Source organism: Mercenaria mercenaria, unplaced genomic scaffold (genome assembly GCF_021730395.1).
Source record: "Mercenaria mercenaria strain notata unplaced genomic scaffold, MADL_Memer_1 contig_3645, whole genome shotgun sequence".
NCBI classification, from domain to species: Eukaryota; Metazoa; Mollusca; class Bivalvia; order Venerida; family Veneridae; genus Mercenaria; species Mercenaria mercenaria.
In genome coordinates this window covers 1-61814 of record NW_026461804.1, presented here as the reverse complement: position 1 = coordinate 61814, position 61814 = coordinate 1, and the positions used below count along the sequence as shown (strand labels likewise).

At 35.0% G+C, this 61814-nt stretch overlaps 1 protein-coding gene across 1 annotated transcript; it reads right to left on the bottom strand.

Annotated features, from left to right (window-relative positions):
- Positions 1-41349: 41349 nt before the first annotated feature.
- LOC128553262 (receptor-type tyrosine-protein phosphatase eta-like) lies at positions 41350-53918 on the bottom strand (the record flags this gene model as incomplete). The annotated part of the gene is made up of 8 exons (XM_053534388.1): positions 41350-41394; positions 42766-42995; positions 45479-45760; positions 47859-48113; positions 48534-48812; positions 49279-49554; positions 50483-50794; positions 53604-53918. Coding segments are annotated over 8 exons (1994 nt in total), but the record flags the coding sequence as incomplete, so codon positions are not given.
- Positions 53919-61814: the final 7896 nt, after the last annotated feature.

The following is a 61814-nucleotide window of genomic DNA, read 5'->3' as shown; positions in this document are numbered from 1 at the left end:
ATTTGACCAAAGTTTTATAAAATTCCTTGAAGGGGGTTTAGGAGATATAGAGCAGACACGAAATGGAAGACTAAAACATTTGACCTTGACCTTGAGCCGGCATGGCTGAGTCATGAGTTTTGCACATCGTCTTGATGAGGTTATCATTTGTCCTAAGTTTGATGAAAATCCTTCAAGGGGTTTAGGAGATAAAGAGCGGACAGGAAATGGAAGGCTTAAACATTTGACCTTCAGTTGTGACCTTGACCTTGAGTCGGCATGGCTGACTCATGGATTCTGCACATTGTCTTGATGAGGTGATCATTTGACCCAATTTTGATGAAAATCCTTCAAGGGGTTTAGGAGATATAGAGCGGACACAAAATGGAAGGTCCAAACATTTGACCTAGAATTGTGACCTTGACCTTGAGCCGGCATGGCTGAATCATGGGTTCTGCACATCGTCTTGATGAGGTGATCATTTGACCCAAGTTTGATGAAAATCCTTTAAGGGGTTTAGGAGATATAGAGCGGACACGAAATGGAAGGCTCAAACATTTGACCTAGAGTTGTGACCTTGACCTTGAGCCGGCATTGCTGACTCATGGGTTCTGCACATCGTCTTGATAAGGTGATCATTTGACCCAAGTTTGATGAAAATCCTTCAAGTGGTTTAGGAGATACAGAGCGGACAAAAGGGGTTTAGGAGATATAGAGCGGATACAAAATGGAAGGCTCAAACCTTTGACCTTCAGTTGTGACCTTATCATTGAGCCGGCATGGCTGACTGATGGGTTCTGCACATCGTCTTGATGAGGTGATCATTTGACCCAAGTTTGATGAAAAATCCTTCAAGGGGTTTAGGAGATATAGAGTGGACACAAAATGGAAGGCTCAAACATTTGACCTAGAATTGTGACCTTGACCTTGAGCCGGCATGGCTGACTCATGGGTTCTGCACATCGTCTTGATGAGGTGATCATTTGACCCAAGTTTGATGAAAATCCTTCAAGTGGTTTAGGAGATACAGAGCGGACACAAGGGGTTTAGGATATATAGAGCGGACACAAAATGGAAGGCTCAAACCTTTGACCTTCAGTTGTGACCTTGTCATTGAGCCGGCATGGCTGACTCATGGGTTCTGCACATCGTCTTGATGAGGTGATCATTTGACCCAAGTTTGATGAAAAATCCTTCAAGGGGTTTAGGAGATATAGAGCGGACACAAAATGGAAGGCTCAAACATTTGACCTAGATTTGTGACCTTGACCTTGAGCCGGCATGGCTGACTCATATATTCTGCACATCGTCTTGATGAGGTGATCATTTGACCCAAGATTGATGAAAATCCTTCAAGGGGTTTAGGAGATATAGAGCGGACACAAAATGGAAGGCTCAAATATTTGACCTTCAGTTGTGACCTTGACCTTGAGCCGGCATGGCTGACTCATTGGTTCTGCACATTGTCTTGATGAGGTGATCATTTGACCAAAGTTTTATAAAATTCCTTTAAGGGGTTTAGGAGATATAGAGCGGACACAAGGGGTTTAGGAGATATAGAGCGGACACAAAATAGAAGGCTCAAACCTTTGACCCTAAGCTGTGACCTTGACCTTGAGCCAGCATGGCTGACTCGTATGTTCTGCACATCAATTTGATAAGGTGATCATTTGACCAAAGTTTTATAAAATTCCTTGAAGGGGGTTTAGGAGATATAGAGCAGACACGAAATGGAAGACTAAAACATTTGACCTAGAGTTGTGACCTTGACCTTGAGCCGGCATGGCTGACTCATGGGTTCTGCACATCGTCTTGATGAGGTGATCATTTGACCCAAGTTTGATGAAAAATCCTTCAAGGGGTTTAGAAGATATAGAGCGGACACAAAACGGAAGGCTCAAACATTTGACCTAGAGCTGTGACCTTGGCCTTGAGCCGGCATGACTGACTCATGGGTTTTGCACATTGTCTTGATGAGGTGATCATTTGACCCAAGTTTAATGAAAGTCCTTCAAGGGGTTTAGGAGATATAGAGCGGACACAAAATGGAAGGCTCAAACATTTGACCTAGAGTTGTGACCTTGACCTTGAGCCGGAATGGCTGACTCATATATTCTGCACATCATCTTGATGAGGTGATCATTTGACCCAAGTTTGATGAAAATCCCTCAAGGGGTTTAGGAGATATAGAGCGGACACAAAATGGAAGGCTCAAATATTTGACCTTCAGTTGTGACCTTGACCTTGAGCCGGCATGGCTGACTCATTGGTTCTGCACATTGTCTTGATGAGGTGATCATTTGACCCAAGTTTTATAAAATTTCTTCAAGGGGGTTAGGAGATATAGAGCGGACACAAGGGGTTTAGGAGATATAGAGCGGGCACAAAATAGAAGGCTCAAACCTTTGATTCTAAGCTGTGACCTTGACCTTGAGCCAGCATGGCTGACTCGTATGTTCTGCACATCAAATTGATAAGGTGATCATTTGACCAAAGTTTTATAAAATTCCTTGAAGGGGGTTTAGGAGATATAGAGCAGACACGAAATGGAAGGCTCAAACATTTGACCTTCAGTTGTGACCTTGTCATTGAGCCGGCATGGCTGACTCATGGGTTCTGCACATCGTCTTGATAAGGTGATCATTTGACCAAAGTTTTATAAAATTCCTTGAAGGGGGTTTAGGAGATATAGAGCAGACACGAAATGGAAGACTAAAAAATTTGACCTAGAGTTGTGACCTTGACCTTGAGCCGGCATGGCTGACTCATGGGTTCTGCACATCGTCTTGATGAGGTGATCATTTGACCCAAGTTTGATGAAAATCCTTTAAGGGGTTTAGGAGATATAGAGTGGACACGAAATGGAAGGCTCAAACATTTGACCTTCAGTTGTGACCTTGACCTTGAGCCGGCATTGCTGACTCATGGGTTCTGCACATCGTCTTGATAAGGTGATCATTTGACCCGAGCTTGATGAAAAATCCTTCAAGGGGTTTAGGAGATATAGAGCGGACACAAAATGGAAGGCTCAAACCTTTGACCTAGAGTTGTGACCTTGGCCTTGAGCCGGCATGGCTGAGTCATGGGTTCTGCACATCGTCTTGATGAGGTGATCATTTGACCCAAGTTTTATAAAAATTCCTTTAAGGGGTTTAGGAGATATAGAGCGGACACAAAATGGAAGGCTCAAACATTTGACCTAGAGTTGTGACCTTGACCTTGAGCCGGCATGGCTGACTTATGGGTTCTACACATCGTCTTGATAAGGTGATCATTTGACCCAAGTTTCATGAAAATCCTTCAAGGGGTTTAGGAGATATGGAGCGGACACGAAAGCGTTACGGATTGACGGACGGGACGGAAGGACGTAAGGACCGACGGAAGGACGGACGGACGGAAGGACGAACGGAGACCATTCCTATAACCCCCGTAAATTTTGGTGGGGAATTAATAAAAACTCACATTGAAAATTCTTATATGTCTTCCAAATCGAAGAGACTTGTATCTCGAAGTAGGTCATATAACAACAATTTAATTGAAGAGGACACTTTTGGAGATATATGTAGCTTTTTTCTTATTTTAGCCCAAATATTTAGGTCTATAACGTACGAAAAATGAAGCTCATGTAAAAACTTGAAACGTACAAGAATATTTCATGAAACACGATTACACAGTTTTTATTTTTGGATTAAACGTCTTACCGACACATGATAGGTCATATAGCGACTTTCCAGCGTTAATGGTGGAGGAAGACCCCAGGTGCCCCACCGTGCCTTATTTCATCACGAGCGGGCACCTAGGTAGAACCACCGAGCTTCCGTAAGCCAGCTGGATGGCTTCCTCACTTGAAGAATTCAACGCCCCTAGTGAGGCTCGATAACACTGATTTAACGACAATATTTAGAAAATGCACTTTAAATATTTCGTCTTTCCGTTTCTCTAAGCGTAAATTGAGCGAGGTCTTTAATGCATAGGTATGAATTACTTTGACAATGCATGCAATGTCATTGGCTTTTAATCCTGCGTTTCTCCGTCAGTCGGTCCGTCATAGCCGGTTGCAAAAGATACAGATCTTGCTAAAACTTTTAGTTTATACTAATTTGTTTTAGCTCGATTGTGATGAAAGCTTCAAGTTTATTGAAACCACTCTCGAGTCCGCTTCCTGGAAAAACCAGTACTGGTGTCATATGAGAAGTCATGGCCGTGACCCAGTGGTTTTCGAACCAACGACCCCTGAATTGAGCGGTCGACACCTTATCCACTAGACCACCGCTCCGTTTAAAACGTGCTAAAACTTTTATAGTATAAGATAATTTTCTTTGGAACATGGTTTAAGGAAGGTTTGTCTAAATTACACACGAATTTTGTTTTTAACTCCTGCAGACAAAACTTCAAATAATAATAATTTTATATCACGCATTTACCACATAGAAAAATTTTTCAAAATGAACTGAATTATGAAAAATTACCAGTTCTGGCTACCTTCAAGATGAGAATAATATTGTTTAATGTCACACTTGACGACAACCAGATGAAGTTCCCTACTCTTTATTGGATCCCTGAACAACACTGAACTCTTTTTAAAGCACGATTTATTGCAAATTTAACCTTATGCACTACAAAAAGTATTTCTCTACTCTTGACTTTATATCTTACTGCAATGAAAGATCATGCACAGAAGTATTGCTTCAAGGTATTTGAGAAATCGGGAGTTAATCTGTTTTGGTCCATCAATAACCCCGAAGGTGTTATCGAAAAGCTATGATCAAACACTTCAAATGTTTGACTATAAGCACTTAATATGACTTTTCTACTCTTTATACTAATTTACCACATAATCTTATCAAAGAAAAAAAACGGTAGCTTTAATTGGCATGCAAACAAGAGCATTCTATTCTAATCTAACAGTAAATTTAAGAGATACATCCTATTGAGTTGTGATAAGGTTTGTGAAGCTCTAAGATTTCTATTAGACAACATAAGTATCAAATTTGCCAATAAAAATGCAGACAAGTAATTCGTATCCCAATGGGAATTTACTGCACCTCACTCATTGCTGATTTATTCTTATCCTTTATCAACGAGACTTCATGCTTAGTTTGTCCACTGAGACTCTAATTGAAATTATCAAAACTTTCAGTGGAACCTCAGGGTATGTTGATGCTATTTTAAATTTGGACAAACTAGATTTTTTTTCAGAAATTGTAAAACACATTTACTCAAAAGAGTTGCAGCTTAAAATCGCCTAAAAGGGCTAATACTTCAGATTTAGAAGCGTCATTTTGGACTTCAATTTAACATTTGTGAATAGTAATCTAAAAACAAAAATATGTGATAAAAGAGACTATTGTAATTTTGAAACTGTAATTATTCATACTGTGTTGTCTAACTTGAGTGGAAATAGGGTAGGTATGAGGTTTGCATGCATTAAACGCGTTTAAAGCACCAGTTTCGTGTATATATATGTGTGTTACTGACCGTTCCCCTAGTTTGAAGCAAACCGTCGGAAATATTTTTCCATTACAGCTCCTTTTGTTGTGGGCCTATTTTGCAAATGCGTGGCTCTGGGGCTGTGTTTTTTGGTGCTTTGTGCTTCCGAGAAATCCACCCTTACCTATTATCTTTTAATTTCTGCCGGTCTTTCATTTTGTGTTGCGTATTGTTTGTTGTTAGCGTTCCTTCCCTCTTTCTCCTCACTCTCTCTATATTCCCAGCCTTTCAATTTGCATTTGCCCTCCCTTGCTTTGGAATCCTCTCCCCTTATCGTGTCCACCTTAATTTTGCCTGCCGGAATCCTAAGGAGGTTTTGGATTTTCCTGTATATTTGTTTGCGTTTGTGTGCAACTGTGTCTTTGGCGGGGCCCTACAGTTTTGTTATATATTACTTGTCTTTTTATTTATGCAAATTTGTTATATGTGTCTGTTTGTTTTTGTATATTGATGTCTGTGCTGCTGTGGTTTAAATTGTAGGGTAAATGTGATAAAGGAATGTAGCCTCCCCATTGAGTATCAACCTTTTTCCACTTTCCCCTTAACCCCTGTCCCCACCATTTTTTTCTATAGTTTGAATAAAATTAAAAAGTACTTGTTAGAATTTTAAAGCAACCCGTCTATAATATTTTTTCGTTACAGCTTCTTTACTTTGTGGGCCTACTTTGCAAACGTGCGGCGCTGAGGCTGTGTTTGTAGTGTTCTGTGCTTTCAAGGGTTCTACCCATACTTATTATCTTTAGTAACATTATATAAATATTGCATGATAAATAGTTTGAAATACTGGAAAATCATTGTATTATATGGTCATGCAGAAACTAGAAACAACATATTCAAATGTATGCTGTTTAGTAAGTGATACGCAAAAATTGTTTCATTTATTATTGCTCGGCAAAGTCATACTGTTTTCATGACATCCTTAACGTCAGATCTCAAAATGGCTCCAGTGACACTTAAAATCATTATACCTCTTAAAATATTGAGTTTCATTACTTCAATTTTTTAAAGGTAAAAAAAACGTTCTTGAATATTTTGTTGTTTTTTTTGCCACTAATACACGTTTTCTCATGGAACTGTCCACTTGTTTTATTTACAATTACACATGTGTGCAACTTCAATGTGTATTGTTACAACTGTTCAATTTTAATTCAATTACAGGCATGAATGACTTTGTAATGCTAAGACCAAAAATGTAAGTTTTACCAAAGGTTTAATTGTCCAGCATCACATTTCTAGTGATCAATTTAAGGGCTTCATATTGCGTTTCTGCAATCATCTCTTCAGAATTCCCATCATACAAGTCATTTGAGATGCGATTTTCATATTCGAATATTCGACCGATTTTCGAATATTCGAATATTCGTTCCCATCCCCAAAAAACAAACTCTTCTCAATGCAGACTGGGAATATGCTTGTTTAAACATTGTCCAAAATAGGTTTAATTTTATAATTTCGCTTTAGTTCAGCTGTTTGCAATCGAATCTCAGTATTGCTTTGAAACGACACTCTAGCCCAAGCAAGTACCACACGCAGAGAAAGAAACACGTCAGTTATCACTTTTCTGATGTAGTGCAGCAGCCACGAGACAAAATGCAATCATTTATTATACACTGGAATGATAAACATAGTGCAATAGGCACATTTTGATGATCTTGTCAAATGTCTCTCGATAACTTAAATTTCATAGTTTGAAAGCGTCCTGTGGTCTTGTAAACTTTGTTTTGTCTTTTTAAAGCATAAGAGAATAATTCTTAAAGTAACAATTAATTTTACGTACCGTATTGTCAATTTGAGAAGACACAATTAAAGATAGAGTGCAAGAGAAACCAAGTTTGATTTCTTCTGTAGGTCTTTCGTGCTCAGCCAAGATTGCATAAAGTTAGATCTACTGACCTCCTGGACGAAAAGAAATCTCGGTTTGTCTTGTGCTTGATCTAATAGGTTGATTTGGTAAGCTCAGCCTTTTGTAATAATTTATTTGTCCTTTTTACTCAAAGTACGTAGGCTACTTCCCTTTCAACTTTCTATGCATGTGTGGAAGTTGTCAAACTGACTTAGTGTTGGATTAATGGATTAAATCTAATAACAATGTACTAATTAATAACTGATGTAGGTCTGAAAGTTGAAAGCGTTTAAAACATTCTTTCGCATATGGTTTTATCTCAAAACATTGATTACTTAAGATAATATCTAGATTTCATATCACATTTATATCATCTGCGTCTTGTTACTCACACACAAAATGCAGTCAATAACCAGTTATAGAAAAGCGCAGTTTCTTACCGTTATGACCTAATGACTTCGGCAGACTTAACATTTTTGACTCTTTTCGGAAAGCTACATAAACACATAGAGTACACAAGTGAGAAAATCTAATTCTCAATGTTCATTGATGCTCAATACTTTGTTCTTACAGTAAAATGATAAAAGTTTTTTTTTTTTATTTCAGTGCCTACATACCATCTGATAAACGGTTTGCTTTTATAATTGGATGAATGTATTTCCACTCAAAAGAACTTTTTGCTGTTACGCATACAATGATACCTACTTAACAACTTTTCTGACGCTACACATGTTTTTCTGTCAAAGTTTGAAAATGTTCACATGATGAAAATTGGATACAATTTAATAATATGATTTCGGTTTGCTTTTGGCGTCGAAGAAACTCAGATCATTCCATAGCCATCTTCAAACTGTGTTAAGGATGTAGTATCAATTTTTTTCTGCAGCTAAGATTCTTCTTTCATACCCTATGAGCTGTTACGTCATATGTAAATTGCGCCGTATATAGCTCCCGCATGACCTGTATTCGGTGGTTAACAAGCAAATTCGATGAATTGGTATCCCCCGCCGAAAGGGTTTGTGGTGAGGAATGGCAAAAAAATATATCCGGCACAAAGGTTAAGGCTCTTACTAAGGAGCAAATAATTTCATAAGTCAAAATCAATTTAACAGAAAACAAATGTTTAATTAAAGAGTACATAATAAATGTATGGTACTTTGATCTCGACTAAAGAATTTATTTTGAATGGTTACTGTAATAAGCTTAGCTTTGAAAATTAAATGCAGTTAATTGAAATGTGAGCTTGAAGTTAAACTGGAACGAAATATTGTTTTTGAGTGGTTTGGCACCAAGTGTTGCTGTTTAACATGTACAATTGAACTTAGAAGAACAGAACTTAGAAGAACAGAACTTAGAAGAACAGATGTCCTTAAGAGAACACAATCAAGTAAGATATCTTGAACATGGCTAGGGGCAAGGTTGGTGTAGTAACATTTAATATGTTGAAGGTTTGAACATTTAACAAAACTTCACATGTTGATTATAAATATTGATTGAAAATTAAAAATTAAAAAAAAAAATTAAAAAAATTGGTCAAGTGTGGAGGAAGGTAGGGGGGGGGGGGGGGGGGGGGGGGGGGCAGAGGATGCATGATCGGTGGTGGGCATGACTGGGTGGAGGAGCGAGATAGGAGAATGGTACAACTTGCATTTTAATAAATATTCATATAAGGTTTGAAAAAATCTAAAATAAGGAATGAAACAAAAATTCTTTTTTTGAGGAGTGTGTGTGGTGTGTGTGTGTGTGTGGGGCGGGGGGGGGGGGGGGGGGGAAGAAGGGGGGGGGTTGTGACCAAGGCAGCAAGGCAAGTGGATGACCAGGTGTGGATGCACAACTTCACATGTTTATAATAAATATTCATGGAAACGAATGAAAGTAATTCAAAGAAATTCTACCTAATGGTAAATTTGTTATGTACAAATATGTGGATTTTTATACAATTAAAGGGCAATAACTCTGAAGTTACACAAGAAATCCGAACGAAATTGTGCGTGCACAACCACATTATAGTGCTCTAAATCTGTTTAGGTTTCATAGATCAAGATAAAAAATATCAAAGTTATGATGCAGAAATTGCCATATTTATAGTACCTTATATAGTTAACACTAGAAACTTCTAAGGGACTTAACTCTGGTGTTACTAGGGCAATCTGACTGAAACTTGACGAGCCGCATAAACTCATAGTGGTCAACATGTATATGAAGTTTTACATAAATATTTCCAACCATGGCCACTTCCTAGATAAGGCTCCGGACTCACCGACGGACAGAAGAACGGACGGACGGACAGACGGAAAACGCCAAAACTATATCCCTCCGAAGCAGTAGTGGCAGACGAAGTAACTGTAGCAGCAGTACTAGCAGAAGTAGGAGCTGTAGTATTAGTAGCTGTAGCAGTAGCAGCAGTAGAAAAAAACAATAGCAGTAGTAGTGGTTGCAGCAGTAGTAGAAGAAGCAGCAATAGTAGTAGTAGTAGTAGTAGTAGTAGTAGTAGTAGTAGTAGTAATAGTAGTAGTAGCAGTAGTATTAGCATTAGCAGTAGTAGTAGGAGAAGTAGCACCAGCAGCAGCCATGTAAGTAGCAGGAACAGTAGCAGCAACAGTGTTAGCAAAAGTAGCAGCAGTATCAGTTGTACATATGTAACAGGAGCAGCAATAATATGATAATTAGTGGTGACTGTTAGCGATCACGACTATGATGATGGTGATTACGCTGCGGCTCTGCTGATGAAGGTGGTGATGAACACGACGCGTATTGTGGTGTTGACAATTGTGATGATCGTTAGAAAATTAACGATGATTAAGGTGGTGGTTGTGGATGTTCTAGTTGTAGTGGTGATCATGCTAGCGCTGCGGCTGCAACTTTTGTTGCTGCTACTGATGCTGATGGTTGTAATACCGAATGATATGATAATGATGATTATGATGTTGTTGACGACGGTTGTGATAACGTAATGTTCAATAATGATATTGATTCTTGAGTACAAACTATCAAAGATGAGCTATATATACGAGGGTATGCAGCATCTTGACGTTTACAGCAGTAGAGCGTTGGTCTACGGAACGCGGGTCGTGAGTTCGATCCTCGGGCTGGGCGTATGTTCTCCGTGACTATTTGATAAACGACATTGTGTCTGAAATCATTAGTCCTCCACCTCAGATTCATGTGGGGAAGTTGGCAGTTACTTGCGGAGAACATGTTTGACTGGTACAGAATCCAGGAACACTGGTTAGGTTAACTGCCCACCGTTACATGACTGAAATACTGTTGAAAAACTGCAATAAACCCAAAACAAAACAAAACAGCTTACGTTGAGCTGTATTCAGTGTAAATTTACGGTTTTACAGTCATCGAATACATTTCACCCTTGAGCTGTATTCTTTTGTATCGTTAAGGTTTAGGAGTATATCACCAAAACACAGAAATATTTTATAAACGAATAACATCGTTACCAATATTTTACTTAACCATTACATGTTCTGCCGTACTGTCCCGTACTGAAAATATTCTGAAAAAGTTGTCCCCCTTTGAAAATGAATGCCATTTGTAAAGAAATAAAAATAAACAATTGCTGAAAACTGTGTTCCACTTAATCATGTGAAATTTCAACATTCGCATGCGATTGCAAATGAATCAAAACTAACATGTGTAACAGTTCTTTGAAAATGGTGAGTTTTTGAAGGCGTTTGACTGCCCGGAAGTGGGTCCCATTTAGGCAGTCCTTTTTTCGGAATTCAATGTTTATATTAGTATACTGACACTTGTATTGTTGTTTTTGTAATGATAGCGTGTATATTACTTATATTACTCTACAAAACAAGTGTCAGTAAACTGATATAAGCATTGAATTCAGAAAAAAGAACTGTTTAAACAGGCCCCACTTCCAGACAGTCAAGCGCTTTTAAAAACTCACCATTTTTAAGGAACTGTTACACATGTTTGTTTTGATGCATTTGTAATAGCGTGCGAGTGTTGAAATTTCACATAACTAGGTGGAACACAGTTTTCAACGATTGTTTATTTTCATTTCTTTACAAATGGCATTCATTTTCAAAGGGGGACAACTTTTTCAGAATATTTTCAGTACGGGACAGTACGGCAGAACATGTTATGGTCAGATAAAATATTGGTAACGATGTTGTTCGTTTATAAAATATTTCTGTGTTTTGGTGATATACTCCTAAACCTTAAGATAGCAAAAATATTTCTAAAATATTCACTTACAGAATTATATCTTTTGTAGATATAGATACTTTTTGTTTTCAATGAAAAAGTTGATAGTGCAATTATGATAACGTGTAAAAATGAAAGAGATATATGAAATGACCGACCCCATCCCATTATCCATCTAATAAAGGCAAATCCCGGAAAAATTAATCTTTCGCAATAAGTAGAATCTGTTTGGTTAAATGGAACTTTGATATGATGAATGATCATTTCTTTTCTTGTTTCGGCATATAGTTTTTTTAGAAAAATCTTTTGATACCCCCACAAAAAGAGTTTTGTGGAGTATATAGGAGTGAGCTTGGCGGTCGGTCGGTCGGTCCGTCCGTTGGGTTTTGTGGTTTCCGGATGATAACTCATGAAAGGCTTGACCGATTTGAATAATGTTTGGTACACAGGTGTAACATCAGAAAATACAGGTCAAGATCGAACATGGGGCAATAGGTCAAAGGTCAAGGTCACAGTGACCCTGAACAGTTAAACGGTTTCCGGGTGAGAACTTGAGAACGCTTGAGCCTATGATCATATATTTTGGTACACAGGTGTAACATCATGAAATACAGGTCAAATTCGACTTTGGGATACGTAGGTCAAAGGTCAAGGTTACAGTGACTCGGAACAGTTAAATGGTTTCCGGATGATAACTCGCAAATGCTTGGGTCTAGGATCATAAATGTTGGTACACAGGTGTAACATCACGAAATACAGGTCAAGTTCAACTTTGAGGTTTGTAGGTCAAAGGTCAAGGTCACAGTGACTCGGAACAGTTAAATGCTTTCTGGTTGATAACTTTAAAACGCTTGGGCCTAGGGTCATATGTTTTGGTACACAGATGTAACATCACGAAATACAGGTCAAGTTTTACTTTGAGGTTAGTAGGTCAAAGGTCAAGGTCACAGTCACTCGTAACAGTTAAACGGTTTCCAGATGATAACTTGAGAACGCTTGGGTCTAGGATCATAAATTTTTGTTCACTGGAGTAACATGATAAAATACTGGTCAAGTTTGACTTTGAGGCTAGTAGATCAAAGATCAAGGTCATAATAACACATAACAGTTAAACGGTTTCCAGATGATAACTTGAGAACGCTTGGGCCTAGGATCATGAAAATTGATAGTCAGGTTAGTTATGACCAGCAGATGACCCCTAATGATTGTAAAGTTAGTAGGTCGCAGGTCAAGGTCACAATGACCCGGAACATTTAAACGGTTTTCGGACAATAACTTCAGAACGCTTGGGACTAGGGTCTCAAACCTAACAGGGAGGTTGGTCATGGCAAGCAGATGACCTGTATTGATTTTGAGTTTCAAATGTCAAAGGTCAAAGTGACCTTAAACATTTAAACCTATTCCGGACAATAACTTGAGACTGCTTGGGCCGAGGATCATGAAGCTTCATATGGAGGTTGATCATGACCAGCACATGACCTCTATTGATTTCGAGGTCAGTAGGTCAAGCAAGTTCAGCATTGACACTGGCTTAGTTCTGTGACAAGGCCATAATTTGGGGGTATAATTCGTCACTCCTGTGACAACTCTAGTTTTCTTAGTTCGGATATCCTGAAAGAAAACGCTCGTTTATCCTCAGGTAATCATTGAGTCAGTACTACCAATATTTTGCCAATTCGTTTCCGCCAGTTTCACCGCGGCCAAACGGCTTGTCGTTCATTTGTCCGGGTCTATTCAGCGTACGCCGATGTGCGCCGATCCTGCGTGAAAAGCAAAGCGGCAAATCATATATTTTCGCGCTATCAAATCGAAATGATCCATGGGTTGTCCAAATTGTAACAAAGTGTTAAGGCAGACACTATTTAAAATACTTGTTTACATGCCGTGATTCAAACACCCAAACAAAATTATCGGAAGACTGGTAGGTTTAGAAAAGGGATCAGACAATCCCGTACAAACAAATAACCGTTTACTTCTTGATCTGAACCGTTTGACGGGGGAGCATTATGAAGACGATCTATATGTATGTCTTCCACCCACTTCAGATGATACAAGGGATGTAAAAAAGCGTTAATCTATCATTTTGATTGCCACTCGTCCTTTTTGTTTACCATTTTAAACAAATATAAATGTCAAGGAAAAAATACAATGATCAATTGTAATGAAATTCTCCTTATTTCAAAAGAGTATAGTCCTGAATTTATGATTTTTAGTGAAACATATTTACAAGAAACTGACAAAAATGCTTTTAAAAATTACTATCGTATAACCTGATTAACCAAATTACTAAACAACTTCTGGTGGGACATTTTTCTATTATTAATGCCCATAGGCTATTTATTTCAGATACTAAATAATATACAGTCGCTTAAATGTTACTCTGCATCGACCAATTACGTTCTTCCGGAACTTTATATATATATATATATATAAAGTAAGAATTCTAGAATTACTCAATACTAGAGATCAAATTATTAAAAAATTTCTTTCATATGTTTGTTCATTCTGCAATAGGTCACTATTCTTCACTAGATTTATAAATTTGACATCCAGACATTTCAACTTCGAATGAGAAGTACTAGTTGACTCTCGAAAAAGTTTTATAAGTATTTAGATAACCCTTTAAATATCAAATATGTCATGCAAATTGTAAAAACTATGCTGGACATAGTTGTTCAGATTATAGATGATTTATTTTAGGTTGATTCTGAAGCAAGTTCTACAACTTACATTAATTTATTTCAACACACCTCATTCCTGTTGGAATCCATCGCCACGAGGGCATGCGAGAAGAGAAACCAGTTTCCCCTTCCAATGCTAAGCGTCAAATAAGGGAGCTATTAGTACGTCTTTGGTATGACGCAGCCAGGAATCGAACCCACGACCTCCCGCACTCGAAGCGGACGCTCTTCCACTTGGCTATCGAGGCGATGGTGTTTTAATTAAAGAATGGGAAGAAAGATACTAAGCTACAATATAGAATATTGTAAAACTGATGACATTCCTTTTGTTGCATTGACTGTTTAAGTATTTTCAGAGACAATAGAAAATCCTAAATTCATTTGCCTGAGAGCATATCTCGGACACCCGAAAAAGGTTTTGCTGCGGCTTGTTTTATCACCTAACTACGCCACTGAAATTTGGGCTCATATGATTTGTTTTAATCTCCTGGATTTAAGTTTTGAATTCTGTCGCATTGTCCCGAACACACTATTAATAAGGTGTTTAAACTAAAAGAATAAATCAAAGATGGGTTAATATGATATGATACACAGTAGGTACATTGATAAGACACAAATAAAGATTATTGCAGCAGAAATGTATATTGTATTTGATTGCATATTTCTAATTTTCACGTTGGTAAGCATGATTGAATCTTGCGTTTCGTTTTCAAAGTTATGTGAATTGTTCCAAGACGATGTCCCTATTTTAAAACCGTCATATATCTGCCCTTAGCGGTCACACTCTTACACATTCCTGCACTTTGTCCTTTCTAGAATACATACGCCGTGCAGTAAGTAATTGACTCACTCCTGTTGCAGTTGATGTTTATACTACCAGATCTTTTTATCTTGGTAGAAATACACCCAAGCCACTTAAATTAATTTATTGTTTTAAGACAGAGAGGGCAAAAGATGGGGTAATATTTGTTGAAAATCAGCAAATGTGACATTTATATTAAGATTCTAGATTCATGTCATATTTCACTTCGGGTAAATACTTTTAATCTTGGGGAAAAGTGAAATGGGTGATACACCAAATACTCACGTTTACATATTCAGTGAAGGAGTGTCAAGTTGTCACATAAACATCTATATCCTTAGTTTAAACGTCCTAAAACCACTCTTTCACTGTTCATAAATATTTCGTAGCAACAAACTACACCAAAAAACCGATTCAAATTTGATGACTATATTTTTTTTCAGCACGTTTATGTAACACCTAGTGCAATATTTCAATTTAAACTTCCTGTTTTAGTAAAAGCTCACGTGAGATCTACGATATCTACAGATAACAACACTTATTATCAAAATATGTGCATTTGAGTAGCTTCTTATCATGTTTGATATCAATTGACTTATGAATTATTATAACTCACAAAAATAAATATGTTTGATGCAACTACTGATGTTTAGACGGTTATGCCGTGGTTTAGATCTCCTTAACACTTCCTACCACGTATGTGCATTAACACACACTTATACGACAGTCTAAAGTAGGTAAAGGTATATTTTTGGCATTCCTTCAAAGATACAAATAACATTAAACACAAAGCAGTATAAAACACAATAATAATGTATACCTAAACCCAGTCATGTCATCGTGATCCACACCTAAAGAGCTATCTTGCCAATTCGCACCCAATGACTGCATATGTTTTGAAAGTTGCCATTGGTCCTTCAGCTGCTTGGGTTTAACTGTAGCAGTTACATGCCCCCACCTCTTGAGAAATGCATACAATCACATCGTGTTCAGTGCTGTACTTTTATTTCTTTTTCAAAGATCATAGGCCGTTTCACCTGCCAACGTTTTTCTTGCACATCGGACTGGTGTTTCCGGTGATTTTACCCATGCCGGTAAAACCCATCTGGCACCCCCATGCCAGATGACTATCGTGCTGTTAATAACAACTAGTGGTTCATGTACTGATGTATGTAAAATACGAAAAAAGCAGGTACTTTGATAGTTTCTCTTCGTTCCTTATAGTTTATTTCTCGATTCAGCTACAAACGATAAAACTAAAGTGGAACTTTGTTTTTGTGCGTAACGCAAAATATCATGATGTCCCGTCTGCTTACAGACGTTAATTTCCCGCGCTTTGCGTTTATTCCCTACTATAAGAAAGAGTGTTATAAAAAAAGTATTTTACCTTTTTTTTTTTTTTTGTTTTTGTTTTTTTGTAAAATACGGTATGCAAGAAAAATAATCTGCCAGAATAAAATGCTAACATGTATACGATTGTATGCAAGAAGAAATATCAGTCATGTGTTAACACATCGGGTGGAAATATCCGTCCCTCGGCCACCTGTCCATGGACGGTTATTCGGCAAGTCTCATTACCGCCCAATGCGCACGTGCCCTCGGGACAGATATTTCTATCCGATTCGTAAACACATGACAGATATTATTATTGTGTATTTGTTTGACAGCCCATACCCCAGTTCTGCACGTGCCTGTAAATGATCCACCAGTTTTTTCTCCTCTTATGTAAACAATGTTTCATTTCCAAAATTAAAGGAATCAATTTTCCCTGCAACTTTATATTTCAGTGTAGCGTTCGAACGTTAAACTGTCTGACTGCCCTTTTCACTGGAACACCCTTTTCTGTCACAAGATTTAAGGCTTTTAGTTAAGCATTAGATAAATACCGTCTATATATCTCATCTAGCCTATTTGGTGTAACATATGAAAAAAGAAAAAATATCCACTCAAGGACCTGCCCAATCTCAAGATGAATCAACCCTACCCCACCCCACGTCCCTGCTACCCGCATCCACCCTACCCACACACATACACTGCTTTTTGGGACTGCAGGTTTGTGTTTTTTTTCGTTTGATCCCCTATATAAGAGACCAAGAAACTGGTTTAAAAAAAAAAAACAAACTGGTCTCATGCAATTAAATTTATTATCATTATTATTATTTTCATGTTATAATTCTAATGATAACCACATCATGCATGACTGCGCCCTCTTGTTTTGAGAGTTATCATATCAATGAATTTATGTATCTAGTCATTGGTAAGTACGTGTGTGAGAGAGACCTTTCTAGCGTTTCATCAAGACTTCTGTAACATTAATATCTGTTAAAACCTTGATGCATTAAAATCCCGGTAATAGGCATTAAAATCCCGATGATAGTAAAGAACCTGGTAATTGTAATAAGACCCCAGATGTTAGGCATTAGATTTCAGAGGATTGATACAGAAACCCTGTTGGTTACATTACAATTCAGCTGATGGGCATAAAAATACGGTGAAGGGTATTAGAATCCTGGTGATAGATATTAGAACCCATATGATAGTAGTAAGAAGGCCGGTGGTAGACATTAGAACCCCATTGGTAGTAGTAAGAACCTGGAAATAAACATAAAAACCCTGTTGATAGTGGTTAAAACCTCCTCGGTGGTAGTTAAAAATTCCGGTAATGCCAGTTAGAACCCCTATGGTAGTTGTAAGTACCCCTACTATCTCTAGGCCCAAATTTCATAAAAATACTTAACTTTGTAAATTGACTTGAGTACGGTTATTTTCTAACGTTTTTACTTTTCTTAGCAAATTAACGTACCTTTGTCAATTAACAAACTTAAGTATGTTCGTAAAATCTGGGCCAGGGCTCTAATATCCATCACCAATATTGTTGAGCCTATCACCGGGATTGTAAGCATATCTCTTCGATTCTGACTGCTATCACCGGGCTTGTAATGCCTATTACCGAGGTTTTGATATCTATCATCGGGGTTCTAATATATATCCCAGTGATCTAATATCTATCACCAGGGTTGTAATGTCCATAATCTTGGTCCATTTTGCTTCTAATGCCTATCACCGTTGTTCTTACTACTATCATAGGGATTATATGGCTTGTCACCGGGGTTGAAATATCTATCATTGAGCTTCTTAAAAGTTTTCTTTTCTACCATTACTACGGTTCTTATGACTTTCAAATGGGGATCGTCGCTTTTGTGTTTTCTATCACTGGGGTGTAATGACTATGACCGGGTTTCTTATGCCTGTCATATAGATTCATACTCCTATCACCGGAGTTCTAATGCCTATTATCGAGGTTCTTACTACAGTCAGCATGATTCTAATGTCTATCAAGGTCAGTTCTTTCCGCTATTACCTGGGTTGTAATATCTATCACCGGGACACCAATGAATCTCACCAGGGTTCTTATGCATATATCTTGTATTCTAACTCCTGTCACTGGGGTTCTTACCGCAATCACCGAGGTTCTTTCTGCTATCACTATTGTTCTTGCTGTTTTCAATGGGCTTCAAATGTCTATCATCAGGATTCTTACTGCTGTCACCGGGGTTCTTATACTTGTCACCAGCGTTCTTACTGCTATAACCGGGGCTTTTACTGCTATCACTTCGGTTGATTCTGATGTCGTATATCACTAGGTTTCTTACTGCTATCACCGTTTTTCTAATAACTGGCAATCATCGGGGTTCACCGCATGTTTGGTGTTCAACCCTTTTACAGTTGGACGCAACGCTTTCCTCTTTGATTGTGTCTGACGGATCAGGTGGAGGACTCTATGATTAGTAGTTCTTAAATCCCACCAGGACTGAGCTATTTTGATTTCCGTCTTCTGGCCTGTTTCGTCAGGTCTTAAAGGGTATTTTCCTTGTTTCTCTGTCTTCTTGCAAAGGCATTGAGTACATGCTTTTCGGTTCTTAAGGATTGCATTTTTATATTATATCTACAAGGGCATCTTTGTGTTTTACATTACATACCTTCTGTTGCCTTTACGTATGTTAGGGTTTCACCTGGTGGGGATTACTTTTATTTACACTGTCTTGTTACTTTGGAACATGGTGGGGGTAAGAGTGAGGTTAGGTGCCCCATTAACCGGTTTAAACTCCCCAGTGGTGGTTTTGCCACTGTCCGTTCCAAGGCGGTGCCCCACTGTGTTCCTGTATTTGTTTGTTTTGTCTTTTTGTGTTTTATTTTTGTGTGTTGTGTGCGAGAGTTGTTCGTGTGTGTCTTTGGGGAGGCTGCGTGTTTTGAACGTGGCTTTCCCTGTTGCATACCTGTCATGACACACGCATTGCGCGGGTGTCACACACATTTCGGCCCTAGATCACGCTCACACGCCTACTATTCAAGGTCACACACATTTTAAAGAAATAAAGCATTCAGTTGTTTTTTTCGTAGAAAATTATTGAATCAAACATGCGAGGCGACGTTGACACGGTGTTTTCATACCGTATAATACAGTTTTTACATTCACCGGTGCAGTGTGTTATTTCTACCACATGAATAAACGTCACAAAAAGTAAACATGGAGGGAGACTTTTCAAAACCGGATCTATTTTGTGTTAAAAATTTAATTTCCATGTGAGGGCGTTTCCGGCTTTTAAGGATCATCGCCCTCCAGACCTCCCAACGAGGGACAACCTTCACTTCGAACCCCGATCACACTCGTGGCCTTTGTGGAGCCTTGAAAGCTATGCTGTTGGATATTCTTCCTTGTTTTTTTTCATACTGATACCACCTTGGTGCTAACGTCTAAAGGCTGTCCGCAGTTTATAATTACTATAAGTTTAAAGGGGATACAATTTCTACCATGAGCGCTTTTACGGCTATGAAAGTCTTCTTTTTCAATTCAAAAGAGCTCTTTTGTCTATCACGTGCTTGTTTTTAAGTATATATCAAATTGGAATCAAATTCTTTACTGTAAACACCGAACAAGTGATTCTTCTAAAATATAAAAGGAAATTGTTGAAGAAAACGGACATCTGATGTAGATATTGACTTTTTGCTAGAATATGTTAAATATTAGACAAGGATAAAAGATTCTCAGATTTGACATGCCATTGTTGCTGTTTTGTTACATCGTTTTCCAAGATATAAATGTGTATTTTTGTGACTTTTCAAGAGGAAGTAAAGTCATAAAATGAATACAAATATATGATAATATCAAATCATTTAAATAACACTATGTTATTCACAGCAAAGTCTTCTTGTATAGACTTCATCATGTAACAGGATCAGAAATGATAAAACACTTATTCCTGGTAAGAGGCGATATCAATTGATTTATACCATCTGTTTACACATAAAGTAACTAGCTTTGGTGGTATACCTTCTCTCTTTTTTAAAGATGAGTCATCTATGATTGTTGGTCTTCTCACTCAAGTTATAAATCTATCACTTATTTAAGGTGTTGTGCCAGATGATCTTAAGTCTGCTGGAGTTACTCCCCTTTTTTAAAATTACACGTTGGCAACTACAGGCAGATTTTTATTCAAAGTAGGGTGAACAAAACTCTTGAAAAGGTTGTCCATGATCAAGTTGAAACTTATTTAAAAAACAAAGATTTGAAGCACAAACTAAGGTCAAAGTTAAGTCTTGATATGTCTCGTAATGGCACTGCGACTGAATAAACTAAATAAGTCAAATACCTTGGATCAGAATTTACTGTTTGGTTCAATGACAGATTCTGTTCTTAAGAAAGCCAATTCTCGATTTAATATAAATTGCTCCTATACCGTAATAAAGATATTTTACACAATATTATAAAAAAGCAGCTTGATAAGTGTTTTATAAGATGTCACGTTGATTATACTTGGTCAGTATGGTACACTATCTTAATTCAGGGTTTGAAAAATAAATTGCAAATTACTTAAACTAAAACGGTTAGATTTGTACTTAATCTAATTCCAGATCACATGTTGGTTTTGGACGTTTCAAATATATTAATTGTTTACCACCTGAGAAAAGGGTTCATCATTTAATGTTGTATCATATTTTCAAAGTCATAAACATTATGGCCACCTGGGTCTGTCCACTAGAATTTTGTGTCTACAAATTAAACTCGATCTGCTGTGATAATCACATTTAAAAGTTCACATGTAAATGCAAATTAATTGTGGTGTTATCCAAATGTTATTGCAGTGTATTTTAAGTTTCCCTATTTACGTAATGGCACCACAGACCTTATGGAAATAAGCACTGGCACTTTATTGTGTTATCCGTTGTATTGGAATCATGTATTTCCTTTCTTTCTCTCTCAGTCTATATATCTATTTAATAGTAACCTCACAGCGGCGTTTTAAATTATTTATCCCCCCGCCAAAGGCGAAGGGGATATTAGAAATGCTTTCCGTCCGTGCGTGCGTCCGTCCATCCGTGCGTCCGCAACGATCTTTGTCCGGAGCATAACTCCAAAAGTACTGGAGGGATTTTCTTCAAACTTCATACACTGATGGAACACATTTGGAGGAAGTGCAGTGTGCAAGAACAATAACTCTACCTTGCCTATTTTTTGAGTTATTCCCCTTCATCATATTTTCTTAAAAAAATTTGTCCAGAGCATAACTCTAAAAGTAATGGAGGGATTTTCTTCAATCTTCATACACTGATAGAACACGTTGGGAGAAAGTGCAGTTTGCAAGAACAATACCTCTACCTTGCCTATTTTTTGAGTTATTCCCCTTTATCATATTTTCTTAAAACATTTTGTCCGGAGCATAACCCCAAAAGTACTGGAGGGATTTTCTTCAAACTTCATACACTGATAGAACACATTGGGAGAAAGTGCAGTGTGTAAGAACAATAACTCTACCTTGCCTATTTTTTGAGTTATTCCCTTTTATCATATTTTCTTAAAAAAATTTGTCTAGAGTATATCTTCTTCATGCATGGAGGGATTTTGATATATCTTGGCACAAATGTTTACCACCACAAGGCGGACTGTCATGCGCAAGAACCAGTCCCTAGGTCTAATGTCAAGGTCACACTTAGAGGTCAAAGGATACAAGAATAAAAACCTTGTCCGGAGCATTTCGTCTTCATGCATAGAGGGATTTTGATATAACTTGGCACAAATGTTCACCACCACAAGACGGAGTGTCATGCGCAAGATCCAGGTCACTAGGCCTAATGTCAAGGTCACACTTAGAGGCCAAACGTCAGACACAAGAATGACTTTGTCCGAAGCATTTCTTCTTCATGCATGGAGGGATTTTGATGTAACTTGGCACAATTATACACCATCATGAGACGAAGTGTCATGCGCAGTTCCCTTCTTTAGAATTACTTCCGTTTGTTGTTACTTTAAATAGCTTTTATTGTAACGTTTTCATTACTAGTCGTAGGGAAAAATCGAGACCACTTTTCTGTAGTACAACAAGCATGCTAAATCCAATTTTGAGGTGTATTTTGACCAATCACTACCTGATAAAGATTTTTGTGTGGACTTGCATTTTTTTTTAAAGATTAACTTTCCTTAGTTGGTACTATAAATACCTTATATTGTAACATTTTTATAATTGGCCCTAGGGAAAAAAACAAGACCACTTTTTGTGGTACAACATAGATGTTACTCTCCAATTTTAGGTGTATTTTGTTATATATATAAGGTATCTCTACCTGGTATGGAGTTTTTTTGTGGACTTTAAAAAACAAAAGACTTACAATGATTACTACACAACCACAAAATTAACATTCCATTTGCAAATACAGCTGCAAGAGTAAAGACATTGGCTTTGACGGGCATATATTGTGACATTCTGGCACTCTTGTTCCCTGTTAGCTTTCCGTTCCTTCTTTTTACAGTAGCCATATAGAAAAACATCATAGCTGTACTGTTCATGAAAATTAATAAAATTTAGCAGTAAACCACCTCACTACTGACTTATTCTTTTTTCCACATCTTAAAACCCCTGATGCGGACCACAACCAAACGGTTCTTCAAAGCTTTCCCCAAAATTATTACTTTCAGACACTAACTTGCCAGGAACTTTAGCCTTCAATAATAATATGCCCGGCGGGGGGATAAGCCATGTGTAATGTTTTAAGATTAACTTCCCTTAGTTTTTACTATAAATAACTTATATTGTAACATTTTTATAATTGATCGTAGGGAAAAAACAAGACCACTTTTCTGTGGTACAACATATATGTTACTCTCCAATTTTAGGTGTATTTTATTATATATAAGGTATCTCTACCTGGTATGGAGTTTTTTTTGTGGACTTAAAAAACAAAAGACTTACAATGATTACTAAACAACCACAAAATTAACATTCCATTTGCAAATACAGCTGCTAGAGTAAAGAAATTTGCTGCGACGGGCATATATTGTGACATTCCGGCACTCTTGTTCTCTGTTAGCTTTCCATATATATAAAGATACATCTCGTTATTACGGCAAAATGCTGAAAACAAAAGCATTTTTTTACTTTGTTGTTGAAACCAGTTGAAAACAATGTTGTCCTAAAATCATTTTGCACTAACATACACAGCAAATGCTTGCAGATTTGTTTTTACTCTATGGCCACTTTTGTGAACTGGTTTGTCCTCTTTAAGGTAGTTCTGCACGTTTGATAAACCGGAAGTGATGGCGTAACGTCATTTATCCGGAAAACATAGAATAAAGCCTGGATTCGGCGTACGGAAATGAAAATCAGTGTATGAAATAAAGGCAACCTGTGAATAAATTTATTAAATTGTAACAGTCTCTATCTTTCTAAAGTTAAAATATAATATTAAAACATCTGACACGTTAAATAATTCAAAATAATGTCTTAAAATCTGCTTCAAATAGGCGGTTCACTTTAATCATGGCCAAATATCTCAGAAATAAGCACACGGACCTATGCATTTTATTTCACTATATTATAGGCCATATGTTTATTTACGACTGTGAGAAGTTTCATTAAAATCTACATTGTGGAAAATTTTCTATTCGCGAAAATGTTATGAAAGTTTATATTTTCCCATAGACTCCCATTATGAAAACTTGCGCGAGGTCCGAAATTTTCAAATCAGTCTAGCAAAAAATCAAGCACACGACCCTATCATTTTTATTTGCTGAATTTTCTAGGTATATTCTGAAGTTTTGAAAAATCAGAGTTTAATCAAATTCTACATTGTAGAAAAAATTTCGATCCAAACGTGCAGAACTACCTTAACTGGAATCTGTTTTCCCCGGTAATAGCTGTCTTGTTTAGCAGCTAGTTGCTTATAGGAGATATCTCTCCTGCTAGGTTAACATTTACATATATGTTTAACCTTTCAATATCACGATCTTCACTATTGCTTTTGTACCCTTGTCCTTTAGCCTGTCCCTTCAGCCGTCGTTTAGAGGGAGCACGGCTCTGTTCGGCCTCTTGGAATTGAACTTCTTTTGTAACGTTCCTTCAAATAAAAAACATAATGATGATTTTAAATTGATGAGGAGTAAATCTACGACCCAGTTACGGTGTCTTATGGGAAAATGAGTTTTCATAAACACGGCGAGAAAGACGTTGATATTTCAAAATGAAGTTTAAATCTCAAAACATAAAATACATAGAAGGAAGATCTACATTGATTGATTACCGGTAAACTGGCTCGCATAAGTGATCATACATATTTACATGCATATATACTTACACACACTCATACATACATACATACATACCTTTATCAAATATATGAATGTGTTGATTCAGAGTACCTCATCAGAAGTATTATTAATTTACATGGCAGATATTTGCGCAGTCAGTTTAGATCAACGTTACCGTAAATGTATTTACCTGTTCTGATTTCGGGAGTCAGCAACTACATCATACATTTCTTGATATTCTTCTTTTTTATCTGCATTAAGATGCTGATATATCACTTCAGCCTTATCATTTGCATACATATTTAACCTTTCATATGCTTCGTTATGAGAATTGTTCTGTTGACCTTGACCTTGCACCGATAACGAAATATATGGTTCCTGTTCATGCCTTTTAGTATCTTTTGCAAACCGGCGTCTGAAAAGACAGTATGAAAGAAAAAAAAAATCATCTGATGTTAAGAAACACTGAAGATATATAGAAACACTGAATCCATAAAAAAACAATATTCACTTTAGCTATACATTTTATATGGAAAAGATAAAAGCGTTAGCTTTCGCACAATCATCATTGGAGTAATAATGTATAGGACGGCTCTTTCCTAAAGAATACACGCTAAATGGGATGTCATTTACAGACACATGAATAAAATGGCGTCGTAGGAAATATTTCTTTCAACATTTGATGCCAAAATCTCAAAAGGAGCACTAATTATAGCTATGACTTTTTTCTGATGGTAAACATCAAATGAATTGATACGACTGTATAACTTTTCACTAGATATTTCAAATAAAAAACCAGGAACATTTTTGGCTGTTCTATTTGGCGATTGAAAAGCTCAACATTCGGATTTTCTAATACTCATTGAAAGCATACCATTAACCATTGGTAGCAAGCTACCGTAAGAATGTCAATATAAGGGTATAAACCACATTGTGACTTCTTGCAATTATCCAAGAATAGCTAATGCTATTCAAAAATTCGAAATCAATATGGTTTATACCGTATAAACGCACAAAACTAGCGTTTTATTCTTAAAAGGACTGCTTATTCTTAATTAAACTGCAAATTCATTATTTTCTTTTTTAAAAAGAAGTAACAACACTGTGTAAATCTATAAAATGCCCGCCCGCTTAGCTCAATAGGGAGAGCGCAGATCTACGGATCTCGGGGTCGTGAGTTCGAACCCTGAGCGAGGTGTATGTTCTCCGTGACTATTTGTTAAAAGACATTGTGTCTGAAATCATTCGTCCTCCACCTTTCATTCATGTGGGGAAGTTAGCAGCTACTTGCGGAGAACGAGTTTGTTCTAGTACAGAATCTAGGAACACTGGAAAGGTTACCTGCTCGCCGATACGTAACTTAAATACGTTTTTAAACTAAAAAAGAAAAACATACAAAAAAAAAAATAAATAAAAAAATAACAACAACAACAACAACAACAAAAACGTGAGTAAAAATATACTTTCCTTCTCACATAAACGGGAAGTAGCAGTGCAGCTGCCAGAATCAGTAAAGCACCAACTACTACCGGAACCACAATTACTGAAAAAGAGTATTTCAATACCTAACATGAAATAATACTAAATTACCAAATAAGCAATCATTTCAAGTATTCATACGTTTTATTAAAGTTGTCTTAATATGCAAGATTTAGTGCCGCTTAAACTAATATCTTCAAACCACAATGTATATAAATACTGATATAAGGACACTTCCGGAACAAAAATGTATGATGAATTGCATGAAATCTATAAAAGCATGGGACAATTGTACGCAATATATATAAATATGTCTGTCTCTTCCAGTAGTTTTGAACGGTCGACTAAAACATTGATGCATATTTTAGTGTATACTTTTTTTCACATGACGATACTTATTAAGAAGTTATCTAGTTTTAGTTTAATTGAGTAATCTTATAACTATCCAACTGACGATCCAGTGAAACGTCTCTTTATACGCCCGTTTTGAAAAACAGAAGAAAAACACACACACACACACGCATACTTGTAAACGCAACCAATCGGGGATGTAAGCTATAAACCTACCAACTGAGAACTTCTTTATTACTGTAGCTACAGTTATTATATTTCTATCAACTCTTATTCTTATGATCTTAAAATTATCCGAGGCTTTAGATTAAAGCTATCTCCAATTGTTAAGCAATGAGATTTTTCACATTCAGAGCGGGGAATTTTGTGTTTAAACCAACTGAGGTCAATGTGTAACAAACCGGGTGTTTGTGTATAGACGAAATGTGGAATTGTGTGTTTCAACAGAACGGGGAGTTAGTGTAAAGACTAAATGAGGTACAAGTGTATAACTAACCGGGTACTTGTGTAAAGTTGAAACGAGGAACTAGCTATTAAAATGGTCAATGCGGAAGCTCCTGTTACATATCATATATATGAGAAAAGACAACCGAGGGACTTAATTTGATTTGATGGGTTTTACGCCATTTTAAACACTATTTCAGTTATGTCAGGTGGGCAGTTTACCCAACAATCGTTCCTGGAAAGATCAAGTACTAGTACTCAAGCTGTCATCTTTCTTACATAAAGAGACCTGGTCGGTAGCAAGGACTGAACCCATGCCCCTTAATCAGTGAGTACTTACGGGTGATTTTAAGTCAGCGATTCTAACCACCCGAAAACAGAAGCGGTCAGACAATAGAGAAAGTTCTATATTCTGTATGTAGGTACATGTAGCACGTCAATCATTCGACATTCAATCAAAAATTGTCTATGTCAAATTTTAACATTAAAATAACTTTTTATGACAAGACATAGAACAATCGAAGAACAAACCAGACTCATGATGCAGACATGATAAAGCACAAAACAGTATCTGATTTTATCAGCTGTGTGCTTAAAACACTTTCCATTGCCTACAGCAACTTTTGAACTTCGACATTATAAGCTTCTTTCACTGGTTGTAGGTGCAGATAGGAATATCCGGCCTCGAGGGTAACTGTTTATGCGGTAACGAAGCTCTCTGCCAAGATACCGCCTAAACAGTTACCCGAGAGCCGGATATTTCCATCTGCACCTATAACCAGTGGTAGAATCTTTTTCTTGCATACCGGTTTCAAGAAAAAATAATAAAAATAAAATCAATTGAACAGCTTTCTTTTTTAGAACTATTTCTTATGACAGTGTATTTAAACAAAGCGCGGGAAACCAACGTCCGTAAACAGGAAAGACGTCATGACGTTTCAAAACAAACAACAATGTTAAGTTCTGGTTTTGTTTTACCAGTTGCAGCGTAACATTATGAATTTTTGATAAAATAACGTGATTTGAATCGAGAAACATACTATGAGGAACCAATAGGAACTGTCAAGATATTGAATTTTCATTCCGTTTTTTAAATAGAATATAAATTACTACACAAATCTTTTACATATATGTAGTTCTTATACGTCTTTTATAGCACGAGAGTCATCTTACACCACAACGGGGTGTAAGATGGACTTTTCCAGCACCGGTAAAGATACCGGAAATCCCCGTCTGGTTTGCAAGAATAAGTAATATTGTATGTTTTAGTTCCTTCTTTATGTTTTAACTAAAAAAATAATTAGGCATTCACAAATCTCAGGGCGGATACAGCATTTGGTGTTAGGGGTGCAAAATATTTGTAATAGAACAACTAGGAGGGTCCGTGGGCATGTCACCATCTCCCCCTCCCCACCCCACCCCACCGGAACATTTTGAAAACAATAGATCCATCTGGTGCATTCTTGGCGTTCTGAGGTGCTGTTTTTGGTATTGAAAAAGGACAGGTTTTATGATAAAATCAACCCAAATAACATGCTACGTATAGTCCATGTTTTAATGACTCGTCAGACTTATTTTTGCTTAAGTATCTCTGAATGGAATTTCTAAGCCCGATTTCTGAGGATTTTATGGGGAGGGGTTACTAAAGTTTATTAACGTAAAATAAAAAGCTTTATAGGAGCTCATGCAAACTTGTCGGACTTTTATTGTGCGGGCGTAGCGAGCAAGAAAAATTGCAAAAGACAAATTGCCTATGCGAGCATAGAGAGCGAGAAAACATGCATATTTATATTTTCACCCAGAACAAATGATGAATTACCTATGCAAGCGTAGCGAGCGAGAAAAAATTCCCCAATCCCTGGATCCGCCCTTGAATCTCTGCTTAGCAGACAGTTTATTTTTCCTTCAATTCTATTCGTTCAAAAGACAGAATTAACAGTCAAACATCTAAGTGTGGTTCCTTTAAAAACCATTCGGAATAACGAAATCATGCATACAACAAAAACGCAGACAACTTATTTGGATAATCTCCCAATCGGCGTAATATTCAGTATATTTTTCAGTTGTTGTGTTCCTACATTTAATCTGTGTATTATTATATATGTTACGTGCATATAGCCAATGTGCGCATTTGGTAAATCGCGCAGCGCAAATAACCAATTTGTTATCTGCGAAACGATTTGTAAATCGGGCAACCTTATATATTTCTTATATGCGCTGGGCAACTGTCTTGCGCGTTTGGTAAATGAGTGTGCGCTTTTAATATATGGATGATATCTCCCGATAAAATTGAATATCATTAGAGGGTTAGACTTGTAGGCCTACATAAAACTGTTTTAATTTTAAAACTGACGGTGATCAGGCACGCGGAAAGGTGTGAATTGACTGTGCTTAATTTGTAAAGAACATTTTTTTAAAGTAAATGAGCGTATTTCACATCGTACACAAAAGAAATTAGCCCAGCATTCATTATTTGCATTACATAATCTATTTATAGTATTTAATCAACTAGAAGTATCCATAACTGATAAATGTAAACTTTTTGATAGCCTAGTCGGATCTATCTTGAATTATGGTGCAGAAGTTTTTGGTTATAATGAAGGGAAAAATATAGAACTCATCCATTGCAAGTTTCTGCGAAAAATTTTGTGCGTTAAAAAGTCAACTAATCTAGATGGATTATACGGAGAAACGGGGCGATATCCAATGCAAATTCAACGAAAACTGATTTTAATAAAATATTGGTTAAAATTAATATCACTAGATAATAACTGCTTGTTGAAACGTATGTATAGAACACTAAAAACTGATGCTGATAATGATAACTCTTATAGTGGGAAAAACTGGGCCCATCAAATCAAATCCATTTTAAATGAAATCGGAATGACATACTTATGGATTAACCAAGAAAATATCCAGATCAACTTTCAGGTTATTAAAAACAGAATAATTGATATATATATAAACAAGTGTGGTACTCAAACATTAATAATTCTAGCAGACTGGCTTCGTATAGCCTTTACAGACACTCATTTCAACTTGAAGAATACCTTAATCATGTAAATATTAGCAAATATAGAATATTACTGGCAAAATTTAGGCTATCTTCTCATAACCTAGCGGTAGAATCAGGGAGATATGAACAAGTCAGACGGGAAGACAGACTGTGTTTAAACTGCAACATGAATGTAGTAGAAAACGAATATCATTTTCTATTAGTCTGTCCAAAATATTAAATGTTACGTAAGAAATTTTTGAAACCATATTTTTGCCACTGGCCAACTGTTCATAAGTTTGAAACATTAATGTCTTCAAAAAATTCTGTGACACTTAATAATCTATCCAAGTACCTTTATTTTGCTAATAAGGAACGAAATAATGTGTAATAGATTCTATTTTGTGCTTTACTTTAAATAGTTTGCATTGTTATTGAAACGCTTTTTTATCTACAAGTATTCTTATTATATTTGTCTTACTTTGTAAACATACTTCATGTTAGGACTTTCTCTGAAAATGTCACATGTTCTACTCCATGCATGCATTGAAATAGTTTGGCTATAAATGTAAATGTGTTTAATGCCAAATAAATGATATGTTATGTTATGTTATGTATTTATGCGGTAATTTCAATGAGATGCTCACGTCCCTGGTAGTTTATGGACTAAACATTTCTGTTGACGACTGTATTAAGAGTCATTTGTCATAGGTGTTAAAAAACTTTAAAATGATACAAAATATCCAAAGAATATTTAATAACACAAGTTTTTTTATTTATTTTTATTAGTTTTTTTACTTTTAAACGCCGTAGCCTGTGCGGGATGTCGATCCAGCGCTAATATCAAATCCTGAAATGACACCGATATTTCACATATATTGATCATTTCTTACAGATCGTATTGATATTTTTTAATGTTTTATACATTGTAAACATTATCATGATTTAAACTATAGTACCGTTTGCTATTTAATAATGATAAGTTTCAAAAAGATAAGGCATTACAAAAAATGACGTTCCCAGAGTAGGATATCAACTCATAACTCAGGCTTGAGACGATAACAATAGTAGTAGGTAATTATTTTGAATAAGATAGAACTGAGGCAAACACATGACTCTAAATCAGGAAGAATGACAGAAACAAATCATTTATTTTTATTTGCGCTTTTCTCTCCGATAACGGGTTAACGAAAACTTGATTTTCTTAGAAAAAGAATTTTGCGCTTATTTAAATGCAAAGTAAAATTTTAGGTTCGATATGCGGAAACAGGAAATAAAAATCGGGGAATCTTAATTCAAACTCCGCAATGACTCGCAGTCCCTGACTTTTGCATGAAAATCGTTATTTCTTGCCCGGGAAAATAGCAATCAATATTAAAAAAAGACTTACAGCATTTCCAGTCATAGTTTTTTTGTTTCCAAACTATTTTCCCATATAAAGGTTTTGTTTAAAATTTTATCTTTTTTTAGAAAACCAGGCTTCAGTAAAACGTTGACTTTACATAGTTAATCTTTCCAACTTTGTGAAGGTCGTGTGTTCGAATCCCACACTCGGAAAGTCTTTTTCCCAATTTTGTGACAATTTTTCCTTTAGAAACTGAACATGATTTAATTGCAAACAAAACTATCTGGAGTTTCGGTCACGAAAATGTATATAAAGTAAAACATTACAAAGGTAGGAGAATGAAAACTGAAGCAACAGCTGAATTTACCGCAAAGTTTATCAGTACTATTTCAAAACAAAATACATGCAGCAACGGAATGCTCGTGTAAAAATCGTTCTGACCAAGGAAGATTAAAATGAAATCAGTCATAGGTATTTTAAATTCATGACATTGTTGTTTTAATCAAAATATTTATATCGTAAGTATTTTTATGATTATTACATATTTGTGTTTCCCTCAATGCTGTTAATACCAGTAAATCATACGTATGCCACTGTCAAAACTAAAGATAAATATACTTGTACCCACAATAAATACTGCGTTTATGTGTCACCGAATAGGGAAATGCCTTATTTTGTGTCGGTCAGTTACATGAGTAACTGAGTGAAGTATGAAATAACCATATATGTAACAACGAATAATATCGTTATGTATTTAAAAGCTTTATATTCAATAAAATCCTTCAATCGCAATAAAATTTCTCTGTTTTCAAGTTTCAATCAAACGATCAGTACATGTATAATAAATTGTGAATTCATACGATGCGTTACATAATGTATTTTCTAATACCTCGGGAACTCATTTGTAGAATACTGTGATTGTTTCTATTTCATCAGCACTGTCAGTCAATAACTTTCGATCTTTATTTCCCCAAAATACCACATAAAATGCTACCGCAATAAACGCACGGTGTGATATATCGCTGAATGAACAAAACTGATAAGCAGGTGATTGATGTCGTTCCCACCCCGTCCAACAAACAAAATTTCTTAAAACGTTGTTTTGATCAAATTGAACTTCTACGGACCTGAAGTTGAAGAAAATATCATGCGGAGATATAATTGTATGTCATACTCATACTTATTGTAGAATGATAGGAATGTCAGTGACAGAAAAAAACTCATTTTGGTTAATAAGCACATGCGATGTAAAAATTACCCTTGGTATGTCAGTAACGCACTGAGACTTTGAGCTTTCAAACTTTACACGTCAATGGTTTTTGTGTAACAACTTCATAACTTTTATAATGCTAAAAGCGACAGTTTATAAAGGTTTATAAAGGTAAGACGCTTATTAAGATATAGCAAAATCATGATATAAGTTTTAAAATAGTGTGCTTCAGGTTGTAGAATCTGGGGACAATTTTTCTGTAGGATATATCTGTTCGTTATGTGAACATCAAATTTTATTTTGTTTATTTATTATTATTTTTTTTTTTGGCATGAGAATTGTTTTGCTGTGATTCCCATGTGTTTAATTGATGTCTCACGGTTTCTATATTTTTTGCCAAATGATCCTAAACCCGTGCAGCCGCAGCATTATCATTTTCTTTGAACCGTCGTAAACTACAATTATTTCGGACATGTACAACACACTTTATGGCCTATGCTTTGTTGAAACATTTTTCAATCATGAATTTCTAGACTTGCCGATCGCTAAACAAAAATCGCGCAAAAATAGCATGAAATTCCCGTGTCAAGGTAAATGCACAAGTTAGCTATGATCTAGGCTTTATAATTTCCAAGTGTTTAAACAGTTTTAAGAATGTATTGGAGTCAGATCCTTGTGTCATTTTCTTTGATGTGTAGTAGATAAAATCAATCAGATGATGTACTAATGTTATGATTAATGTGGTCTCTAAATTTGACAAATACTTAATAAAATAAAACTGTATTAAACTATTTCGGCTTTGTAGTATTCACTACTCATCAACATACGTAGATAATTGCGTAACAAGTTGACAGCTGCTTATACATGTATAAACATCGTAGGAGGTAATGACATAACAAATGCTGTTTCAAATGCAGCGCAGGTTTTTGAGAGGTATTAATATCTTTTTTTTACTTTTGGGACATTTTTGCATCATAGATTTCAACACATTGCGATTGCTGAACAAAATCAGCGCGACAATAGCATGAAAATCCTGTGTTAAGATAATTGCATGAGTTAGCTACTGTATGATATAGGTATTATTTCCACGTGTTCTTAATCAGTATTTTAAACGTACAGGAGTCAGATCCTCATATGCATTTCTTTGCTGTGTAGTAAATAATATCAATAAGTTAATATTCAAATGTTGTTGTTCTTTTTTTTTAACAAATAACGAAACTGTATTAAAATTCTCTGGCTTTGCTGTATTAATTACTGTTGAATTTACATAGGCAATTGCATTATGAGCTGAATATATGAACATCATTGGAGGTAATACTACATTTATTTTTTCAAATGCAGCACGGTAATTAAAAGGAATTAGTATATTTCAGCACCGCGTCTGAAGTTGAAAGTTTGTTAAATGCGATGATTATATATAGAATGTATATTTTGAGTAGTGTTTCTGTGTATTATAATATTCTCAGTTTAACATGAGTATTGTCAATTCAAGTCATTAATTTAGAAATAAAAGCGCATAACACAATAAGCCGGAAAAGATATGCGGTAACATAAATATATAATACTGTCTTTTGAACGTAAAAAGATATTTAATTGGTAATTGGTGAACTAATCAACATAATCTTTTCACTCATAACCTTATAATGACGAAAGCATTATGTTAAATTAGTGAAAATAACTTAAACCTTTGTGTGTATGTACTACGAGTTGTATACAGGTAAACTGGGGGAACTGCAGTAAATAGCGAAAGATACACACCGTTGTAAAATTCTGATTGTGTGTGAGATATGTGTATGACCAGAACCGGCGTACTGGGGAATAAATTTCTATCGCTCAGAATCAGCTCAAATTTCGAGGTATGACTCATTTGAAGGTCAGGAATAATGTGGTATTGTTAAAATGAACCGGGGAATTTCCCGGTTCGAGGCGTATCCCCAGTACGTTGGTGTGTATTCATACGAAATTACCCAGTTGGCAGCGTTTACAACCCCCCCCCCCCCCCCCCCCCCCACACACACACACCCACACACACACAAACAAGCACAAAAACACCCCCTCCAACAAAGAAAGAAGACAAAAATAATATACATACTGTGTGATAGCGTTGCGTCTGTCCGTTATAGTTCATGTCTGAAGCTTAACTCAGTAACCATTCAACGTATTTACCTAACGTTTGCATATAGGCATATAGGTTGGTGGCAATAAATTATAAAAATCTGTGTTTGGTCTTTTTTGTACACTTTCTCTCTTTGTCAGAATTTCACATTCCAACATCAGTCTATTCAAGCAAAAATTTTAAATAATCATTACATATATGTATGTGTGTTTGAAATATATCTTCTCGTTACAGTTTTGCTTGTTGGTATACCTGCAATATTGGTCGCTGAATCGAGTTCATTTGATCTACTTTGTACAAGCGTAGTTATGTTGCCTTTTGAGTAAGCTTCTGTTGTTATCGCTCTTGAAGCTATTGATGCTGTTGTATCAGCTGAACGAGTGGCAGGATGCATACATGTTATATTAAATGGTTCGCTGTTTAGGTCTGAAATACAGTTACTTTTGTACAGAATAGAAATTATAAATCATGTGAAACAATGAATTTTAGATTCTTTTCTCCTGAAATTAATTTCATTGACATAACATGGCAGGGCATCAATTCACTTTTGCAGAGACAATATATCTGTCTTTGAGAAATGTTGGACAGCAAAGTTTGATAATCCTTTTTGTCTGAAATTTAATTTGTTTCAAAAATACTCAGGTATATCACTAATGTGTAGATAAAAACAGATTATTTAGAACTTAATTATCATTAGAACTGTGTGTTTCAAGATGAGTTATTCTACGCAAGCTGAATAGGCTGCATTTAAATTTTCCTATTCTGTCGTTTGGTCGGACCATTCTAAACTTGTATAGGTAAAGGGTGTATGTTTGTATGTAAAATACATTTCAACGTTTCTATAAAAAGTCCCCGATGAATAAAATGACCTTTATTATGTAGTTCATTATTTTGGTCAGCCAATGATGGAAACAGAAATACCAGTAAACAAAGACTTTAGGAGAACTATTTTTCCCTCAACAACTTCCTATAATCGTTCACTGAAAAAAAAACTGAAACATGAAAATAAAACTTTAGAATTCAGTTTTTATTTATTTTAGAATTTTGCTTACAATATCATTTTGAAACTGCCAATACCGATAAATATGAATTTGTTACGTACGAGTATGAGTATGCTATTATGAAAGAGATGGCTACATTATTGCAAAAATATAAATCTCCTTACTGCTCACTAACTTATTATAATGCAAATACTATTAACTAGGTAATTCGTTGAATTTTCAAATCACTTTTATCTTTAACCAGTTTTTTGTCCTGATCCTTTTTGTTTTATATATTATTAAAAGACTACATACCTGTAACTAGTGCACAGGCTGTCATCATATAATTTTCATCAGTGGAAAAGTAAAGCTTCGTTTCATCCTGTAGAGATGTTATGCCAACAGTAGAGGCTCCCGAAAGCACAATGTCGTTTATCTTAAACTGCACGCCCTTTCCATTTACCATTTCTATACGAACTCTACTTCCAAGTTTGAAATGTGCTATGATACATTCACAAAATACCTGCTGAAACTTTGGAACACTCACTGTATCAATGCAGACCAAACTTGTCTTTGAAATTGAATGATCGGTACAAATATTCACTGTAAAATCTGAAAAATGCATACTCGTTACATGTTTTTATATATATTATACGCGCTCAAGTGAAAACTTGATATTATGTTTGAATTTATTTATTGCAATTTCAGTTCTAAGAAGTAAGTTGGTTGCATTGCATACACACCCATCACTCACACGCGCGCGCACACACGCACACACACACACACACACACACACACACACTTTATACGAGCACACGCAAACATTTATGCCTATTTATATAAGGTTGTGCACAATAATATATACGTTCACTTGTTAGTGCGCGTGCATTATAAGATATAGGTGCACGTATACTTTCCATAAGTGCACCCGCAAATACGAAGATGATGTCCACTTACATATACACATACAAGTATAAATTTACAAGTGTACCGAACAAATATATTTACGTTCGTTTATAATTTTGCAAGAGCGTGAGTAATTACATGCACTCGTATATTTTTGCGTGCACGTACAAATATGCTTGGGCCTAAACGTTTACATGAACATATACAAGAATGTACATGTACACTTAATTTTTATTCTTTTGTGTTGAAACCTGCGCGTACAAAACCACACGGTACACCGTATAAAGGTAAAGGATAACCACTAGAACAAAAAGTATGATGTCAAAACTATGAACGAATATAACTTCTACTTTTTTCTACTCCTTGCGCGCAAAAAGAGATTGAATTTACCTTGGTTTCTGTCTGGGCAAATTCGGTTGTGTGATTCTGGAAAAAAAGGATAAAATACCAGATATTTTCTTGATATATTAAATCTCATGGTACGTGAAAACTCAAAACTCTTAAATGACTCTATCATAAAATAATTTACAAAGTTTGTAATTGTTGTGGCTAAAGGACAAGATTGTTACCTGATTATGTTAATAAATTTCCGGTACTTCTGGTACATAAGTTTACTTTTTTCAGTTATAACATGATTAAAAAATGTATTATTGGCTGTCTCCCCGTAGGGACGTAAAGCTGGCTGTAGGTACAGGATTCTTTCATGTAAGGAAACAATCCAGTTAGACTACGATCTAGTCATATAATTCCAGTTCCTTATTCGAACTTAAAGTAGAAGGTGCCCAAAAGTATCAAATTCTGATATTTATATTCGATTGTACTTATTCTTACTACAGACTGAAGATTTTCATGGAATGCATAGTGTAGAAAAAAAATTACGCTGGAAATCGATTAAAGTAGGTATACGCAGACCGACAGAATACAGCTACGTCGCATAGATTTCATTGCACATCTTTGTGAGCATAGCATTTCCACTTGGTTACAGTTACTTGCAAGAGTACTAACAAGGACTTAGCTAGCTGTCCGATAAAAAATGGCAAATGGAAAACACAAAGAGAAATGTTTAACATACTTTTTATATTGTTTACTTTCCTTGCAATTGACTAATTTTCATGAGGATCGTGCAAGGAACATTACTGTGATGTTTCATCAGAATTGGACTGTTTGTTTAGGCTAGGAGTTGTTGACGGACGACGTGCGACGGACGACGACAATCACTGACCACAAAAGTTTAAATTTGAGCACTTCGCGCTCAGGTGAGCTAAAACCAACATTACTCTTTGCGCTAGAATTCGGACGGATTAACTAGGTGGTAAAGTCGAAGGTTAAGGTTACAGCAAAGTCAAATATGTCCATGATATTTTGTGTCCAGCGCATAACGAAATAACTACTCAAGATATTGTCTTCAAACTCTTCGCAAAGGAAGGTGGTGATAAGACTTTGTTCTGAACACATAAGTTTGGTAGCTACCTAGTCCTAAGTTGAGTTCATTTTACTCCCCATACCAACATCTTGATCGTCTTCCCCGCAAAAAAATCAATTTTCTTTTCTTTTGTTTTAGTATTCTTTCACCACCGCCAGACAAGATGCCTAAATATCCACTAACTATCAAATAACATCCATCCTCTCCGACACATAATAAAACCCAAAAAATGTGTTTAAATTTTACTTCCTCCCTCTCTAATCTAGTCTAGAACTCTGGGCGTATATTGCTCAGTTTTATGGGGCTCTTGTTTATTGTTGTTGTTGGATGACAGAGGAAGATATCAAAATACTCAAATTGTCCAGTCAAGAGATACATTCGGCTATAAATTATTATTTAAAATAACCTTTATAATTTAATATAAATTTATAGTCCTTTCCATTGGTCAAGATATCGTCACATGTAAAATGATAAAAAAAAGTCATACTGACTCGAAGGCGGAGAAAAAACATCTATCGACCGCCAGCTGTGACGTCATCACAGTTTTACGTATAAACGTCGCACCGACACAATTTAGTACATATGGCGAGTTTCCAGCTTTGAGGGTACAGGAAGACCCCAGTTGAACCTCTGTGTATTATTTCCGTAAGCCAGCTGAAAGGCTTCATCAAATGAAGAATTCAACGTCCCGAGTGGAGCTCGAACCCACATCGATGAAGGGCAAGTGATTATAAGTCAGCGATATTAACCACTCGGCCACGAAAGCCCCAATATTTGTATTTGATATTTACACTTATGAGTAGGCTGGATTTAATGATTATGAAACAAATTGTTGCCTTTTAAGTTCGGTCGATATGAGGATTTATCCACCTGATTAAAACGATATCAACCTCGGTCAATATCGCCTTTATCAGGACGATAAATCCACATCGATCTCATTGAAGGGCAACATTTGTATTATCGTTCTTATTCTACATACATGTTTCTTCTCTTTGGCAGATCTTAACATGCCAACATCAATATTTTATACACAATTTTCAAATAATTATTACATACATGAATGCATGTCTGCAATATATCTGCTCGTTACAGCTTTATTTTAGGTGTACCTGTAGCATCCGTCGCTGAATAAAGTCCATTTGACCCATTTTGTCCAAGAGTAGTTACGTTGCCTTTTGAGTAGGCTTCTGTTGTTATTGCTCTTGAAGTTATTGACGCGGTTGTGTCAGTAACACGTGTGGTAGGATGCATACATGTTATATTAAATCGTTTGGTGTACAGTTCTGAAATATAGTTACTTTTTAACAGAGTAGAAAACATAAATCATGCAAAACAGTGTACATTAATGTATGAATTCACCTTTGCGGAATAAAAATACATCCGTCTTAGTGAAATGATGGACAGCAAAGTGTGAGAATTCTATTTGTTTGACATTTCATATTTTCAGATAAAGACAAGAAAAGCAGACACAAAAAGGTCAAAAAAAAAAACGATTGCATGAAGGGCGATACTTGCGGAATATTACTAATGTGTGGATCAGATAACAGATAGTTTAGAAATAAATTATCATTATTACGTCGCCTACTGGAATAAGCAAAAAGCTACATTTTATCGGGTTTTACTTTGTGTATCGATGCTCTACATCGGACAGGTTGAAGGACGAGCTGTCTGTTCAAAGAGAGTAATTCTACCTAAAGCTAAACAGTCTGCATTTGAAACTTATCGCTTTGTCCCTTTGGTCAGATTGTTCTAAATCTGTTTAGTTAAAGGGAGCAGTTCACGCCCGCAGTAGCTACGCTTGTATGTAAATTACATTTGAACGTTTTTATCATGAAGTATGTGCTTGATGAATTATGTATAACATTAACGATTCAGTTCTTTATTATGAAGTTCTTGCAGGGAGCAATATACGACTGTAGAACACACACTGTAATCGACGGCGAAACCACGAAAAATAGCCCCCATGAATAAAATGACTATGATTATTCAGTTCATAATTAAGGCCCACCAAGGACAGAAATGGCAATACCAGTAAACAACGAAACCCAAAGTCTTTAGAAGAACTTTTCTTTCTTTTCTCAAACCATAATTATTATAACAACTTCCCATAATCTCCCATTAAAAAAGCTGAAACATGAAAACAAACTTTATAATATAGTTTTATGCATGAGTATATGTCTGGCTTGTGTAGACACTGGAACACTTAGCATTGATCAAAACGATGCTATAGTAAAAATGCATACAATGATGGTTGACAAACGTTCTCATTTTGAACTGTCAAGAAGTCATTTCCAATTTTCAGTTTCATTTATTCAAGTTAGAATTCTGCCTACAATATCATTTTGAAGTTGCTAATACCGGAACAAATGATGTTGCCATATATGTGTATGGACGCTGTAATTATATACTATTTGGAGAATGCTACAGTATTGTAAAAAGAACTGAATTACTGCTCACTCACTTATGATAACAATACTGTTTACTATGTGATCTTATAAATTTTCAAATCACTTTTGTCTTTTAATAATTGATTGTCTTGATCATTCTGAGTTAGTTAATATACAATATAGAACGACTACATACCAATAACTAGTGCACCGGGTCTCATCGTATAATTTTTACTAGTGAAAAAGTAAAGCTTCGTTTTATCCTGTAGAGATGTTATGCTAACATTAGAGGTTCCCGGAAACACAATATTGTTTATTTTAAACTGTACGCCCTGTCCTTTTAAAACTTCTATACGAACTCTGCTTCCAGGTTGGTATGGTGCTATGATACATTCACAAAATAACTGTTGAAACTTTGGAACACTTACAGTATCAATGCAGACCAAACTTGTATTTGAAACCGAATGATCGGTACAAATGTCCAATGCAAAATCTGAAAAATGCATACTCGTTATAGGTTTTAATATTGATTATACGCGTTCAAGTGAAAACTTGATATTTGTTTGATTATATTAATTGCAATTAGAAAGTTCACTTCTCCACCCACGCATGCGCAGTCACTCACTCATTCAAATTATATTAGCACACGCAAATATGTATTTCTAGTTATATAAAAATGTGCATTGGAATATAAACGTGCACTTGCTAGTACGCGTGCATTTGTAAAATTACACGTGTACGTTTATAATTGCCCGGTTCGCACGAAAATTTATAGGTGCACCTTTACGTGCACCCGCAAATACGAAGAGAATGTTCACTTACATATACGCCTACAAATATGAATTAACAAGTGTACCGAACAAAAATGTGTAGATAATTTTACAAGATCACGTGTATTCACATGCATACGTATATTTTGCGTGAACGTCCATATATGCCTGTGCCTACAAGTTTACAGGCACACATATAAGAATGTATATCTGCACTTATTTTTCACTCTTTTGGTTTGAAATGTGCGCAAACACACACCCGCACGGTACACCATTTCAAGACAAAGAATAAACAATAGAACATTTTTACTAGAAAAAGGAAAAACAAATATGATATCAAAACTATTAACGGATATGAATTCCACTTTTTCTACTCGTTGCGCGCAAAAAGATATTTAATATAGCTTTGTATCTGGCTGGGCAAACTGGGCTGTGTGATTCTGGAAAAAAAAAAAAGATAAAAAATTAGAATTTTTCGTAATATATTAAATCTCATGGTAAGTGAATTATAACAAAAACTTGATTCAATTATAATATAATTCACAATATTTGTTATTGTTGTGGCTAAAGCACAATATTGTTACTTGATTTTTCTTTTTGGATTTAACGTTGCACAGACAATTTAAAAGTCATATGGCGACTTTCCAGCTTTAATGGTGGAGGAAGACCCCAGGTGCCCCTCTAGATCTGTGCATTATTTTTTTCACGAGCAGGCACTTAGGTCGGTGGTTCTACCCATGCAATAATAATAACACTACTATAGTGGCGCCTTATTTGTCATACGTTTCACTGTGTGGGTGTACTATAAGTATTCTGTTTCAACAGTCAGGTTTATTGCGCGTACACAAGCCAAAATACATGTTAGAGTGGCAGAGCTACCATTGACTGCATTGTAGTATATAACTATCTATTGGCGTTCGAGTGTGTAGTGTAGGTTTGAGTAAAAGTGATACTCTCCAAATCTCCGAAGATGGATAAGTCAGTTTCAAAATAGTCGCTTTAATATGAAACAGAGAATGTTTTCATCTTCCATTTTACTCAGCCCAAATACCAATATATCTTGAATTTTATTTCATATGTGCATTTTCCATTTGTCGAGGAGCCGATACTAACATAGACCGCAGATGCTGTAAAACCTCGTTAATTCATGTAGTTCTTCATATTAAATTCATTTCTGTATGGCAGAGAAAAGGACATTGTTTGTGTAAATACCGTGATGTAAAATCAGTCGATGTTTACACCCCTTTCCCCCCAAACGTGTATGTTTTATTTTAGATATAAATCTTCCCTACCCTTGTAACCGTACCATATTAATTTAACTAGTCACGATTAAAACTCGCAAATTAGTAAGAATTTGTCAGTGCCTTCGAGGCCTGTTGGTTAAGGTCACAGACTTGATGAACTCGTTTCTTTCCTTAGCGCAGTGAGTTTAGAATTTTATTATGATGTTGAATTTTTCCATGTAGAAGAAATCAAGCTGCCTTAGGGGCAGCCAAGGCCTTCCTCCAAAATATAAAACTGTAGAGTCGCCATCAGACATAAACGCAACAAAAACAAGAAAGAAACATCTTGTGAAAGCATCTCGGTAGTTTATCGGAGCGGTAAAGGGTTAGAATCCCGTTTTGGTTGCACATTTTTACATTTCATTGACATTATTTTGATTTGGTTTTAAAAGAGAATACTATGATTAAATTACAACTTACTTTTTTATCTCTGTAAAGTACTAGTACGAAAAAACAACAACAAAAAGTCTTACTAGTATATGTTATTAAAGGTGGTGTCATTGCATCACTCCAATTTCCTGCTATTACCGTTATTGTAATGTTGTATTGCGTGCTAGCATTAAGGTTTTTGAACGTATGAGAAAGATCACTAGCGTTTCTAAATATTTCGAAAGTATCCTTCCCGATTTCTGGTCGAGGTGATATTTGCAGCAAATACTTATCACAATGTTTGCTACTATTTGGTGCCAAAAGTACACGTATATTATCTACTGAAATACTTGCTATACTTCTCTCAGCATCAACCAACGGTTCAGGTCCTGAAATAAAATGATTCTTGTAAAAACATTGACCTTTAGTAGTTCTAACTCTTACATATATAATGACATAAATCTAATTAGTCATTCATAATAAAATTTAACTCTAGTCTGTTACTGTACATACATTCCTGTGATGATATTTCTCACTTGAAATGTTGTTCTTTTCAACTCTGATGTCAGTTTATATAAAGTTCCAGGTGGATAATAATATATGTGACTGTTTACATTGTTGTTGGGTTTTATCTTCACTAGTATTCTTAATTGGACAGATATATACATACATATAACAGATTGTTATTGTCCGTAAGTATTGACCTAGCACTCATTAATCTTCGCCAATATTCCCGGCGTTTTCGTTTATTTACACATAATTAGTATCTTGAAAGTATCTACATCGCTAAAGTAACAATAAAATTACATGTAAAGATAATCGGTGACACAGTGACGTACAGGTAAGGTGTTGGACTTCCTAGCACATTATAATTAACACGGGTTTGAAATCACTTACTGAATAGATCTTTTTTTCTCAATTTATTGTATTATAATGTTATCGTTAACATTATTTTATGTGTCATATTTCATGCATTTTAATTGTTTTCTCTTGTAATATTTATTTTCTGGTACGCTGGTGACAGGTAATTTTTCTTTTTATCTAAGATACATTTAAAACAATTTTATTCCACTTGTTTACAATGTGTAAATAATTTTATTTATATGATTACTCTTAATAAATGTACCATAAACATCACGATACGTTTGATCAAATGAGTAGGAAGTCTGCATATAAATTTTTTGGAAAAATAGATATGGTCAGACGTAGGGTTCGAACCAACAATCCTGATATTGGCAGGTAAACGCTTTGTCCGCACAGCTACCTGCACATGCAACAGTATATCAATTAAAAACGATATATGTAATATTGTGTTATATCGCTATTTATGTTTGGACACCGAAACTTAATTTACGGAAATATACGGAATATTCATGAGTGCCAGGTCAATACGTACGGACAATACATAAACATAAACTAACATCATTTTATCATTATTAGAATTTGTAATGGAGTATTCTATCTCCAGATAACTTTATCCAGAATTGCTCTAACTCCATTTTAACCAACAGAATGCATTTGATCACAATAAAATATGGCCGATAGGCATACTTCGTAGCATGTTTGAAATACACTAAGAATGCCTTTCTACACGACATGCAAAGGTGATATTGCTTTTTATAGCTTATATAGATTATTTTATCATTCTATTACTTATACAAACACATAGCTTTGTCAAGCTATAGGCAAGAAAATACATGTAAAATTTTTCAAAAGACCTGTAGTGATGTGTATTTCGGATAGAAACTATTTTCTTCATTCTGAAGCTGTATCTTCAGAAATACCAGTGAATATAGCAACGATATTTGTAAACATGTTTCTGAGAAGAAAATTTGTGATAAAAGGTTATCAATATTAAGAAAAATAGAAATAAAAATCCGAAACAGAACATATTTTACTTTACAAAATTACGATAAGGCGCCAACTAATTTTCATGTCGATCACTTTTTTATCTGTACAAATTGTGTTGAATGTAGCATTCGTAGAACAATAAGAACTGGCAGTATAATAACCCTACTTCCAGATCTAAATTCCTATCGTGAAAAATTAAAATCTTATAATAAGTGTTGAAAGTAAGTTCATGTCACTGGATGAAATACGTACATAAAAAACTGTGATATATACATGCAGCAACTAAATTGAATATATACAGGAAGTGTAAATAAAAGTTATAAATGAGAAATGTGAAAAGTTAACTAGAGGCCTAAATTGACCTTTAGAAGTCCTTCAATTGAAGAAAACCTTAACTTTCTGACTCTGCTTCTAACTAGGTTTGGTTTAGTGAAAATCCTTTAAGCTGTCCATTATTTGTTTTTATTAATATTTTGCTAACACGCACCGAAAACACATATCCATTGGAAAAAACAAAGTTATTTCTGTTTTAACTCTAGTGGCCAAAATGTCTCATTTTTAATAGATTTGATATAAAACATAACAAAAGGACCTTATGATGATTCTCCAGACAAAGTTTTATGAAGACCCGTCCATGACTTTATGGGAGGAATTTAGTAAAAAGTACCTTTTTCTTCAACTCTTGTAGCCCATAAAAATGGTTAAGTATCTCCAATTAAATACATGTGTTGAAGGACTTATTAAAGTTTGATGAAGATTCATCAAGTGGTTCATGAGAAGTAGTCATTTAAACGCGTTTGTAGTTTTAGGTCTGGTAGCCCCTAAGTGGACCAAGCGCCACCCAACTATTAAAAATAACTTAAGAGGACCTTACAATGATGCTACGGACCGAGAATGATGACAGTCCATTTAGTTGTTCATCTAAAGTAGTCTTTAAAGGTATTTTGATTATAGCCATAGAATGAGCAAACCGTTAAAATGCCTCTAAAATTTGAACAGTATCAAAACTTAAAAAACATACTTGTAAATGTTCTTAATGTCGTTTTGTTGCTGCTATAGAAGCCCGGTACACTTGTTAACACAGTGATACTGTATTCTGTTCCAGGCTGTAAGTTATCAAACTGAACTGAAGACACATTCATAGGTACCATCTTGGTGTTTATTATTTGTTCCTCAGTTGATATATAAAATATTTGCAAAACCCATTGTGTGAAATTTGATGCTGGATCTTCGTATTGTACGTTCAAACTGTTGTTGCTGATGTTGTCTTCCGGGATGAAAACTTTATTTGGAAGTAGTGGTACTGAAATGTCACACATACGGTATTACGGATTATTCCACAATGTCTGTTACCTATGCCAGAAGTAATATAGGCAGTGATGATATTTTGTGGGGAAGCGGTTTGAACACTTCAAGTTGATACTGTTTTAGTTTTTTTTTAATATTAAATTATTTTTATCATATAATCCGAATGTTTTTGATTTAATAAAGGATAGTTTGGCGTCGTCTTGGAAAGGCTCAGAGCTATTAAAGCTCACTTTCAAAGTGCAAAAATGGAAATTCGTTTTTCACAAGATGTCAGAGTAATGAAAACTGAAATTTTATCTTATCTCAGGTGCCTAAAGAATGATTTAAGATGATATCTGCAGGGGTTTCCGAGATATTCAAGAAACGTTTTCAGGATGGGGCATTTTCCAAAAGACAAAATAGGAATTAATTTGTCAATACAGGATTCATAATTATTTAACCTTGAAGTGTATGAAAACTTGTCTCATAATCCTAAAAACCTATGTCAAATTTTCAAAATGACATTTCTATCGGCTGCAGAGGTACCGGGTCGGAGATGGAGACACTTTTCAAGTGCGTAAAGGAAAATATTTTTGTCAAAAGAAGTCAGAGTTCTAGAACTCGGTGTGTGCTTTTTAATTATGATTCTTAATGTCAGTTTTAGTTTCAAAATAATATCTGATCAGTTATGATGGGCCGACAATAGACGACAATCGAATAATCGTCGGCGTTGTATTCATGAGCGCGATCGCCGACTTCACTTTTTCCCTGACCGATTAATTACTTGGCACCTTAAACGGATAATTTAGTTGTTTCTGACCTTTTTCTTTCTGATATTTACGGTTCTTTGGGACAGTTACGCCAAGGGAAACTACTCTACGTAAAATGGCTTCCTCCATAATCTCGAAAGAAACTGAAGTCATCTGCAACCACCCAGATTTTGGAAGATATATGACTTTTACAAAATTAAAATCGGGAAAACCAACAACCTAAACTCTTGACATTAGTATGGCAGTATGCATTGCATGCCGTAAGACTCACGCAAGCATATTAGCAAAGGCATTTTCATTTTTTATTTTGCTTTTGTGGGATTATAATCATTCCAGTCGTTAACTAAGGATTAATAAATAAGTTTAGTTTAATAACAAAATGTCACGAGAAAAGTCCCTTGTAAAATTAAGACGAGTACCTGTTTTGAACTATCTTTACAAATACTTCACTTTCATGCTGTTAACTTACTCGTGTTTATGAAGGGATACAAAAGAAATAGAATATTTGGTGTCTGTGTGGTTCATTTTTTAAAGTAATGATATGAAGCATACACTGTTAGGTGAACTTATTGATACGCAACTAGAGCAACCGATTATCCGATTATATCCGATTAATCGAATCGGTTGGCTTGTCCAATAATACCGATTAATCGGTTGGCAAATCTAATCGATTTGCCCATCACTACTAATCAGTTTCAGAGATAATCAAGGAAAATTATTCAGGATAAAAAATCAAAATCATTTTAACAATTTTGCAAAATTGAGATGGGTGTACAAAAACGCAATATGAAATTTTGCGTCATATCTGTTTATTCTTTACGCCATAAGACCATAATGACATAAAAAAGAAAATATATTTTATTTAGGATTTGAACATATAAGGTAGCAAAAAGTCCTTGTTTGGAGGTAAATTCTTTTCTCAGTGCATATAGTAAGTAAGACAACATACTTTCTCTTCTAAAAGTCCTAATTTAAACAAGTAATAAAGCTGATACAGGCAAATTGTAAATCTATTGAATTTATTTTTAGATTACTGCAGTGAATACCTAGTTGTTTTATTCCGTGTTAGACAATAGTTGTTTATAATAAAGTGAAATGTACATGTTCACCACAGAATTGCTTAAAAGTAGCCAGCAGGCACTTGACGTCGTATCTATTTTCGTATTTTATCATAATTGTAAAATTATTCAGGGTACAACATTTTAGCATAAAAACAGAAACTAGATTTTCCCAATTTCTTTCACGGTCAAGAGTCCAAAACAATCAGCCGTTACCTCTTCATAAACCATAACAATTCGAAGAGCAATAACGAAATACAGTGTAAAGTGCACTTGATATACTCACGTGTAAATGTTGTTATTGTGGAAAACCCGTCACTCATTATTCCAGTTAGAACTGTGTAAACCTCAAAAGTGTATTCAGTGCCAGGCGTTAGTTCTGATAATACTGCTCTCCCTTCGGTGCGATTCAATAATCTCTCAGTTTTATTGTTGTATTGAATTTTGTAATAGTCGAATAGTAAGTGACTGTTTCCAGAAAGATCTATTGTAACACTTTTAGATTCAACCGTGTCTCTAAATGAAGTGGGCCTTTCGGGAGCTGAAATTATAACATAGTTCTCGCAAGCCTAAACGATGTAAACAGTTAAACAAAACATTTTCATAAATATGAAATTTAATACTTTTGTCTGTCACTAATTTTGTGCTTTCTTATTTTTAGTAACTGTTGTTTTGATGTACATTGTATGTTTAAGGCCATTTATTTTTCATTCAAGTCACATTGTTTTATAAACAAATAGATCAGTAGTAAATGTTCAATGACAAATGCTCTTTTTAAAAGCAGTTATTTTTATACAACTATAATTTCAGATGTGTATTATTCTATATAATAATATTCATAGTAGAAATTATATACTTTTTTTTCCTTGCTACTACGTTCTATTTTCAAATAGCTTACAGAGAATACACTGTACTAAAACTATAAAGTAAATACAAATGGAGAGGCATTTGTACAACAAACCTGAAAATGAAGCCCCTGTCCCTGGGTTTTTACTCTTCAATACATTTTGACTTGTATTTTTTACAGCAAATGCTTCTATTTTGTAAAATGTAGCTGCTGTAAGACTGTAAATTGTCTTTTTCAAGATTCCCTTGGTCTGAGTCTCAGTAATACATGAAACATTACAAATTGTAAATTGGATGTAATTGTACATATCATCCCAAACTCCATAGTTGACTGTAAAATTAGATGCATGCACCATCTCTTTTGGTATATCGATAGACTGAAGGTCACTTGGTCCTGAATGAAAATAGTTGTTAGATGAAGTATTTCTGCATTTTCAAACAACAGGTGTTAGTTACCGAAACGAACATTAAGCACAGTTATATGTGACGTTAGGTCACTTGGTCCTGTATGAAAATAGTTGTTAGACTAAGTATTTCTGCATCTTCGAACAATAGGTTATCAGTCATAAATGGTTTAAGTTACCGAAACGACCATTAAGCAAAGTTATATGTGATGCTATGCGTTAAGAAAATTATAAAGCAAAACTAAATGAAACACGAACTTCCAAAACAATAAGTAAGTACAATTTGTTTCATTCACTGATTTAACTATAATACATCATTTGTCGGAATAATTTGCAGGAAATCGGCATGCTGGAGGGGCAAAACTAATAAACCTTATGTATTTAAACAGATTTGACAAAACATCATCTTAAAACTCCGCTTTTAAATTTGAAAAGTAAAACAACTTGAAAACATACTTGTAAATGTTTTTAACGTCGTTTTGTTTATGCTGTAGAAGCCCGGTACGCTTGTTTGCACAGTTATACTGTATTCTGTTCCAGGCTGTAAGTAATGAAAGTGAACTGAAGACACATTCATAGGCACCATCATGGTCATGGTGTAAGGTATATGTTTATTAGAAATTGTCAAACTCCAGTGTGTGAAATTTGATGCTGGATCTTCGTATTGTACGTACAAACTGCTGTTGCTGATGTTGTCTTCCGGGATGAAAACTTTATTTGGAAGCAGTGGTACTGAAATGTTACACATTTGGAGTAACTGTTTATCAATCAATACATGTACTACATGGTAATTTTTTAAGTGAAATACCTTGAACATTAAAAGAAGCATTTTTATTTGTTAATACAATGTTTTAATACAAATATTGTAAGCAAATATCATTTAATATTTCGATAATATAGCATATGAATTAAAAGAGAAGATTAACGTCTCCGTTCCAATCAAGGTTCAACATTAAAGTTAAACTGAAATTCATAAAAAAACAAATTCTCGTTTTACTTTACTTTTGAATAGAAAAATAGAATCTAATTTTCAGAAAAACAAATGCTAAAGATATCAAAGACTGTATTAAAAGAAAACAAAAGTGTAAAAACTTAAACTAGATTATATATCAACGGCGTCACTTGCACCACTTCTTTTTCTTTGGTCGTTAATTTATAGCTGCTTAGTTACATGGTATTATAATCTTACTAGTTTACTAGTTTGTGACAGACTTGTTCATATTTACTCTTATTTCTCAAAAGAGTGGAATACATGTATAAAATGAAATACATTTATCGACGGAAAGTCAAAGCAGACTTCTACCTTCTGCTGCATCTTTGATGAAATGACGAAGGGAATAATAACACATAGGCCGTTCCATGACTTTAATGTACTTATTGCATGAAAATAGTTTGAAATACTGGAAAATCAGTGTCTTGCTAGAAACTGGCATATTGTAAATCGAAAGCAAATTCAATTGACATACAATATAAACTGCAGTTGTGTATCAGAAATTCTGGAAAAATGTTAGGTACTAAAACTGTGCACAAAAGGTTTGTTTAAAAATAAAAAGTACTAAAAAATTAAGCCTAACTTTTAGCGTTAGAAAGCGCAATGGTTTCGATGAACAGTTAAAATTATTATAATGGACACTTGTCTCTTATGTTTATATATACTTACTTGTATATGTACTATTGTGTAGTCCAGATTCACTGTATAAACCGGCAATTGATGTGTAGATCGTGACTGAATACAGGTTTCCTGGAGCGAGTCCATCAAATACCAAGGCTGTTACATTTGCCTTGCGTTGTAGTGAACAGTTGCCTTTTTCTAAATCTAGGTCATCACATGTAACATTAAGAGATGCCAATACAGGAGAAATAACGATGTTGTAGCTAGAATACCTTAAACTCTGATCGTCCTTCCATCTGATTGCGAAACTATGCCGGGTGACTTTGCTGATACTTGCAGCATGAGGAGGTGGCAATGGTCCTTGAAATAAAATGACACAAAGCATTAGTAATAATCTATTTCTTTCTGTTGTGCAGAAGCCTTTATCAAACAAACATCACAGCGTTCAAAGCCAATGGTGAGTTTCTTGCACCAACATAATGTTAAAAAGAATCCCTGTCTGGCTGAAAAAATGAATGAAGGGCTTTGATTCAGTGCTGTAATATTTTCTTGTCCTTTAGGATCATGGAGTCCATTTAACATATGTGTATATGTAGAGTTCCGCTTAAGCCGGTGCTAGGGGGTGTAAGAGGTGTTGCACTTTTCATTACCTCGGATGAGCAGACTCAACCAAACCGATCTTCCTGGTTGCATTCTCTGCTTCCAAAGGATCTTTTTACAGATTTTATTATTATCTTGATAATGCTTTGAAAACGCAATACAAAGTCCACTGCTTCTCTTCTAGAATATGACTAAACATCTGAAATACACTGTACAGCATAACCCAATTACTTGATATCTGTCAGTGATGTGTATAAATATGGTAGCATATTTACATAGTATGTTATTAAAGTATAGTTACATGTATAAAAATGTACAGGTGTTCATTGTATCTAATATTTATTGAAATTTGCTTTTTAAAAAAGATTGTGCTAAAATAACAGAAGCAGGAGGGCTATGATGAAGAAATACGCTGCACAGAAAGATATAACAAGAGACATTTCTGTCAATTTTGAAAGAAAACCACTAACGTAACATCCAAGCTAAGTTTCACCAACTTCCACCAAAGCAACTGATAGGGAAAATCGTTCGAAGTACGGACGATGGACGGACGGTGATTGATCATATTTGCTCATCCCGAACATTCCGTGCTCAGATGAGCTAAATGTGATGAAATACATGCTTGAACGAAAAAGTTACAAACTGGACAAAAAATGTGACATGAAATATTTAATCTCCAATGTAAACATTCCCTTTCAGCACGGAGTCCAGATATTTTGCATTGCACATTAACTCATTACGAGAAACATTTGTGGTTATTACAGAACTGGCTGGGAAAAGTCCATATTGACTTTTTACCTCAACATGTGACCTTGACCCTTGACCTAATGGTATAAGTTTTGCGCCCGACAGTTTGGCTAATAATTAGGAAGTAATATCAAATTCCTCCGCCTTTATGGTATTGGTCTAGTGTTGTGTATGACGCGTAGTCTCATTTTTTTTTAATCGGACATGAAACCGGATAGGAAACAAACCATGCTACTGACGTCCGTATTTGCGCTTGAAATTGAAGGCAGGGTCTGAAAGTTGTTCATATCACATTTTTTCGTTATGGGGAATATTTAGGCAAAGTATAATTAACATTCCTTAATGGATGGTTGAGTTACAGATCAGACAGGAAGAAACACTGTTAACATTTGATCTTTGAGCTAGCGTTCTGTATGTTGCACTTTACATATTGTATCATTATTTGGAACTCAAATTGGTGCCTTTTTTATCAAAATTCCTTTTAAGATCAATAAGTTATGGCCTAGATACGAACCAATAGGAGACTAATAAATGAATGATCGTCAGATTACATTGAATTATTTTTTGAAGAACGACTGAGTTTACCCATCACATGGCTGACTATGATGTTGAAGCCTGGAACCTTTCCCTTGTTCTCCGCAATGTTGAGGAAAAAAATATTTGAAACAAACAGATAAAATATTATCTATAAAAGAAACTGAAGGGTGTTATGATCTTTAAAAACCATCTCATGACTTTGACCTAACGATAATTATGCGGGTATACCGTGCACGATCCAACGTATGCTGAATACGTGTAACATACGTGTAAGACCTATCAGCAAAACTGACTTATGCATGCACATTTGCAAGAGATGCACTCGACAATTTTTCGAGTAATGTAGCACATGAAAGCAAGGGCTACAAATCCACTGAAAATCACAGAACAGGAAAATGCAGAAAACATATCAAATATGCAAAAGGGGGCATATAACTGGTCCTTCTTGTAAGGTGTTGAAGATCCTCCCAGTTATAAAAAAACCCAACTTATCATAAAATTTAATGAATCAAGGGTCATACATCCGCTAACAATCAACAATGACTGTGAAATGCCGACGAAATGCACAACAAGGTATGGCAATGTTCACTCTTGTTAAATTTTGTGTAAATCAATCTAATTTAAACACTTGTGCCTGTTTTAGTGTTTCATCTATGTCTTTTGTATGTGTTCTGGAAAATGTGTATAAGTAAAACTAAATAAATATTGTTTCAAGAATAATTGTTGATGCAAGTCATAATTTAACTTATTGGAAATTAGTTTAAAAGTGACAACGTTATAATGAACACAAAAAAAGTTTCCATTTCAAGGCTCCGTTTTTTGATTTCAGCATACATCAAAATAGATTCAAAATTTCGTAAACGTTCGCTGAGCCCAATATTGTGGGCGCCGACTTACAGTACGCAGGGTCATGAGTTTGATATTCGGGCGGGCCATATGATCGCCGTGACGATTTGATAAAAGACATTGTGTCTGAAATTATTCTTCTTCCACCTCTGACTCATTTGGGTAAGTTTGCAGTTACGTGCGGAGTGCAGGGTTGTACTGGTACAGAATCCATGAACACTGGTTAAGTTAAATGTCCGCTTTTACATAACTGAAATACTGTTGAAAAAGGCACTAAACCCAAGACAAACAAACAAACAAAACAATTTTTGATGAATGCTTAAGAAATAGGTACCTAAGCACTAATAGGTCTCAGAAATATTGATAGAAAACACTTGAGCTCTTTCAAATACAAAATAAATGGAAAAAGTGCATACACAGACTTTGCAAAATTACGTACGGGTATAAGAAGATGATTGCTTTTTGTCTTTGCTTGGAATGCCATTCTCCGATTTCACATAATATATAAAGGTGTAGTTTGTCCCGGAAGTAAGGTTATTTACTGACAGATCATATTCTTCTTTTTTCGCAGTGCGGCTCTCGTTGAGCGTCGTCACATACTCATCATCAGATTGTGAGTAAACATCAACGAAAACATATGAGAAGTAATCGCTGCCTACAAAATTGTCTGGGTTTATTCTCCAACAAAGAATAATATCATTGGTGCCTATGGTCTTCAGTTTGAAATTCAACCCGGCAAGATTGACGTTCAATTCTAAAAATAATGTAAAACTTGTTTTACAAATAAGATAGTTACTATAAAATCCAGATAAAATGCAAAATATAAGATTAGTTAACGAGTTATTTACATGAAAGTGGAAATATTTCGCAAGACTATAAAATAATTGCTATTGAATAATTTACTTATAAATGGTAAAAGATCTGATAGAAATAATTAGACTATTACAAGTAAGCCACGCCTTGCAGCTGATGATTTTGTGATGACAAAAGAATATAATGTGAAAAAGAATAAAAATAGTTTGTTCATCTTAAACATAACTGAAACACACAGATTTAGGTCATTAACGAAATGTATACAGTATTAAGTTAAAAACTAATCTATGGTGGCATATTTCTGCATACGATATCCAGAAACGTTTTTGCGAAAAAATAAAAGCTTCACTGGACGAAAAAACAAGTTTAAGCGCATATAATTTTAAATTACCTTTACTTTAATTTGGAATTTCACAAAAAAAAAAACGGCAAATGTAAGCAGAATTATTCTCCATATATTCGCTAAATTCAATTTTTGAATCAAATTCAAAAGTTACATAGATAAAACACTTACTTTTATTTCAAATTTCAGAAAAACGGTGAATTTAATTAGAATCAATTTTCAATTATAAATATGACTTCATATTCAAATAAAACTATCGATTAGACAAAATATAATATCAATTTTCATTTCTGATTGAAAGCTGAAATTAAACAGACTTAATCGCAGTGTGTTCACTAATTTTAATATCCACTGTCACATTATATTCAAAGATAAAAAAGTAATTTTGGATAGAGATCTAAAATGTATGCTCGTAATAATATAACTTGCGTAATATTAAACCTTACATGACGAACAATCAAAATATTGCTGGCAACTGTAAACCTCACACACACTAGAGAGCATCATTCTAACAATAGAAATTATTCATACTAGTGCTGAGGAATGGCGCGCGCACTCCACACCCTAGAGATTTACACATGCGGCGTTCACATACTAAATCTGTGATCTTTGAAAATGTCAGATAAGTCTGATGATTTGGAGAATAATGTAACGGAACTATATTATGATGATTGTAGCATTTACGCGACAATAACACCTTTTATAAGGATGATGTTAATTTAAAGTCAAGTGTTGGACATTGTAAATCCATATTAAACGAAAACTGAAAAAAATACTTACATCAGCACTAAAATCAAAGTGAAGACAGATAAAACGAAGACAGACCCTTAAAGAGAATTCCTATTCCTATAGTTTTTCTTCCTTAAGTTTCATAGATGTTTTTCAAATTCATATAGGTGATAGGAAAATTTGTGCTGGATAAAATGAACAAATAAAAACAATGGGTCACCAGGCTTGTTTTTGTGAACAATGTATTTGAACACACAAACTGTTGCTGAAACTGCTGGCGATTTTTCAACATTTTCATTACTTTATATATAAAACAACAAAATTATGCATGAAGACAGCACAATATGATTATTTTTTTTAAAGGTTTTATTACATACTCATTACATATTGTTTTCCTTCATTTGTTCTAACACCGACACCCCGACATCATCTATGCTATGCCCAGGCATATTGAAATGTTCTGCCACTGGTTTCGTACGTTTTAGCCGTATGTCCGCTTTTGTTCTCGCAATCTCTCCTTCAGCGATCTTGATATGCCTGGTCATAGCATACACGATGCCGGGGTGTCGGTGTTAGAACACAGGAAGGAAAACAGTAAATACTACCGACAGATAATGGAGCTTGAGTGGATCCACTAGTTGCAGACAGAGGCGCCAAATGGACTTAACACGAAAGCGAAACTTGGGGTTCTTTGGAGAGAATATAAATAAACTCATTCGAATTGATGCTTAAGTAACATTGATTTTTCCGGAAGTATTTTGGTTTTAAGTAAGCGTTTTTGTATTAATTTTGGTAGATTGCCGTTGCGACCCATTAATATGTTCTTAATATGTAATTCTTTCATATATCATGTCCCTTTTTCTGCCTTTAACGCATAATTGTGAGTTGCAAATACATACTTGTCATATTCTACTTGTTCCGATACTAATGGAGTATTTTTTGTAATTACTTCCCTTTATACGTAAAATTTCATATTTTTATAGTTTTTTATTTCGTTTGATGATAAATTATTCGATTTATTTTTATTTTTGTTCTTTTTAGTAAAGACTTAATGGTTGAATGCAAAATTTTATGGGTATCTCTGTTTGTTTTAGCTTATTTTTGTAATATATCTATGGAATATAAACTTTGTCCTACCAACGAATTGATTAGGATATATTTTTAATTTGTCTCCCGTGATAGCATGGGAACTTCACTAGCTTGATGTTTTTCTGCATATTAAATCTATAACTTTTTAATCATGTGGCCAGTAGACAGTCCTTGTGCATCATAAACGTGTATCGCTTTTTAGCGGGATTTGACGTTGACGTTTAATAACGTTACGTCAATTCCGGTTTTGTATTTCAAATGTTGTTATATTATGAGACGCCATGATGTAGTGTAATTCTCGGAATTTGTCATTTTGATAAAGACCTTAAGGCCGAAACGTTAATAAAACTGAGTGAAAACTATAGAGTCTTAAAACATTTGGTATCCCTTAGGGTAAATACTGAGAAAAAATATCGAAAAATAAAATAACGGCATCATCTAAAATCATGGAGTAGAACGCTCTAGTCAACATACTTATAGTGGTTCAGTATATCAGATAACACATTTATCGATACATATGCAATAAGCTTGTACGAGTTATATCTATAAGTAAACGGACAATTATCGGGCGTAAATAAATTGTTTTTATAAATGTGCTTTTTAAAGTTTTAATATAATATAAAGGTTTAAATGTTATTAAAATAAAGTAGTAGTGTATAGATGTAGTCCATGGACGGTAGCAGTTTTCACCTTTCGTGTTTTGTATTTAAGTCAGGAAGGGAACTGCGGACCTCCTCTTACATGATTTTGCTAAACACTATTTACGAATTATTCAATAATTTATTAAACTTTTGGCGACAAAATTCATTAGAAAATAATAGTAAAAACATTGCAAAAACAAATAAAGGCACCTCTGCCCGTACCCAGGCATGTTCTAAAATGACATTTGGGCCTTGAATTAAGCCCCCTTTTTTAATAATACATAGATTTATCATATTTTGGAACATATCAAGGCATCAACCTGAATTTGAGATCAGGTCTCCAAATTAAAATTTTGCAGCACAGCGTAATCAAATAAAAACGAATAATAATAAAATAAAAAACGAAAGACGAGAAACAATTCTACATGAGCGCATGTTAGACAAGGGAAGTAACACCGTCTGCAGGCATAATCTGTCACTGTCTGTTGTCTCTAGGAAAAAGGTCAGTAATTTGGTCAAAAATGAGCTTCTGTGTGTAGTCGAAAGAATTCCATAGTAAGTAGATCCTAATTTTCCCATTTTCTAGCGCAAATTCGTGTAGAGCGAGTGCTTTAATTGCACGTTTTCACTGCTAGAATATATTCTGCATGAAATGAAACGGTTTTTATGATTATACACCAAGATATACATGCAAAATGTTCGATATCAAAAAAAGTGCGAAAACGTTCGCAAACACTACATTTCAGCTGAACTGAATTTCAAATTAAAATAAATAAAAACCTAGCTTAAATATTACATTTGATTAGATAAATTTTACATTTATACAGTACATTTAACTTAAATTTGGAAATAATTTCCACTTATGTATGATAAAATGTGTTTAAATTAAAAAAATAATTGCATTTACATTACGTTTAGTTATTACTTAAACATAACTTTTCATGAAGTGCATGAAAAGAACTGCTAAAATTAAGTGAAAATATTTGCTTTAGTGCACACCTCTGCATAAGAAAAACTGGTAAGTTTCAGGAAAATGGACCAAATGTTCATGAAAAACGGTGAAGTTTTCGTGAATAATAAATGGCTTTCGCGAAAATAACATTCTATTTTCACGAAAACTTTACCGTTTTCATGAAAGTTAAGTCCATTTTCGCGAAACATATCTGTCTTTTTTAATGCAAAAGTGGTCACTAAAACAAGTTTTTCCACTTAATAGTTGCAGTTCTTTTCGTGAAAAGCTTTTATATTTTTGCGAAAAGCCTTAATGTTTTCGGGTAAACTTTTCTGTTTTTTCGTGAAAACTCGATACATTTTCGCAAAACTTATCTGGTTATCGTATGCAGAAATATGCGACCATTCTAATCTCAACTATATTTGTTACTAACATATCCTTTGCGAGTATTTTGCTAGTGACAACTTAATCAGTATATGCAATATTAAATATTACTGTGTTCCAAAAACAGGTCATAACTATGTCTTTGTTACCAATATTATGCACAAAATGACAAAGAAATTACTACATATTTAAACATCACGCAGAGCGATCTGACCAGAGCCACAAAGACAAAATCCCCAGGACAGAGAGAGGGAAACTCTTTTAGATACAGGCCTGTCCGGCTTACTTAACATAGTTCTTTTCAAATAGACAATCTAGTTCTTTAACGTGCTTGGTGTATAACACCAATACAAGAGAAACCATCTTCCCTGGGAAGAACCAGTAAAGACGTCTTAGATAATTGACAGGCACTGAAGAGCATCGCAGAAATTTCCAGCGCCTGGACTGGAATGCGAACCATGTGCCTCTGGAGAGACAGTCCAGCGTGTTATCACTAGACCTGCATGCCACCACAAATTTATTTTAACGAAAGGCATTTGTTTACAACGACGAGTAATGTTAAGACAAATACTCATCATATGAGAAGGCCATCAGTTGTGAAATAGAAAATGAATAACACGTACGTAAGCAAAATGTGACATAACTGAGAAAAAAATATAAAAGAAAAACATTCAGATGGTGCTATTTCGATTTCAGTGTTTTAAATCAGTGAATGGACCAAACTAAATAGGAACTTTCTTCGTAATGATAAAAATTTTATCATTCAAAATAACATTTCGCTAATGGATAAGATAAGGTTAGATTTCTATATTTCCTCAAAATGTGAAAATACACATACAATGCACAATATTAATACTATAAATCTAAGCAGAAATGAAATAATGGAAAATATACAGATATAATTATGGTACACGATTACATAGCAACAGATTAAATTATGTCTGTATACAAATGAATCTTTCATAGATATACAACATTTATATTGCATTGAAAAATGCACATACACATATATATAAGCAGATTATGCAAAATGGTATTTACAATTATACATAAATATCTCTTTTTGCATGGTTATAATCTTGTATATTTTATTGCTTGAATCGTACATGAAAATACATGAAAATACAAATGTACATCTTCAATGGTATCTTAGTTTTGCGGATATCTCTCCTTGAACAGTACGCTTTCCGAAACGAAAAGGAAGCGTCTTTCTGAGGATTTCATCTACTGATTGCATTGCAGGTTTATTTTACGCAAATTAATAATAAATATTTAATTTGTTAATCTGATTATCATGCAAAGTGATGGTAAACCAGCTAGCAATTCAATGTGTTGTATAATTATCCTGACATAAGGTACAGAAAACCTCAGATTCTTCTCCAAATATGTCAGATAGCGAACAGCACAGTCTATGATGTACAACATCATTTTAATTACAGAACATCGATAAGTGAATTGCGATTGGACTAGTTTCTGTATTCCACATTTTACAAAAAAATTGTAATAGCTGTTACGAGGGCTGTTCAAATATAACACAGACTTTTGCTGTCAAATGCTGCATATTGTGTAAATCATAATGTGAAATATACATTGTAATTCCGAATCTTTTTGTAATTTGGTCATATTTGTTTTTGTAACATTTTTGTTTGAGGCGAAGCGTGTCGAACGTTTCTATTACCATAGCTGCGCATAACCGGCACAGTTGCTTTTTGATTTCTCGTGATTTGAATCGCTTATTTTCGCACTAATAGTTCACTTGTTTGCCCTAAAATACGACAAAGTGCAGCAGCACATAAGGCGACATGTACCTAGAGTATGGCGTCATTCCGACGTGGGAGGCGAATGAAAACAACGTTTAAACTAAGTGAGTATTACTGTTTATGATGCATGCTATGTCGTCATCGACTCGCATGGATGATAAGACAGTTGCTTAGTTATGGCGAACAACAACTGAAAATCATAATTCAATGAAGCAGACGCCACAGCAATGTTCAGTCATCTGTGTCTTTATCTTCAAGCGGTACAAATAATTCTCAAATGGCCCAGAATCGCTTAAAAACAGTGGAGATGGAGGAAAAAAATGGCGAAAAAGCCAATTTATGACGCAGTAGATAAATACCAAGTACTCACGTTGAGTACCCTGTCCGAGATGCGTTTCATAAGTGTTCATACATTTTTAGTATTTTTACCAAACAACTTGTTATGACTTAAGTATTAAGTATTATAATGAAAAATTATAAAATAAATTTACAAATATTAATTAATGCAAAACATCACAATGAAGGTATGATGTTGTTAACGTCATTGAAATGTGATCGCCGTAGGCCGGGTCCGTGTAAGTAACTGTTTTCGAGGAGGCGTATCTCCTGAATGCATGATTATAATCAAGTCAAATTTGCAGTGCAGTTAGTATAAAAATTAAAACTCATGATGGTGTATTTCTTGTAATGCTTTATTAAAGTATATAAAAGCTAGAGAAAATGCCTACGTTATTTTTGAAGAGCTCTCGTATACAGAAATTTATTGATCTCCAGATCTATATTGTTGACATAATTTGGATACGGAACATGGAACACATATATTGTGAGTTATATTCAGATTTCTTATGCTTTCATCGCATATTTGCTTATTTTTATAATCAATATATTTATGTTTCGGGGTTGTTATCATTGACATTCATATTTTTAGGAGAAATGACACTTTTAGATATATAATTCATTATTATTTTTTTTTGTTGGGCGGTGGTGGGTGGGGTCGTCAGTCATGATAGTAAATAGTTTTTGGACAAAGTAAATCTGATTCCTTTAAAATTATCAGATGCATACAGCTGACGAAATATCTAGTGCTTGTCGGTGAAAAACTCTTTAGGATGCATTCCGAGTAGCTCAATGTTATATCAATTTAAGTATTTTTAGGCATTCGTTTGATAAACCTGACGCATTGGCGACGAGCCCTACGCAGGGACTGAAGGTGAAAATATAACAAACTCTTCCATAGTTTGCTACCGTACAGTGCTATCATCCATACTGCGGAAGTGCCTGTTTTTCCCCAAAGAGTTGTCGTAGCAAACATTTTAGAATTCTTGTAAGCGGAAAGTGATAGTAAAACCATATCGGACATCCAGAACTAGTTTTTTCGACCTTAAGTCATTTATGAAAATTAGATACATGAAGGCATCAGTCACCTGGCCCTGTCTGGCACCTTGTAAAACTGGTATTTTTGTTAAATAACTGATTATCTTCAAATTTCCAAGATCACGTCCAGCACTGGAAATTTTCAACAATATGATGTTATAATAATAATATCTGTCATGTGTTTACGAATCGGGTAGAACTATCCGTCCCAAGGGCACCTGCGTATTGGGCGGTAATGAGGCTTGCCGAGTTACCACCCGTGCAGAGGTGGTCAAGGGAAGGATATTTCGATCCAATTATGTTTTCTAGCATATCGTATACTTGTTAGCATTTTAATCGGTATATTATTTTTCTTGCATACCTTATTTTACGAATAAAACAAATACAATTTGTGTATAGCACTCTTTCTTATAGCAAAATGAACACAAAGCGCGAGAAATTAACGTCTGTAAGCAATAGTGACGTCATGATGTTTTGCGTTACGCACAATAACAGTTCCAATTTATTTATTTTTTCGTTTGTAGCGTAACGTTATGTTCTTATGGCAAACTAACGTTTTTTGAAT